Source organism: Thalassophryne amazonica, chromosome 9 (assembly GCF_902500255.1).
Source record: "Thalassophryne amazonica chromosome 9, fThaAma1.1, whole genome shotgun sequence".
NCBI lineage: Eukaryota > Metazoa > Chordata > Actinopteri > Batrachoidiformes > Batrachoididae > Thalassophryne > Thalassophryne amazonica.
The window spans coordinates 29510781-29582869 of record NC_047111.1 but is presented as its reverse complement, the minus strand read 5'-3'; the positions used below and the strand labels follow the sequence as shown (position 1 = coordinate 29582869).

The 72089-nt window shown below is 43.2% G+C and overlaps 1 protein-coding gene and 1 long non-coding RNA gene across 4 annotated transcripts in view; one reads left to right on the top strand and one right to left on the bottom strand.

The window, feature by feature from the left end:
- The first annotated feature begins 23322 nt into the window (after window positions 1–23322).
- Window positions 23323–49935, top strand: LOC117516501 (P17/29C-like protein DDB_G0287399). Of its 3 annotated transcripts, XM_034177406.1 has the most exons (10): window positions 23323–23441; window positions 34696–34800; window positions 35067–35189; window positions 38193–38334; window positions 38437–38483; window positions 42141–42834; window positions 42988–43115; window positions 43283–43491; window positions 49198–49270; window positions 49672–49935. In XM_034177406.1, exons 6-9 carry the CDS (start codon window positions 42293–42295, stop codon window positions 49228–49230), a joined length of 912 nt encoding a protein of 303 aa, XP_034033297.1. In that variant the 5' UTR covers window positions 23323–23441; window positions 34696–34800; window positions 35067–35189; window positions 38193–38334; window positions 38437–38483; window positions 42141–42292; the 3' UTR covers window positions 49231–49270; window positions 49672–49935. The 3 variants fall into 3 exon arrangements, with proteins under 3 accessions (XP_034033297.1, XP_034033298.1, XP_034033299.1); XM_034177407.1 differs by lacking the exon at window positions 38437–38483; XM_034177408.1 differs by lacking the exons at window positions 34696–34800; window positions 35067–35189; window positions 38193–38334; window positions 38437–38483 and having other exon boundaries at window positions 23343–23441.
- Window positions 49936–70316: 20381 nt separating this feature from the next.
- Window positions 70317–72089, bottom strand: part of LOC117516951 — a 5326-nt gene continuing 3553 nt past the window's right edge. Inside the window, exon 3 of the long non-coding RNA XR_004562594.1 lies at window positions 70317–71092. This is a non-coding gene — a long non-coding RNA (uncharacterized LOC117516951). The remainder of the gene's footprint in view (window positions 71093–72089) is intronic.

The window sequence follows — 72089 nt, the reverse complement described above, 5'->3', positions numbered from 1 at the left end:
AATTATTGTATGGCCTTGCCTTACAATATAAAGCGCCTTGGGGCAACTGTTTGTTGTGATTTGGCGCTATATAAATAAAATGGATTTGATTTGATTTGATTTTGGACTTCAGCTACTGTTTTGGACTTCAGTATCAGATGATACTGATTGATTACCTTTATAAAGTAAAGATGAACTGTTATTCAACAGATGCAACAAATGAAAAAGGGAACCAGAGGCTACAACGTGTTTGTTGAAACAATTTAAAATTTCCTTTTTATCCGCGATTTGGACATTATCAACAATAATTGCAGATGGTAACTCATTGTCACTACTCACTTCGGTGAAAGATTTTATTGTTTTCCAAAATTTAAAATGATTATTTAGGTTCTTTGAGGTTTCCGATAAAAAGGATGCAGATTTAGCATTTTGAATTTTCACAGTGAATGAATTTTATAAACGTCTAAACTTCAGCCAGTCAGAATCAAGCTTTGACTTTCTAGCTTGAGCCCAAGCTTGATTTCTCTCAAGTAATAGATCCGATAAGTCATTGCTAAACCACACATTATTTTGTCCTTTCCCTCTATGCTTTTTCAGGGGGCATGCTTATTTACTAGGCTGGCAAACCCATCATGGAAAAATGTCCATGCACTTTCAACATCAGTAATATGGAGCATCACTCCACAGTCAAACTCCTGTACATCACGCAGAAAAGATTCCACTGAAAAATGTTTCATTGCTCTCTTCAAAATTATGCGATGCTTTGATCTTGAAATTTTTGTGTTCCTCACTGTGGCTATAAGACAATGATCACTTATATCATTAGCAAACACAGAAACACAAGAATACTTATGGGGTGCATTCGTAAGAATAAGATCAATCAAGGTTGATTTGTTGATTTGTCTGGCTGCTTTACATTTGGTCTAGTTGGACTGCCCACAATTTGGAAAAGATTAAAAGAATCACAAAAAAAGATAAAATGATCCGCAACAGGTAAAAGCCAATTTCAATTATAGCCCCTAAAAGTACAGTTTCATTATAATTCAAGCTTGTCAAGGATTCCTTCAAGGAGGACAGAGTATTTTTATCAGCTGATGGTGGTCTATAACACCCTACAACTGTAATGTGAACACACCTGGAGATTTCAAGATTAAGAGCCAAAAGTTCAAACTGTTTACTTCTTGACTCAGAGAGAATAACATTCACAGAAAAGGACTTCTTTACATTTTTGGCCACCCCACCACGTTTTTTAGGTCGATCTCCTCTGAATAGGTTATAGCCATCTATCATCACATCCTTATCAAGAATTGATTTGTTAAGCCAAGTTTCAGTAAGGACAAAAACATCAGCATTAGTTGAAACTGCCCCGATACGAATCAGATCAATTTTCCCAATCCGACTGCGGACATTAAGGTGACAAAAATCCAGTCCCCACCTGCATTTAAAGTTTCAAAAATAGTGTTTTTTTGCTGGGCCTGGATTTGGATGTACATTTCCAGACATGAAAAGCAACAACAGCAATAACAATCTATGTTTGGTGAGTCTATGTTGAGGATGATTCTATAAACATATTAAGTTCATCAGAAATCCATTATGTGAGACAAAATGACTCTGCAACATCTCACATGATCTGTTTGGTCCAACCCTGCTCAGACGAGGCGGTGGCACAGATCCCGTTGGAACACAATGGTAGCCACCAGTAGAAATTGAATCCTTCAAAGCAAATCCACACAACACCAGCGGGACACGAACCAACTCAGGTGTGTGTGCGTAAAAGCACACTCTTACTCAGTCCATGCGCGCTAGCTCAGTAGCAGCCATGCTACACAGTAGCAGTCATGCAGGTAGACAGTACTATCCAACTTTCAAAAAGCTCACCGGGACTCGTCAAAGACCAGCCCCGTCTGTCATGCACTTCTTAAGACATTAACTTTATAAAATGACAATGTTCATACCATACTCATTCATTCAACATACCCCAGAGAAACAAGCTCTCAGAGCAACAAACGGACGTGCCGCCTCTCAGGATTCACGTGACTGAAAAATGCTGAATGATGAAACAAGAAGTGCTGCTAAAGATCTACTGCACTGGAAGTTCTCTAGATAAAAAGGCTGTTTCTAGAGAAGAAAGAAACAACATAAGAAAGGCCAAACTAAAGTATAAATAGAAAATAGAAGAAAAATATTGCAGTGGAGACCTCAGGGCTGCCTGACAAGGGATTAAGAATATGGCCTCCATTAATCAACAGGCTAATGAGACCAGAACAACCATAAGTGTAAATGGAGTTGAAAATTCTGACCTGCTGAACACTTTGAACTCTTTCTTCTCCAGATTTGAAAATTCAAATTTCTCTGAGAGAATATTCCTTTGTAAAAAGTCTCTTGATCCTCTTAAGATCTTATTGTTCTCTGTTCAATTTGTACGTACTTTATTTCATTGGTATCCCAGTGTAAATGATTATATGTAAACTATACACTTATTGCTACTTACATTAATTGATGAGATTATAGTGTCTTTGCAATCTGTACATTAATTGAGCTCCTCAGTATTGTCAAGTTTTAGCCTCACATGGACCACAAATGGAAATAATCCTTTATGTTTTATTGTGTCATCTGTGTATCATTGATATATTCACCTCTCTGTGTTTATATTGATTTTACAAAATTAACTCAAATCAATTTTGTAAATACTGATGATTTCTGTTTTACTTAGAACACTATTTTATCTGAGGGAAAAAAAGTGTGGCTTCAGATCTACCCAACAAGGCTGTCCATGTTGCCAGACTGGGAATTCCTCGACTCAGCATCCAATGCCCGCATTGCCAGCCACATGGTCAGCTAGTGGTCTCCGGTGACAGCTGTCACCTGCATCATCCTGTCAGCCGCTGTGTTTTAGAATGCTGCCTGTGAGGCCTCACGGTGATCCCAGATATCGTGGATGTCTTGATGATGCAGGGACTCAGATGCTTCTCTAGCAATGTGCACAGTTCTCAAACTACAAAACTTTTGATGTCAATTTAAATCATGTAATATCATACAAAACCAATGGGCTAGCTGGTGATTTTTCCACAGTTTCCACTCATATTTTCTTTGATTTGTGTGGACTGAAATAAATGATGCATATTTCATCGTATTGACTGTGTGATACCTCAGTGATATCAAAATAATTGATGACTGAAAATAAAATGTGAATTGTTCTTAACAATGAGTTTTATTGATCAGCAAAAGAGGGTGGTTCTTCTGGAACAGTGTCAGGATCTTCAAGATTGATGTCGGCCAGTATTTCTTTGAAATGCTGGGAAAGAAAACAGAAATTGCTGCAAAGAGGCCGGCAACCTTCTGATACCGCACACATCTCTGCATGTTGCTGATATACAACCCCAATTCCAATGAAGTTGGGATGTTGTGTAAAATGTAAATAAAAACAGAATACAATGATTTGCAAATCCTCTTCAACCTATATTCAATTGAATACACCACAAAGACAAGATATTTAATAAAAAAAGAGAAGAGTTCACCGCACTTCTGTATAGAACAAACAAATCTGGTGCAACCAGATAGGACTAATTTGTAAAGAGAAAAATAACTGGTGCAACACAGAAATAAGTGCCGGAAAGTTTAATAAGGTGCTGAAAACAAAAATATATACAGCAGGACTAATGTTTCAACATGAGAGTCACATCTTCCTCAGAGTCCCAAGATATTTAATGTTCAAACTGATAAACTTTGTTTTGTGCAAATATTTGCTCATTTTGAAATGGATGCCTGCAACACATTTCAAAAAAGCTGGGACAGTGGTATGTTTACCACTGTGTTACGAGGTCTGTCAATAAAGTATAGGTCCTTTTTATTTTTTTCAAAAACTATATGGATTTCATTCATATGTTTTTACGTCAGACATGCTTGAACCCTCGTGCGCATGCGTGAGTTTTTCCACGCCTGTCGGTGACGTCATTCGCCTGTGAGCACTCCTTGTGGGAGGAGTCGTCCAGCCCCTCGTCGGAATTCCTTTGTCTGAGAAGTTGCTGAGAGACTGGCGCTTTGTTTGATCAAAAGTTTTTCTAAACCTGTGAGACACATCGAAGTGGACACGGTTCGAAAAATTAAGCTGGTTTTCGGTGAAAATTTTAACAGCTGATGAGAGATTTTGAGGTGATACGGTCGCTTTAAGGACTTCCCACGGTGCGAGACGTCACGCAGCGCTCCCAGGCGCCGTTGTCAACCTGTTTCAAGCTGAAAACCTCCACCTTGGATGTTAAAACACAATCCCCGGATCGATTGGCCGTCCGGGGTAGTGGTTCAGTGGAGCGAGACCTGCCATCGGGTATGTTTAGGTTCCTCGGTTCCTCCCGGTTCCCAGGCTAAGGAGGAGGTCAGAGTCCCGCCCAATCTAGGGACGGTGGCGGTGGAGTACCATGACCTGGTGGATGTGTTCAGTAAGGATGTGGCGCTCACCCTTCCCCCCCACCGTCCGTATGATTGTGCCATTGATTTGGTTCCAGGCGTTGAGTTCCCGTCCAGCAGGCTGTACAACCTCTCACGACCTGAGCGCGAATCAATGGAGACCTACATCCAGGACTCTTTAGCCGCCGGGTTGATCCGGAATTCCACCTCCCCGATGGGTGCAGGTTTCTTTTTTGTGGGTAAAAAAGACGGCGGACTTCGTCCATGCATTGATTATAGGGGGCTGAACGAAATCACGGTTCATAATCGATACCCGTTGCCCTTGTTGGATTCAGTGTTCACGCCCCTGCATGGAGCCCAAATATTCACTAAGCTAGATCTTAGAAACGCGTATCACCTGGTTCGGATCCGGAAGGGAGACGAGTGGAAGACGGCATTTAACACCCCATTAGGTCACAAGATCTGTCATTCAATGGAGAAATCTTCATTTGACAATGACAAAATTACAGCTAACATTTAGCCCTCCGCAAATTGTCCCTCTCATCATGGACGCTGCCGAGATGTCACGGACAAGACCCTCTCCCAGCATGCATTGCACCAATTGTAATTTGTGGATTTACGTCAGTTTGCATCTGCATCTTTTTCTTGTCTTATACGGAAGGATCTACTTTTTAAAAACTTCATATTGTCTTGCGGCACGTTTGGTGAGTACACATTTCTTTCATTTGTGCTTGAAAATTATTTGGGGGGACTTTTTCATACGCCCGTTTGATTGAGTGGTGTCGCAATGAAAATCTACTGTCTTTCGCCTCCGGTACCATCGCGGGATATGGAGGCGAGACCCGCAAAGAATCCCAGTCATTAAAAATATATAAACCTCTCTCAGCGTCCATGGAGCTCTGGGGCTCTGATTGCCGAGACGTGGGGTGTTTTGGATTTTGCCGCAAGAAGTCTGTCCTTGCAGCAACAGGTGTACCGGCCGCTTCGCATTAAAACAGCGAGCGTAATCTCAGGACTTGTGCCAAGTGTGCTGCTGCTCCATTCAGTAGACAGAGAGGTGATGCCGGTGTTGTGCACTGAATCTGGCACAATACCGGCTGCAAAGCAGACATGGGCGGTGTGAGTCAGCGGTTAACGAGCTCGTTAACGAGCCCGCAGACTTAATAAGTGCTGCGGAGGCAGAGAGCGGGAGAGGAAGAACGGCACCCGCTGTCGATGTCGTTGCTGATCTGAGCACACAGATCTGTATCTCACATTCATTGCAGCTTACTTTTGGATGATGAAACCAGGACGTGTATAAGTAACATTACTAACAGATAAAATCAATTTCAAAGCGGGATCGGCCTGAAGGCGGGGCACGTCGTCTTGTCCCTGACGTCATGGAAATGATACGGCTGTACAAACTGTTTTCACAGAGGGCTAAATTTTAGCTGCAAATTTGTCATTTTTAAACGAAGATTTCTCCGCTGAATTACAAATTTGGGCTTACAGATTTACTTTACTGCATTCACAAGGGTCTTATAAATACATATCAGCTATTTCTTTCTGAAATCTGACCACATTTATTTCAATGCAGGTCTACTTTAAATACACCCAGGTGATGAGGTGCAGATTGAGAGCAGGTGTGCATGTAATACACCAGAATGAGGGTGTGGCCAGAGAGAGGGACACACCCACCACCAAGAGCCAGCAGAGACAGACAAGAGAAAAAGTGACAGACAGACCCAAAGAGAAAAACACATCAAATACAAGAAATAAAAGCAGACAAAACCCAATTCATGACAGTACCCCCCCCCCCCCCCCCCCCCCAAGGGCCGACCCAGACGGCCCAGGAGCAGCAGGATGAGCGAAATGAAAATCACGAATGAGATCGGGGTCCAAAATAAAACGGGAGGGAACCCACGACCGCTCCTCGGGACCGTAACCCTCCCAGTAAACCAAGTATTGGAACCCGTGGCCCCGGCGGAACGAAGCAAGCAGCCGATGAACAGAAAAAACAGGCCCCCCATCCACACACTGGGCAGAAGGTGGGGGAAGGGCCAGAGGGCACAAAGAACTAGACCGGAAAGGTTTGATATTGCTAACATGAAATGTGGAATGAATGCGCGTGGATGGGGGCAACCAAAGACGAACAAAAATGGGATTGATAACCTTGGATACGGGGAAGGGATCAACAAACCTGGGAGCTAACTTTCGTGGAACCCCACAGAGAGATAAGTGGCGCGTAGACAACCAAACTTTTTGGCCTGCAGAATAGGCAGGAGCGATTGATCGCTTGCGGTCTGCCGCGGCTTTATACAAAATGGAAGAGTGACTGAGGGCTTGACGAGCCCTCTCCCAGGTTCGCTGGCAGCTAACAATCAGACTGAGGGCCGAGGGAACCGGGGAACGCAGGCTAACGGGTGAAAACAGAGATGGTCGATGGCCAAAAACCACATGAAATGGTGAATACCCAGATGAAGCAGAAGGCAGACTATTATGTGCTAACTCAATCCAAGACAGCTGAGATGCCCAAGTGGAAGGATGTTGGCCCAGAGGAGACGGCAGAACTCCCTCCAGAAACCCAACATAAACTGAGGACCCCAGTCTGAAACAATGTCCTGTGGAAAACCATGAAGATGGAACACATGAGTAAGCATGATTTCAGCGAGTTCCTTAGCAGATGCCAACTTAGACAAAGGCACAAAATGACACATCTTTGACAAATGATCTACAACTGTTAGGATTGATGTGTGTCCATTAGATGGTGGAAGGTCAGTGATAAAGTCCATGGAAATATGAGTCCAAGGGTGTTTGGAAATTGACAGAGGCAACAACATACCAGCAGGAGGTTGTGTGGTAGACTTGTGCATGCACAAACTTGACAGGCATTTACAAACTCTGCAATATCAGTTTCCTTACGAGGCCACCAAAACCGTTGCTGCACAACAAACATGGTTTTCTTAATTCCTGAATGGCAGGAAAATCGACTGCTATGCCCCCATTCATTTACCTCCCCCCTGAGAGCTCCTGGGACAAACAATTTCCCCGAAGGACATTCGGTGGGAATAGATTCATTAGCAAGTGTGGACTTTACCCGAGTCTCAATCTCCCATGTGATGGCAGAGATAAATCAAGAAGGAGGTAGGATATTACCAGGCTCTACCGGGGTATTAAGACCATCATACTGTCTAGACCAGGGGTGGCCAAGTTCGGGCCTCGAGAGCCACATTCCTGACACTCTTAGTTGTCTCCCTGCTCCAACACACCTGAATCCAATGAAAGGCTCAGTTCGGTCCTCGAGATCCACATTCCTGACACTCTTAGTTGTCTCCCTGCTCCAACACACCTGAATCCAATGAAAGACTCGTTAGCAGACTTTTAATGAGCCTTTCATTGGATTCAGGTGTGTTGGAACAGGAAGACAACTAAGAGTGTCAGGAATGTGGCTCTGTTGTGTGGGCCGCTGAAGAGGAGGTACTGCTGGCCCACCACCACCAGAGGGCACCCTGCCTGGAGTGCGGGCTCCAGGCACAAGAGGGCGCTGCCGCCTCACAGGAGCAGCCGGGGTGACAGCTGTCACTTATCACCTACGACAGCTGTCACCAATCATCTGATCTTCAGTGGTATATCAGCAAGACGACATCTCCACCTCTTTGCCGAGATATCGCTCTACCGAGGAGGTAACGTTCTCAGCTGACTGTGAATATCTGTTGCTTGTGTGTGTTGGACAGCAGATATTCTGTTTCCTTTTTCCGACGAGAGGTGGAGGTGGTTTTCCACCATACGTGTTGCTGGGTGCAGACGCACCCACATCTAACTGTTTTTGTTCCTCGCCAGCAGTACCAGATCCGACAAGCGGAGGCAGTGGCCACCTGGGAGTTCGGGACTTGGCGGCTCCAGTATTCCCGGGGTTCGGTGGCTGAGGAAATCGTGTGGTTCCGGTTCTGCTTTGGAAAGACGTCTTTTATCTTCGAGCCTGCCCACACGACACATTTTTGTGAATTGACTCCATTGACTATTATTGTAATCTGCTGTGTTTGTTGTGCTTATTCACAACAGTAAAGTGTTGTTATTTGACTTCCTCCATTGTCCGTTCATTTGCGCCCCCTGTTGTGGGTCTGTGTTCCTACACTTTCACAACAGGATATCTCGGCCAACGTCATGGACCCCGAGGGGCGTCAACCGGCTGTTGAACGGCCAATGGAAGAGCAGGGCGCACAGGCATCTGCAGGAGGCATGATCGGTGAGTTGCAGCGAATCCTCACCGCTTTTACGGCTCGGTTGGATCTAATGACCGAGCAGAACGTCCTCCTTAACCGCAGGGTGGAGGCTCTCGCCGCGCAGGTGGAAGCGCGCCCTCAGGGCGCTGCTGCGGCTCCCCCTCCTGTCGATCCTGTGTGCAACAGTGACGTTCCACAGGTCGTTCAACGACCCCTCCCACCTTCCCCTGAAGCATACATAAGACCTCCGGAGCCGTACGGGGGTTGTGTGGAGACGTGCGCGGACTTTCTTATGCAATGTTCGCTCGTCTTCGCACAACGTCCCGTCATGTACGCGACTGATGCTAGTAAGATAGCTTATGTGATTAATCTGCTTCGCGGTAAGGCACGCGCTTGGGCTACAGTGCTCTGGGAGCAAAATTCACGGCTCCTTCTGATGTATGATGGGTTTGTGAGGGGATTCAGAACAGCGTTCGATCACCCAAATAGAGGAGAAATCGCTTCAGCCGTGCTGCTGTCAATGAGACAGGGACGCCGGAGCGCAGCTGCTTATGCAGTCGACTTCCGCATCGCGGCTGCGAGGTCTGGCTGGAATAGCACTGCCCTCTGTGCCGCCTTCGTAAACGGACTGTCGTTGGTCCTGAAGGAGCGCCTGGTGGCTAAGGACGAACCGCGGGATTTGGACGGGCTTATTGATCTCGTTATACGATTAGACAATCGGTTAGAGGAACGCCGTCGGGAGCGAGGCGAAGGACGTGACCGGATACGCGCCGCCCCTCTCCCTTCTGGGTTCGAAAAGGGGCCGCCCTCCCCACGCTCCACAGCCGCAGCGCTTTGTGGGGCAACAGCTCCCCCTGTTGACGTTGTTAGGGAAACGCACAGGGCCAAAATGGGGAGGCTGATCCGTGGAGAGTGTTTTCTCTGCAGCTCAACAGAGCACACACAGAGAGACTGCCCCAAACAGCCAAAACGTCAACACTCGCCCTTAGAGACTGGGCTAAGGGGGGGTCAAGACATTCAAGTGAGACACACACAAATTGCCACACGACTCCCAGTCACAATCCTGAGTGGGGATTTAACCCTTCAAGCCCGAGCACTGGTGGACACGGGGTCAGAAGGGAATCTGCTAAACAGCAGATGGGCAAAGGAGGTAGGGCTCCCTCTGGTGGCGCTTCCTTCGCCGTTGCAGGTGCGGGCACTAGATGGCACCCTCCTCCCTTTACTCACACACAAGACACAACCAGTAACTCTGGTGGTGTCTGGAAACCACCGGGAGGAGATTGAGTTTTTTGTAACTCCTTCTACCTCCCGCGTGATTTTGGGCATCCCATGGATGTTAAAGCACAATCCCCGGATCGATTGGCCGTCTGGGGTGGTGGTTCAGTGGAGCGAAACCTGCCATCGGGGGTGTTTAGGATCCTCGGTTCCTCCCGGTTCCCAGGCTAAGGAGGAGGTCAAAGTCCCTCCCAATCTGACGGCAGTGCCGGTTGAGTACCACGATCTTGCTGACGTCTTCAGCAAGGATCTGGCACTCACCCTTCCCCCGCACCGTCCGTACGATTGTGCCATTGATTTGGTTCCAGGCGCTGAGTTCCCGTCCAGCAGGCTGTACAACCTCTCACGACCTGAGCGCGAATCAATGGAGACCTACATCCGGGACTCATTAGCTGCCGGGCTGATCCGGAACTCCACCTCCCCGATGGGGGCAGGTTTCTTTTTTGTGGGCAAGAAAGATGGCGGACTTCGTCCATGTATTGATTACAGGGGGCTGAATGAGATTACGGTTCGCAACTGATACCCGTTGCCATTATTAGATTCCGTGTTCACCCCCCTGCATGGAGCCAAAATCTTTACTAAGCTGGATCGTACAAATGTGTATCACCTGGTTCGGATCCGGAAGGGAGACGAATGGAAGACGGCATTCAACACCCCATTAGGTCACTTTGAGTACCTGGTCATGCTGTTCGGCCTTACCAACTTCCCCGCGACGTTCCAAGCCTTGGTTAACGACGTCTTGTGAGACTTCCTGCACCGATTCGTCTTCGTATATCTGGACGATATTCTCATCTTTTCTCCGGATCCTGAGACCCATGTCCAGCATGTACATCAGGTCCTGCAGCGGTTGTTAGAGAACCGGCTGTTTGTTAAGGGCGAGAAGTGTGAGTTTCACCGCACTTCTTTGTCCTTCCTGGGGTTTATCATCTCCCCCAACTCCGTCACTCCTGATCCGGCCAAGGTTGCGGCGGTGAGAGACTGGCCCCAACCCACCAGCCGTAGGAAGCTGCAACAGTTCCTCGGCTTTGCGAATTTCTACAGGAGGTTCATTAAGGGCTACAGTCAGGTAGTTAGCCCCCTGACAGCCCTGACCTCTCCAAAAGTCCCCTTCACCTGGTCGGATCGGTGCGATGCCGCGTTCAAGGAGTTGAAACGGCGCTTCTCGTCTGCACCCGTTCTGGTGCAGCCCGATCCTAGTCGCCAGTTTGTGGTTGAAGTGGACGCCTCGGACTCAGGGATAGGAGCCGTGCTATCCCAGAGCGGAGAGACCAATAAGGTCCTTCACCCGTGTGCCTATTTCTCCCGCAGGTTGACCCCGGCCGAACGGAACTATGACGTCGGCAATCGAGAACTCCTTGCGGTGAAAGAGGCTCTTGAAGAGTGGAGACATCTGTTGGAGGGAACGTCCGTGCCATTCACGATTTTCACTGACCACCGGAACCTGGAGTATATCAGGACCGCCAAGCGGCTGAACCCCAGGCAAGCCCGCTGGTCACTGTTCTTCGGCCGTTTTGACTTCCGGATCACCTATCGCCCCGGGACCAAAAACCAGAGATCGGATGCCTTGTCCCGGGTGCATGAAGACGAAGTCAAAACGGAGTCGTCGGATCCACCGGAACCAATCATCCCGGAGTCCGCTATCATGGCCACCCTCACCTGGGACGTAGAGAAAACCGTCCGGGAGGCCCTGGCACGGAGTCCGGACCCCGGATCCGGGCCGAAGAACAAACTTCACGTCCCACCAGAGGCCAGAGCTGCAGTCCTGGACTTCTGTCACGGCTCCAAGTTCTCCTGTCATCCAGGGGTGCGAAGAACCGTGGCAGTTGTCCGGCAGCGCTTCTGGTGGGCGTCCCTGGAGGCCGACGTCCGGGATTATATCCAGGCCTGCACCACCTGCGCCAGGGGCAAGGCTGACCACCGCAGGGCATCGGGACTGCTCCAGCCGCTGCCTGTGCCTCATCGCCCCTGGTCCCACATCGGCCTGGATTTTGTCACGGGCCTCCCACCGTCCCAGGGCAACACTACCATCCTCACGATAGTGGACCGATTCTCCAAGGCGGCCCACTTCGTGGCCCTCCCGAAGCTCCCAACTGCCCAGGAGACAGCGGACCTCCTGGTCCACCACGTCGTCCGGCTGCATGGGATTCCAACAGACATCGTCTCCGATCGCGGTCCCCAGTTCTCCTCGCAAGTCTGGAGGAGCTTCTGCCGGGAACTGGGGGCCACGGTGAGTCTCTCGTCCGGGTATCATCCTCAGACCAACGGGCAATCAGGAAGTAGAACAGGCCCTACGCTGCGTGACGGCCGCGCACCCGGCGGCCTGGAGTACCCATTTGGCCTGGATCGAGTATGCCCATAACAGTCAGGTGTCTTCAGCCACCGGCCTCTCCCCTTTTGAGGTGTGTCTGGGGTACCAGCCCCCACTGTTTCCGGTGGTTGAGGGAGAGGTCGGTGTGCCCTCGGTCCAGGCCCACCTGCGGAAGTGCCGTCGGGTGTGGCGTGCCGCCCGTTCTGCTTTGCTAAAGGCCCGGACGAGGGCAAGAGTCCATGCAGACCGTCGGCGGACCCCGGCCCCTGCGTATCGGCCAGGGCAGGAGGTATGGTTGTCGACGAAGGACATCCCCCTCAAAGTGGACTTCCCCAAACTGCAGGATCGTTACATCGGTCCCTTCAAGATCCTTAAGGTCATCAATCCGGCTTCAGCTTCCGGCCTCACTGCGGATCCATCCTGTTTTCCATGTGTCCCGGATAAAGCCACGTCACACCTCGCCCCTCTGTGCTCCGGGTCCGGCACCGCCTCCTGCCCGGATCATTGATGGCGAGCCGGCTTGGACTGTGCGCCGGCTCTTGGATGTCCGTAGGATGGGCCGGGGCTTCCAGTATCTGGTGGACTGGGAGGGGTACGGACCCGAAGAACGCTTGAGGGGGGGGTCCTGTTGTGTGGGCCGCTGAAGAGGAGGTACTGCTGGCCCACCACCACCAGAGGGCACCCTGCCTGGAGTGCGGGCTCCAGGCACAAGAGGGCGCTGCCGCCTCACAGGAGCAGCCGGGGTGACAGCTGTCACTTATCACCTATGACAGCTGTCACCAATCATCTGATCTTCAGTGGTATATCAGCAAGACGACATCTCCACCTCTTTGCCGAGATATCGCTGTACCGAGGAGGTAACGTTCTCAGCTGACTGTGAATATCTGTTGCTTGTGTGTGTTGGACAGCAGATATTCTGTTTCCTTTTTCCGACGAGAGGTGGAGGTGGTTTTCCACCATACGTGTTGCTGGGTGCAGACGCACCCACATCTAACTGTTTTTGTTCCTCGCCAGCAGTACCAGATCCGACAAGCGGAGGCAGTGGCCACCTGGGAGTTCGGGACTTGGCGGCTCCAGTATTCCCGGGGTTCGGTGGCGGAGGAAATCGTGTGGTTCCGGTTCTGCTTTGGACAGACGTCTTTTATCTTCGAGCCTGCCCACACGACACATTTTTGTGAATTGATTCCATTGACTATTATTGTAATCTGCTGTGTTTGTTGTGCTTATTCACAACAGTAAAGTGTTGTTATTTGACTTCCTCCATTGTCTGTTCATTTGCGCCCCCTGTTGTGGGTCCGTGTTCCTACACTTTCACAACAGGCTCTCGAGGACCGAACTTGGCCACCCCTGGTCTAGACAATGTTTAAGGTTTACCGTTGTTAGAACCGGGCTGACAGGTGATGACAAAGTTGAAGCGACTGAAAAATATCGCCCAGCGGGCCTGGCAGGCATTGAGGCACTTAGCCATGCGTAAATAAGCCAAAGTTTTATGATCAGTGTCGACTAAAAATGGCATCTGTGCCCCCTCGAGCCAATGCCGCCACTCCTCTAAGGCCACCTTTACCGCCAGCACCGCAATTACAGCATCGCCTGATGCTGTAATTGTGTTCCGCTGCAGTTAACTTACGAGACAGAAAGGCACACGGGTGTAGCCTTCTGTCAGTAGGACAGATCTGTGACAGAATAGCTCCCACGCCAACATCGGAAGCATCGACCTCGACCACAAACTGCCGAGTTGGGTCAGGAAGGAGCAGCACCGGGGCTGCTGTAAAGCGTTGTTTCAGGACCCTGAATGCCTCATCACTTAAATAACTTCACTTAAATAACTGGTGGTGTAATCAGTGAAACAAGATGCAGGTGTCAGTGAAAGTTCTGGAAGGGGCGTGACCGGGAAAGACAAAGATTGTGCACAGTGCAAGAAAGTGAAGGCAGGAAAACACACAATGGAGTGATGAAAGAGACAAAGACACGTGAGCAGGTGCAAGAGTGGAAGTGGAAGAAAACAGAGCAAAAACAGTCATAGTGACAGACAAGGACACAAGAGCTGGTGCAGGGGCAAACAAAGAAGATGAGGCAAAAACAGAAACCATAGACAGATTAAAATACAACTATAACCAGGACAGAGCATGAACATGAGAACTGAAAACAAAATCAGACATAAAAGCATAACTGAAATCACAAATGATCAGAGCCAAAATAAACTACTGATAAACAGAGAATAAACAAACCCGATGACTACAGAATAATGTAATTAATGAAACAAGATAACTGATAAACAGAAAGTGCAATAAATAACAAATGGAACATACTCAGATAAGAAACACTGATGATAAATAATAACAAAACCCTGTGACTACAGCATAATATAACAAATGTGATGAACAGAATGAAACTAAGACTCAAAGCAACTAAGGGACCAAGAGTGAAAGCAAATAATAAACAATAAAGCAAAACTAAATATGTGGCAAAGAAAAGATACACAGAGAATAAATGAAACAAAAGCAAACATAACATGAACATGACAATGATAAGACATGGTTCAAATGCTCAGAATATGGAAAAAAGGTACAAAATCATACCAGCTGGCCCCAAAAGGCCCAGACCATGACAGGGCCACGTTGTGGCAGGTAGCGCATCTCCCAGCGTGGACGTTCGGATAAGTGCCGGTCGATCCGGATCGCCAGGGCAATCATCTTGTCCAAATCTTCGGGAAGTTCGGCAGTGATCAGCTTGTCCTGGACGTCGGCAGCCAGCCCTTGGAAGAAGACATCATGGAGGGCGGTTGGATTCCACTCACTCTTGGTGGCAAGAATGCGGAAGTCCATGGCGTAATCTGCCACCCGGCAAGTGCCCTGCTTCAACCTCAGAAGGGAGCGCACCGCCTCACGTCCCGGAGAGTTGTGCTGGAACACCTGCTGGAGAGCTGTAGTGAATGCTTGGAGGGAGGAGCAAGATGGCGACTGACAGCTCCAATTCCCCATGGCCCACGCTTCAGCCCGGCCAGATAAGTGCGAAATCATGCTATCCTCGTCCTATCGGACGGAAACATAGATGACATTAGTTCAAAGTGCAGTTCACACAGTGTGATAAATGGTTGAACATCTCCAGTCTCTCTGGAGAAAGGCTCCGGTTGAGACAGCTGAGTGTAAATGGCGGCGTCAAGTACGGGTGCCGGGAGGGCGGTCGGCGTTCTAGGTGGAGAGAGACTGGTGCTACCTCTAGCTTGGTCTGGGCTGGCCTGAGAGTCGAGCTTTGACAAGAGTTGTTCCATAAGAGTACTCACTGTGGACATTAAAGCATCCTGATGTTGTGCTAGCTCACAAAAGCTGGTGCTGAGAGCGGCAAGCCGATCCTGTTGCTTGGCAAGCTGCCCACTATGGTGGCGTACCGCAAGCTGGAAAGATGTCGAGTCTGCTGTGTCCATTGTTGGCCAGATTGATCTATCAGGTCTGGGTGATGGTTCAGGCTGAACACAAATGCAGGACTCAGACAACTGGCTCTGTATGTAAAAACAGTTTACTGAAACAGTAAATGGGATCCGGTACACAGAAAGGCAGCCGAACAGGAATAACAAAACTAGGAACATCAGGCAAAGGCGTGGTCGAGGAAACAAGCAGGTAGTCAAAAAACACATGAAGCAGGCAGAACAAGATAACAAGATACAGAGCTGGAGAGAAGGCACTAGGTGCATCAATCTGGCGAGGGAGTAAAGCAAAATGAGCTTAAGTACACCCAGGTGATGAGGTACAGATTGAGGGCAGGTGTGCAGGAAATACACCAGAATGAGGGTGTGGCCAGAGAGAGGGAAACACCCACCACCAAAAGCCAGCAGAGACAGACAAGACAAAAAGTGACAGACAGACCCAAAGAGGAAAAACTCCATCAAGAGAATAAACAAAACAGAAAATAACTGAAAAAACACATCAAAGCCAAGAAATAAAAGCAGACAAAACCCAGTTCTTGACAATACGTATAATTTGCTGTATATTACAAATGACCAGTAGCCCAACATTAGTCTGTAATCTTGAATATTGGGCAGCATTGAACCGATGTTAGATCAACATTGACCAACGTCCCAGTGTCGGCCTGTTCCTAATAATATTCGACCTCACTCACTAAATTTTTTAAAATAATGAAATATGAGCATTTCTTCTGACCCACATTTCAAGGTCAGTGGCACGAAATGGCAGGACACAAATGCAAGGCTCAGACACGGACGAGTCACTTTCAAAAGGTTTTGCTGCGGGTACTTGTTGGTGCACAAGAAGACAGTCCAAAAACAGCAGCAGTATCAAAATCATCAGGCCAGGGCATGGTCCAAAAAACATGCAGAAGGTCAAAAACGTAGCAAGATAAGCAAGACAAAACTGAGAAGATAGGGCTGGAAGTGAAGGCTGTGAGGCATGACAATCTGGTGGGAAACAGGTGGACACAATGAGGTTTAAATACAGGAACATGATGAGCAGACAATAAGGAACAGGTGTGAGGGAAAGGTCCTGGGCCTGGGAGTGAAAAGATAGATGGACACGCCCACCACCGAGCACCAAGTGACAGACAAGAGAAAGCAGTGCAGCAAAACCCAAGCAGAAAAAAAAAAACAGAACTAACAGAACAGCACGAAAGTCATGGAAGAGCTGAGGCTCAAGATGAAGCAAAATGGGAATGCTCCTCAGGACCATACCCTTCCCAATCCACGAGGTACTGCAGGCTGCTGCCCCTTTGACGAGAAGAGAGGAGGTGACGTACGGCGTAGACAGGGCCCCCATCCATGAATCGGGTGGGCGGAGGGGGGCTGGCGGGATATCAGAGTGGGCTGGACCAAGCAGGTTTGACATGGCAGACATGGAACATAGGATGGATCCACATTGCACTGGGGAGTTTGAGGCTCACAGCGACCGGGTTAAGAACCTTGATGATGGGAAAGACCTCTGTATAGATATTGTATGTTAAAGTGAAATTTAGTCCAAGAATGGGGGGATCTTATTTTGTTGCAGTTTTTTTAAATTATTCTTTCAGTGGCCCCACCAAAGGTCATTGAATATGCTCCTGACCCAACTCCAATTTTCCATGAAGAGACACACAAGCCCCTGGTCTTCCCAAACAGCCTTCCAGCAGAAGTACTAATCTGGACCTGCTCTGCTTCACTTTTGAGATCTGATGCTATCTGATATGTTCAGAGCAGTACGACTGCATCTAATTTTCTTGCTATAAAGTGCAGCAAATACAAAATTTAGGCAAAAGGTTTACAAAAGACAATATTCAAATGTGGCTTACGTGAGTGGTATCAGTTCAAGGGAATGCAGATCATCAGATACTGAAGACATGTTGGACTCTGCAACAGAAAGAGGGAAAAGAGTCAGTTCAGTTACTTCAGTGACATTTTGTTCTTGTTGTTTGCGTCTGTTCACCACCACACAGGAGTTAAAATGAAATCATCCAGATGTAGCACAGATTTTACCTTCATGTCCACTGGGAAAACAAAAATTAAACATTAACCATTTAGGAATTATGGCCATGTGAGTCCTCTCCTGGTGGCTCCAGGTGACCACAGCAGCAGATTCAAGTTCTCGGTGGAGAAATACGCTCAAAGCGCCTGGTGTTCCCAAGCGGTCTTCCAGCCACGTCCTAAATCAGAACCTGTGCTGATTCATTTATGAGGTCTTACATGACAGTAAAAGCTGGATGATAGTTCCTGGTTTGACAGAGAGACCCATTCGGTTCTGTGGGAATAATTTGGGATTAGGATGATTTGGCCAAAGGGAATTAACTATTTTAGGACAGGGATAATACTGGAACTGTGTAAGCCTGGGGGTCTCCACATGAACAAATTAGTACTTTGTGTTGAAAGTCAACATTCAAGTCCCGTATATCACTGTGTGCCGACTATCTTACTTTGACGGACGAACAGCTATTTACGTATATATATATATATATATATATATATATATAGAGAGAGAGAGAGAGAGAGAGAGAGAGAGAGAGAGAGAGAGAGAGAGAGAGAAAATCCTCATCAGCAAAAAAAAAATCAGTATAAACACTGACATATATAAACAATTATGTAAGTAATTATTCTGAATACTTGTAGATTGTACTTTGTGCCAAACATGAATAAAATAAACAGGTTGTTACCTGAAAGAAGAAAGTTACAGTCTGAGCCTGAATGCATCTTCTAAAACTGTCTGTATGGCAGCTTCAAGAGTTATGCTGTTAAAACCGAAAGCTTCAGAATTACTCACAGGGTGGGGGAGTGGATACCTGCCATCGTCATGGTGATACACTTTGTTTTTTCCTGCTGTATTCAGGAAAATACAGCTGCATAACTTTGGTCACATACTTTAAACATCCCACATACTGACTCCATTTGACTACTTCTTTCTATACATACTAGCTGGGTAGGGGTCGTGGCCAAGTGGTTAGTGCACATGGTTTCAGTGCAGAAGGTTCCTGGTTCAAACTCCACCCTGCTACATTTCTCCATGTAATGTGAAGTTGTGTCAGGAAGGGCATCTGGTGTAAAACTTTCAATATGCAAATCTACCACAGATGTGTTGTGGTGACCCGAGTGCAAACAAGGGAGCAGCTGAAGGGACTTACTTTTCTGTGCATATTAGCACATGGAATTTTATGTAATTATTCATTGATTTCATAATGATCTCAGTATCATCTGCTAAGTCAAAGTCCGTTCACCATTTCTCACCAATAAAAGGCACCTCAGATGCTGCTTCAGAAGAATCAAGAATCCATTAGGGCCCCTTCACACATAACACAAAAGACACAGAAACCAGAAGAAAGTCTGTGAACCAAACATGAAATGGGGAACCATGAACCATCGTGCGCATGCACGAACACAGCGCAAGCAGCTGGAATGTGTTGCACCACATCATTCCGCTAATGTGTAGAAAAATAAAATGAAAAACATCTGTATAATTAGTGAATATCACTGGGTTGATATAAATAATAAATAAAAGGGGACGCAAAACAGAACCCTGCGGTTAAATAAAAAATAAATGCCACTCACGGGATTCGAACCTGCAATTTACAAAAGCTCTAATTACCACACTCTTAGAAATGAAACATACACTCTTAGGCACAAAATGTTGAATTTAATTGATAAAGTTAAAGTAACTTTTTCCACATAACATTGTTAATTAAGTGCAAAACAACATTGTCATTGACATTAATTAAATCAAATGAAACATTATTACTTAAATCCCAATATTGTATTGCATTTAATTGAAAAGTTATGTGGAAAAAGTTACCTTAACTTTATCAATTAAATCCAACATTTTATTTCTTAGAGTGCAGAAAGAAACTTTATCACTGCACTACAATCAGTGTGTTATGACAGGAGCGTGAAATGTCTAAAATCAACAAGGAGATAAATGCTTTTTTTTTTTTTTTAAAAAGAGAAAAAAGCGGAGTATTAACTGACAACAGAGCATTTGTTACGGTGCATTTTTGGTGATATGTGACTCAAAGTGGCATGTCTGTGTCGCTGTTGGTTTGTCATATTGTCATAGTCCTGGTATACATGTGTTCTGCCGGACATTTAGATCATCTGCTGCATGATCTGATGTTTCACATGGAGCAGCCTGCCAATGTGCGCTGTGTGCGGCCGCTGCAGCCCAGCTGTGTGCGCTCAGACGTGGCTGCAAATACATATCAGCATTTGATGCAAGTGTGCTCTCCCCCCCCCACACGCCATGTGTGTGTGTGTGTGGGGGGGGGGGGGGGGGGTGACACACGCTTGTGGGGGCACTTAGACAAATTTCACTGCCAGCTCGAAAGTGATCATCTGCTCACTATTTTTGTGCTGACAGCGAGAACAGCACCACATTTTCTAAGTGGCCAGTGAGCGGTGTTAGATGTTCAAATGTGTCACCTGGAATTAGGCTAACACCTGCCGCGAGAGAGACTGAATGGGCTCTCACAGGGCATTCTCTGGTTTTTGGCCACTGGTGTGCGCAAATATTTGTAGCGACAGGTCTGCGAAGCACTGGAGGTGGCTCTGATTTTTCACGACTGGCATGCAATTCCTCCTTCATGTGCTTGTCAACTTAAATCTTGCTATGTGTGAAGGGGCCCTGATTGTTGTTGTAAACTCTGCATACAAGAAGATTAGGAGCACTGATGCTCAGTGGCAGCTGGCCCACAGGGGGCGCTCGGGCGCTGCCCTCCTTGATGTGGAGGGGAAAAGTCATAATATATATATTTAAAAAGTATTATCAATGTCAGTTTTACTTAATAGTATGTGCCTACATGTAATATGAATGATTAAAACAACACTTCCTCCAACTGACTCTCATTCAACAGTGCATTTCCACCGACAGAAGCAGAGAACGTATCATTCCTCGTCTTGGGCGGTCATTCAAAGCACCCTTGAAGTGCAGTGAAATAACCAATTGTATGTAGTTGCTAGGGAAAATTAATAAATATTTGGCAAATCAACATTGCCAAAATTAATGGCTTTGGGGCACCGGAATTTTAGCCCTTGCTACAAAAATGCGGGAACGTTAGATTGCTACAGTCAGTGATATACGTGACGCTGCAGCTGCTGCTGTCAGTCAGACAGGAAGAGATGATGGTGACGACGACGATCAGAACCCTAATCGTCACCACGTCAAGTCTGGGAGCATATACTATATACACTCAACAAAAATATAAACGCAACACTTTTGGTTTTGCTCCCATTTTGTATGAGATGAACTCAAAGATCTAAAACTTCTTCCACATACACAATATCACCATTTCCCTCAAATATTGTTCACAAACCAGTCTAAATCTGTGATAGTGAGCACTTCTCCTTTGCTGAGATAATCCATCCCACCTCACAGGTGTGCCATACCAAGATGCTGATTAGACACCATGATTAGTGCACAGGTGTGCCTTAGAGTGCCCACAATAAAAGGCCACTCTGAAAGGTGCAGTTTTGTTTCATTGGGGGGGATACCAGTCAGTATCTGGTGTGACCACCATTTGCCTCATGTAGTGCAACACATCTCCTTTGCATCATCCGTGACGCGAACACCTCTCCAACGTGCCAAACGCCAGAGAATGTGAGCATTTGCCCACTCAAGTCGGATACAACGACGAACTGGAGTCAGGTTGAGACCCCGATGAGGACGACGAGCATGCAGAAGAGCTTCCCTGAGACGGTTTCTGACAGTTTGTGCAGAAATTCTTTGGTTATGCAAACCGATTGTTTCAGCAGCTGTCCGAGTGGCTGGTCTCAGATGATCTTGGAGGTGAACATGCTGGATGTGGAGGTCCTGGGCTGGTGTGGTTACACGTGGTCTGCGGTTGTGAGGCTGGTTGGATGTACTGCCAAATTCTCTGAAACACCTTTGGAGACGGCTTTGGTAGAGACATGAACATTCAATACACGAGCAACAGCTCTGGTTGACATTCCTGCTGTCAGCATGCCAATTGCACGCTCCCTCAAATCTTGCGACATCTGTGGCATTGTGCTGTGTGATAAAACTGCACCTTTCAGAGTGGCCTTTTATTGTGGGCAGTCTAAGGCACAGCTGTGCACTAATCATGGTGTCTAATCAGCATCTTGGTATGGCACACCTGTGAGGTGGGATGGATTATCTCAGCAAAGGAGAAGTGCTCACTATCACAGATTTAGACTAGTTTGTGAACAATATTTGAGTGAAATGGTGATATTGTGTATGTGGAAAAAGTTTTAGATCTTTGAGTTCATCTCATACAAAATGGGAGCAAAACCAAAAGTGTTGCGTTTATATTTTTGTTGAGTATATTTATTTATTTTTATTTTGTCTCCGTGTGTTTCGCTGGAGTAAGTTGAAGAACTCTTCGGAGGTTTAAAACGGGACAAATTACTAATCAAATCAATGACACCAGAGTTTCGCGGGGATCCTTTTGGAGGCACATGGAGGTGCGCACATCAGCTCTTTCTCATGGTTTAATGACAATTGCACATCCCGGTTGGAGGAGAGACGTTTGTCTGACTCGTTATAAACCGTGTCAGGCTTCATTCACACTGTCAGCGTGCACACGTCACGGAGGCTGCTAATCTTCGCTCTTTACTGCGGGGGGAAAGGAGCGCATCCACCTCTGCCAGCTGCGGACTGACTCCTCTGGATCCACTTCAGCTCAGGTGAGCTGATGAGCTGCTCGGATTTATTCCCGAATGTTGCTCCTGGTGTGGAAACGAGGATGAAATTTTAAGATAAAATGAATGAGTGATGTTTTTTTGTTTGTTTTAGGGGGTCAAAGCTCTGATCTTTATTGGGACAGCAGCTAACACGGAACGTACTTGCAACGTTGCTGGGAGGTTACATTTTTGTTGCACAATTAGGAACGTTCTGTCCACCTCCTGGCAACTTCCATCAGGAACGTTTACTTGTTACAGTTTTTGGACGTTTCTTTGGAACGTTGTGTGCACGTTGAGGGGACGTTCTATTAACTACTAGTACTAACAGCCTATCAATACTACTATTGATAAGGCTGGTGAATTACCGGTATTGTTGTAAATTTAAATAAAGTGATTCCTGTATTTTCCTTTCTTAACACTTATATTTTCTAATTTTATTATTATTTTTATTATTTTATTTTTTATTTGTTTTTATATTTAATTTTCTGAAAGTTTTCAGGTATGCCGGTGGTAGTGAAACTGCTAATTAGCATTAGAAGTTAAGTTAGTATTTCTTGTGAATCGTCTGTATGCCCCAATTCCCTTTCTTCACTAAAGCCACATTACATTGCAGAAGACAGATGGATTTGCCATGCGAAGTAGTAGTTAATAGAACGTCCCCTCAACGTGCAGACAATGTTCCAAAGAAACGTCCAAAAACTGTAACAAGTAAACGTTCCTGATGGAAGTTGCCAGGAGGTGGACAGAACGTTCCTAATTGTGCAACAAAAATGTAACCTCCCAGCAACGTTGCAAGTACGTTCCGTGTTAAATGAAAAACTAATCCAGGATGAAAATTTTAATTTTTCATTTCTTATCCACCATAGAAGAAGAGTTCTGTCGGATCGCCGTCTGCCATTAAGCAACTGGCATTTAACGGCAGACGGCGATCGACCAGTGCACGCCGGGTCGATTTCCGTCATTGCACAGTTCTCCACTTGCGGCGCCAGCTGGCGTACACTGCTGTGAAGTATACACAGGTCACGTGCGTATAGGTTCTTTTCCGGTTCCCCCTCCCACTTGGCCAGTCGAGTCGGAAGATTTCAGCTCAGTCTAATTCTTTTCTAAGATTCCGTTTGGTTTTATCCACCAAGAAGACAAGAAGATAAAAACGGTAAGGAACGAAGGATCAAATTGCTCGCCTGTAATACTTTAGTCCTAGTTTGTGTTTTATTGCTGATTGGTCTCATTTTTCTTTGCCACCTTTCTATTTGCATTCACAGACAAAGCAAAGTAGTCAGACGCATGGTCATGGATGGTCTAAAGGTTTTCTGTTTGAATCTGAATTCAGTAAGAAATACGGCCAGTTTAAACTTGGTTATGCTAGACTGCTAAATTTGAGCTTCTGTGACAAACTCTCATGCTGGGGGGGCTGTCCAGCAGATGATATAGGAGTAGGGGTCAGGGGCGTAGGCAGAAATCACAAAACGGGTGGGCCCAGAAAAAATCAGACGGGCCCAACCTTTGGGGTTGTAGGTAAGGTATAGGTATTATAATACACTGTTTGAAAAAGTATGCCTCGTTTGGACATCGCAAGCAACGTTATCACTTAGCCTACAGCACTGGCAAAGTGAGCACACAGACGCGACACGTCAGACACAAGTACTCTTGAATGAATGAATGAATGAAAACTGTTTATTTCGAACATTTGATACAACAACAATTACAAGATAGATCAGTAAAGACAACAACAAAAAAGTTCCTACTGTGTACCCAACATGTCCGAAAAGGGGTAGGGTGAAGCATCAGCTTATTTATCCCTACCCCTTCTTCCCCACAACCAGTAATACCCTTTGCCACATATACACATAAATTCCTACACACCTAAACCGATATCAATATATATATATATATATACATATATATACACATACACATACATATACACATCAACATACATACACATATACATATATACACATATATATACACAAACATAAATATACACCTACACATACCTACTTACATACAAAATACTATATATTTACAAGCCGAAGCAAAAAACAAAAACACCCTAACCCTCATTACCCTTCCTCCTCCCTATACCCAGAAAAAACCATATTTTTGTACCACTGTTTAAACTGGTTCATGCTTGGACATTGCTTGAGCCCCACTCCCAATCTGTTCCACATCCTCACCCCACAGACAGAAATACAGAAACCTTTTAATGTTGTTCGTGCCCACTGATGCTTTAAATTAAATTTCCCCCTCAGACTGTAATCCCCTGATCTGTTAAAAAACATATTTTTAATATTTGCTGGAAGTAAATTGTTTATTGCTTTATACACAATTTGTACTGTTTGAAAATGAACCAAGTCTGTGAATTTTAAGAATTTGGATTGTAAAAATAGTGGATTTGTATGATCTCTATAGCCAGTATTATGAATAATTCTTATAGCTCTTTTCTGCATTACTGATAGTGATTGTGTTGTACCTTTATAAGTATTACCCCATACCTCTGCACAGTACTGTAAATATGGTAAAACCAGTGAGCAGTAAAGAATGCGGAGTGAGTTGTGGTCCAGAATATGTTTCGCTTTGTTTAGAACTGAAATGCTTCTTGACAGTTTACTTTGTATATGTTTTATATGAGTCTTCCAGTTTATCTTATCATCTATTATCACCCCCAGAAACTTATTTTCATGTACCCTTTCAATATCTACCCCCTCGACTTGTAACTGAACCTGTATGTCTGTATTACAATAGCCAAATAACATGTATTTTGTTTTACTTAAGTTTAATGATAATTTATTTCTGTCAAACCATATTTTCAATTTTCCCATTTCTATACTGATCCTCCTCAGTAACTCCTGCAAATCCCCCCCTGAACAAAAAATGCTTGTGTCATCTGCAAATAATACTAATTTTAATATTTTGGAAACATTGACAATATCATTTATATAAATTAGAAACAGTTTTGGACCCAATACTGACCCCTGTGGGACGCCACAAGCATTGTCCAAGCATGATGATGTATATTCCCCCAACTTCACAAACTGTTTTCTGTTACTTAAGTAGCTTCTCACCCAGTGCAACACCAACCCCCTAATCCCATACTGTTCAAGTTTATTGATTAATATGTCATGATTAATTGTATCAAAAGCCTTTTTAAGGTCTATAAATATTCCAACTGAATGTAATTTGTGGTCTATGGCGTTTGTAATCTCCTCAACTGATTCTATTAATGCAAGTGATGTTGAACTATGTGCTCTGAATCCATATTGACTATCAGTAAGTAATTTATGTTTATTTATGAATTTGTCTAATCTATTATTGAATAACTTTTCTAATAATTTGGAAAATTGTGGAAGCAAAGAAACAGGTCTATAATTTGTGAAGTGGTGTCTATCCCCAGTCTTATACAGCGGCACAACCTTAGCTATTTTCATTTGATTGGGAAATTTACCGGTTTGAAATGATAAGTTACAGATGTATGTTAATGGTTCTACAATCCATTCAATGACCTGTTTTACCACCACCATATCAATTTCATTTAAATCGGTAGATGTTTTATATTTACAATTATTCACAATGTCTATAATTTCATTTCCATCCACTGCTGTGAGGAACATTGAACAGGGATTTCTTTCTATGAGATTATTATCCCAATCCTCAGGTTGGGAATCGGGAATTTTTTCTGCCAAGCTTGGTCCAATATTTACAAAAAAATTATTAAAACCGTTGACTACCTCATCCTTATTTTCCTTCTTGACATTATTATCAATGAAATACTGAGGGTAACTCTGTTTTTTATTACCATTTTTGATAATGCTATTTAATATATCCCATATTCCTTTAATATTGTTTTTGTTATTATATAATATGTTACTATAATATTCCTTCCTACATACCCGTATAATATTAGTTAATCTATTTTTGTATTTCTTATATCTATTTTCTGCCCCTTTAGTCTTTAGTTTTATGAATTCTCTATACAGTGTGTTTTTCTTATTACATGCATTTCGTAACCCTTTCGTCATCCATGGTCGAGCTTGGATTTTTTGTTTTCTGTAGTCTTGTTTAATTGGACAATTTTTATCATATAATGATGTAAATATTTGTAAAAAAGTTTCATATGCACTATCAACATCACTTTCACTGTATACCTTTTCCCAGTTTTGCTCCTGTAAATCCTTCTTTAGTGTGTTCATGTTTTCCTCTGTCCGCACTCGCCTGTATTTTATTTTCTCCTCTGGCTGATTCCGCCGATGGTTTCTATTATAAACGATGAAAACTGGTAGATGATCACTAATGTCATTGATTAATAATCCACTCACAGTGTTATTCTCAATATCATTGCTGAATATATTATCAATTAAGGTAGCACTATGGGATGTAATTCTGCTTGGCCTGGTGATTTTTGGATATAAACTCATACTGTACATTATACTGATAAATTCATCTGTTATTTTATGCTTATTTGGATTGAGCAGATCAATATTTAAGTCACCACAAATGAACACAGTTTTTTGATTAGTTTTTGAGAACATTTTTCCCATACAGTCAGTGAATGTTTCAATACTAGATCCTGGTGCTCTATATATACAGCTGACTAATACATTTTTGCTTTTTTCTTCACATATTTCAATAGTTATACATTCTAATAAGTTATCAATCACAGTTGTCATATTGTCTACTATTTTATAATCCATGTTCTTATCCACATACACAGCCACTCCTCCTCCACTCTTATTTTTTCTGTTTACACAATTAAATTCATATCCATCCAGTTCAAAATCCATTCCTTTATCTTCATTGATCCATGTTTCTGATATAGCAATTATGTTAAATATTTTTTTAAACTGACTTAAATATTCTTTAATGTTGTTAAAGTTTGCATATAGACTTCTGCTGTTGAAATGGATTATTGATAATTTGTTATCCGTTTTAATGATCCGATTAAACTGTTCATCTGTATAATAGCAACAACTGTCATTGATATTTGAGAAGAAATTATTGTCCGGGTCTATATCGTGCTCCAAGTCCAGTACATTGTCTCTTCATGGATAATGCAAGCTGCAGTGCAGCGCCACACACATACACACATTCAGTGCAAGTCTGGTAGCCTACTTGGCTCGGCCTAAACCCAAAACGTCAATAGGTATTTAAATAAGGCATTGTTTCAAAAATGAATTCCAAGTTTAATGATGAACACATCTCAGCCAACTGCACAGACGCTGTGTGCACAGTTATACAGACGCAAAGTGTCAGACACAAGCACCCCATGGACAATGCAAGCAGCAACGCAATGCTTAGTCATGTAAAGTCCTTTAAAAAGAAATTCAAAATATATCCGCAACATGAAAACAGGTTGGCTCGGCGGCCAAATTAAAAACCATCAGAACGGACACCAACATGATTCGTGGCAGTTGCAATATAATAATAACAATTAGGCCTATTTAGAAGAAAAAGTAATTAATGGTCTCACACTTACATTTGATGAATCCTTTTAATGCTCCAGCAGGAGACGACGGGGTTTATGTTGAACTCTCTTATCACGTCATCACAGTCCAACGATTCACTCAGTTTTCTTTCAAGGGAAAGTGCATTCAGTCTGTGAGTCAACATGGATGTTCTGGATGGATGTTTTTATCCCATTAACAGTAGAAAACAGCTGTTCGACGGTGCATGTTGTTATTGGCATTGTGATGGAGGCCCGCAGAAGACAATTTATTTGAGGAAAAATGTGGTCCCTCGTTTATGGTGGGAGTTACGTTCAAAAATAACCCGCGATAAACAAAATCTGCGAAGTAGTCAGCGCTATTTTTTACAATTATTATAGATGTTTTAAGGCTGTAAAACTCCTCACTACACACTTTTCTCAAACAGGCATTAACATTTTCTCACTTTTCTCTCCTGTGTCAACACTCTCTTTTTTCTTCTGTGCGAGAAGATTATAAACAGACACACACAGAACACAATGCGCGTGCTCTCCCTTCGCTCACTGCCTCTGGAGGTACGGATGCGGGACCCGCAAAGAATCCAAGTCCTCTCTCAGTGGCCACGGAGCTCTGCGGCTGCGCTCAACATCCGGATCAAAACAGCGAGCGTATCTCTGGACCTGTTGCCAGATTTGGCGCAATTCCGCACAGCAGACAGGAGGAGGTGGCCTGCAGCTGCATTTACTGAGCCTGCAGAAAGCGCATCGGAGGCAGTGAGAGCAATTGCAGTGATGCCGACCGGTGCCGCGAATGGCCCGCCTGATAAGGACGCAGAACACAATGCACCGTTTAAAAAAAAATGCATGCAAAATTGCACAAACAAAGTCAGCGAAACTGCGAGGCCGCGAAACGTGAACTGCGTTATCGCGAGGGACCACTGTACTCTGAAAATGAATTAATAAAAATCACAGAAGATGAAATTTGAAAATTTTTGACAAAATTTATTAATTGTCGCTCAGTGCTAATGCAATACCATATCATAGGAATACAATGAGGCAACGACAGGTGACTGTCGAATGCCGACTCAGCCTTCTCATTGGATGGGGTGGGCCTGGCTGACAAGTGGGCGGGCCCAGGCCCATCCAGGCCCACCCTTGGCTACGCGTAAGGTAGGGGTATTTATTTATTGGCGGCCATGGCAGCCGCGTATCTGGCACCATGTTGATTTCATGATTTTCATCCAGTGTCATCAGAGTGAATTTCTTGGCATCGAACTTGAAGATTGATACCAAGTAAAAAGAAATTATGTCTACTTTGCCCTTTTGGTGATATTTTGTCTTGGGAACACAGTCACGATTAACTATAGACACTGGTACACATGAAAAAAAAACCTCCTTGTGGGCGCAGCCATTGTGTTCTGGTATTTTTAGGTCACAATTTGACCTGATGTGGATACACAATCCAGCTAAAAAAGAGAAAGTGGCTGTATTTTTTCCACTTTTTGCTTGTTTATTGACGATGTTCAGGGGCCGATGTTCAGACCTGATTGATCAGGGCGTTTGATGAGCGCACCGACATGCAGCAACGAGGCTTTTATTTTAAAGAGTCAAGCCCCTTTCACATTGGCGTATTCGTAGAGCTGCGTATTGCAGCATTGTGTTGCAGCTGCATGTGTTCGCTTTTTTAATGTGCACACAGTCATTACCTTGCTGCTATTTAAAACCAGTTTACTCCGGCCCGGTTATTTGCCGTCCAGAGCCGACCAGATCCGTCTAGTGCAGACCAGAGCAGTCCACACAATAATGATTATCAATATAGTAATAAGAAATGCAATTTTTTGCCATCAGTTACAGTAATCTTTATTTTCAACATCACTTTAATAGGCAGGAAATAAAATTATGTTAGCTGGGCCTTGAAGCTCACCTGGTTGAATAAAATATATGGGAGAGTGAAAAAATTAAGAAATTTTCAAAATTTTCCCTATAAATTGAATTCATGTTTGCCTAATTTTAGTATAATCCCTTACAGTGTCAGAGAACTCAGTGGATTATCCCCATCAAAGGAGGTGTGAAGTGTTCAGTCTAAAGCAGAGTTCAAGTAACACAAAGGTTTGAATGACTAATATTGATTTTCACCATCATAGTAATAAGAAATGCAGACCGGAAAAATTTTATTTTCAACAACAGTTACAGTAATATACACAAAAGATGTGTAGACCAGACAAAAAAGTGTTATCCCTTATAGTGTCAGAAAATAAATGACTTAAAAAAAATCCAAAATTGGTGGTAAATTATTCTCGGACAAACATATTGACATTTAGAGGTATATTGGGGTAAATTAGGAGCCCAAGAGCAGACCAGAACTGTCCAGTGCAGACCAACGTCAGTTACAGTAATATACACAAAAGATGTGTAGACCAGACAAAAAAGTGTTATCCCTTATAGTGTCAGAAAATAAATGACTTAAAAAAAATCCAAAATTGGTGGTAAATTATTCTCGGACAAACATATTGACATTTAGAGGTATATTGGGGTAAATTAGGAGCCCAAGAGCAGACCAGAACTGTCCAGTGCAGACCAACGTCAGTTACAGTAATATACACAAAAGATGTGTAGACCAGACAAAAAAGTGTTATCTCTTATAGCAGGGGTAGGCAACCTGTTCCAGAAAGAGCCATGAGGGTGCAGGTTTTCTTTGCAGCCACTGACTCCACCAGGTGATTTTACTGATTAATATCACTTTGAGCAGATGGAATCAGTTAATCAGTGAAATCACCTGGTGGAGTCAGTGGCTGCAAAGAAAACCTGCACCCTCATGGCTCTTTCTGGAACAGGTTGCCTACCCCTGTCTTATAGTGTCAGAGAATAAATGGTTTTTCACTCCAATATTATCCTTTGGTCTGCCCCATTTGTAGTGTGCTCCATACTCCTAATGTGATTATAATAAAATATGTCACACACTCCAGTTGGTCATAGTCAGACCTGATAGGTCAGGGCGTCTGATGAGCGCACCGACATGCAGCGACGAGGCTTTTATTTTAAAGTCACAGGTTTGATCAGACCGGATCGATCAGGGTGTTTGATGAGCGCACCGACATGCAGCGAGTGCGCTTTTATTTTAAAGTCACAGGTTTGATCAGACCTGATTGATCAGGGCGTTAGTCACAGGTTTGATCAGACTAGCGCTGAAACGATTAGTCGAGTAATTGGATTACAAAAAATATTCAAGGCAAATTCTGTGCCTAGAAACTTCGTTTAACGTTGTAGTACATATGCCAGGCCTGTGTGTGGCGCTGTAATGTCCTCAGAAAAACAAATAGAAGAGGACTAGAGCAACCGCTAATCAAATTACCACAAAAGCTACAGCTTTCCAACGCGACAAACAGAGTGAAATAAAGCCTTTTAGGAAAAAGACGGTCCACACTGATAATATGAAATAGCTTACGGTGCATTTAAAGCAAAGCAGTGTGTGTGGTTTTTTTTTTTTTTAAAACAACAGAGTTTGGTCCGCTGGCTGCTCTACGTGCGGCGGCCGGCTGCTGCCTCTCTCTGCCCGGTGTGAGCGGCTCAGCACTGCCCTCACATAGCTCCGTCCCAGCCACAGACAATGTCTGGAAGAAGTCCACTCTTTCTTCTGTGTGACTTGCAATGAGTGTTTTGCTTTTTAATTTTTGCTTCACAAACACGGGAACTCAAATAAAATAAGTTGATTCCTCTGGATGCAGCACTCAGTTTTTGGATGTGTACAGAAGTGCAGTGTTGCACAGACTTGCCTGCAGTAACGCTGTGCTGCGCAGACCTGCTTAAAACTGTATCCAGCACTCTACGCCAAAGACAATTAAACATGTTTAATTTCTTCCGTCCTGTGTGGGTAGCCCTCAACATACTGCTGTGCAGGGAGAAAAAACTCTACGTAGAGCTGTTCAGCTCGGCATAGATGATACGCCACAATGAGCAGCTCTACGAATACGCCAATGTGGAAGGGGCTTTAGGCTGAGGGAGAGGAGGATTATTGCAAATTTTCTTACATTAATATCATAAATGTATGGGGCTTTTAAAATTGCCAATGGGGAGGAGGGAGTCTGGAAAATGTTGGCCTCATAGAGGAGGGAGGGACCATCTGAAAAATGCATTGGGAATAGGCTGGAGTGTTGGGTGGGCGGGGATCTGGGCAGAGCTCACCTCCTACCCCTAAATAACTTGGCATTTTAGGGGATTATTTTCAGTTTATATATATTTTTTCTATACTTGGGATTTTTTTCTCTATGCTGCATTCAACAGTATACCTCTGCTGTAAAACAAGAAATTCTCCACTGATTCCGAGAATTTTTCTGTAAAAATACAGGGTCTGACATATCTCCACCCCACATGCATGATCCTGGGATAATAGTAGTACTGTATGCTTGGTTCCTACTAATTGTTGCAGATTGACAAAGTGTCAGAACATGGCAGAAAGGAAGAGACAGCGCTGTGAATACAAGAGGAGGTGGATTGCTGCTAAACGAGCACGCCAAGCAGCAGAGAATCTGCCTGATAGCCAGCATGACCAATTCAGCGGTGATGATGATGATAATGGGCCTTCCATTCCTTCACTTGAGTTGGTGGCACCAGCGCTAACCTCGCAAAATAGACATGTTAAAGATGATATTACCCAAAATCCAGCAAACAGCAATGACACTGACAGTTGTCATTCTAGTAGTAGATCCAGTGGTGAAGATAATGGTGATAATACCAGTTTGGGGCATCAGTTAGATGAATGGGATGTGATTGATCATCATGAAACTGTATCATCAGATTCAGGTGATAACATGCAACAGACCAGTAATTTGGCAGATAACTTGGCAGCATGGGCAACTGAGTGTCAAGTGACGCAGCATGCTACTGACAAGTTGCTCAAAATTTTGAAGCAATCAGGATTTCCAGAATTACCATCTACAGCACGTACACTGATGAGGACAGTGAGGAATGTACCAACAAAAGTAGTATCTGGCATGGAATATTTTTATTTTGGACTAGAGGAGGAACTAAAGAGGCAACTGCACATCTACCCTGCAGCAGTTCGAGAAGGCTTGGAATCACTGGACCTTTCATTAAATATTGATGGGCTTCTTCTCTTCAAAAGCTCACAACAGTCTCTCTGGCCAGTTCTCTGTTCGATTGTGAATTCAGAACCTGTGAGGGTATTTCCAATATTATTGACTCTGGAAACTCAAAACCAACAGACTTGGAATTTTGTCAGAACTTGTCCACAACTTAAATGACATCCTGGGTGGAGGACCTGAAGGATGGTGACACTACACTTGGAGTAATGCTGAAATGCATCATCTGTGATGCACCTGCAAAAGCCTTTGTTAAAAATGTCAAACAATACTCAGGATACTATGGTTGTGACAATGCACACAGCGTGGTCTTTTCATTGGCAGAATGGACCTATCCAAAAGTAATCAATGTAGAGTTACGTACCGATGAAAACTTCAGGGGCCAAACACAGGAGGGTCACCCACCATGGAGTCTCCCCCATTTTGCCTGTTGCCAGTAGATATGGTAGGAACATTTCCTATCGACTACATACACCAGGTATGCCTTGGAACTGTGAAAATACTTATATTAGTGTGGATGAGACTTGGCCATCAGAATGTGAATCTGTCAGCTAATCAGATAGGCCAAATCAGTGACAGGTTGGAGAGTCTGAGATGCAGTATCCCGAAAGACTATTTTTCACGGAAACCAAGGGGTTTGAAAGATATTGACAGATGGAAAGCCACTGAGTACAGACAGTTCCTGTTGTATACTGGAGGCATTGTTGTGAAAGGCATTTTGAGGCCAGACTTGTACCAACACTTATGTGCCTCAGTGTTGCTGTTGGAATCCTTGTCTGCCCAAAAACAGCCCAGAAGCACTGCAAATGTGCACAGAGCCTTTTGGAGCACTTTTTTTCTAAAGGAAGACAACTTTATGTAAAGGAATTCTTGGTGTATAATATCCACTCCCTCATTCACTTGTCAGCAGAAGTGGAGAAATTTGGTACCTTGGACAAATGCTCAGCATTTCCTTTTGAAAACTATATGCAAAAGTTAAAAGACTTGTGAGATCAGGATGGAACCCTTTGGCCCAGCTAGTCAGAAGAATTGGTGAGATCAACACAGTGAATGCTCCACATGTGAATGATCATACGTCACTGCCAACAATCTCAACAAGAAGACCCACAAATGCCTTCATTATTGGTGACAGCTGCTATGAAGTTGTAGACAGTCGCGATGAGAGAGATGAATGAATGAATGAATGGATTTATTCGGCACACACACAAATCCGAAAGAACAGAAACATACAAATAATATGAATGTTATATAAAACAGACGCAAAGCTTATCAACGCCCACCCCTGCTAGAATGAGTCCAACAATTATAACAGTCATAACAACATATACACAAATTCACAACACACCTCATATCAACACAGACATACACTTCAATATTCAATTACATTTCAATTTATGTATAAGTATGTTATGTATAAAGCACCAAATCACAGCAAACTTGGCCCAAGTCACTCCATATTAACCCTGCCGACCCCCAGAGCAGAAATGAAAATGGCGATTGGCTCTACCTCTGCCGCGAGTACAGAAACCCTGAACCCCTCTTCACACATCCTTGTGATTCTGCCATCCTTGGAGCCTACAAAGTGCAGGAGAGGAATGCATGGATGAAAGTAATCCCAGCTAGAGAACTAGTACAGAGGTCACTACTAATTCAGCCAGAATGGGACACTAGTCTGTTCTTTGTAGCACTACTGCATGACCAAGGGATGTAGCTCTGTAAGTAGTGCATGCAGAAACTGGATATAATGGGAGTGCATGGATAATGGAATCGAGTGCATGGAAATTTTCAATCAGGACTTAAAAGATTCCTTTTAAAATAAGTTTTTTTTTCTTAAAAAAAAAAAAAAAAAGAGGTGTAAAACTACATTGTACTTGTTTGCATCCAAACAGATGACAGACAAGAGCAGCCTGTACACAGTGGTTGAATTCACAGAAGAGGAAAACCGTACAAGTTGTCCCCAACATTCTGGTTTTAGAGCGAGAGCAGAAAATCAGGTTTGTATCCAGTAAATCATTCTGGTATTCTGTTTTGAAACATAAATGTGGATAAACTAGGCATCTTCCTCATAAAGCAGATGTTTACATTCTGCTTTTGCTTTGTTGTATTTTGTGTACCAAATAATATGAACATGTTACAAACATGACAGTTTACAAAGGTAAACAAAACAGTTTTGCAAGGTTGACCCATGGATCGTCAAATTGGTAGATTTTTGATACGTTGTTGGATCTGAGTAGCAATTCTCTGTTGGATTCTTTTGCAGTCTAAGTTTGGGTTCTCATACTGGCCATCTGGTCATGGTGTCACTAAGCGAGTAAGGAAGTTGGAGATGCCAGACACTGGAAGCACTGGAAGAAACATCCGTTTCAGGTGTTTTCAGAAGCAGGTATATTATTAGATGCCCTTTCCATGTACATGTACGTGATATCCTATGTACGAGGTCTATTAGAAAAGTATCCGACCTTATTATTTTTTTTTCAAAAACCATAGGATTTGAATCACACGTGATTGCGTCAGACAAGCTTGAACCCTCGTGCGCATGCGTGCGTTTTTCCACGCCTGTCGGTTGCGTCATTCGCCTGTGAGCAGGCTTTGAGTGAGGAGTGGTCCAGCCCCCTCGTCGTTGTTTCATTGCCAGGAAATGGCGGAATGATTTGGGCTTTTTTTCTATCAGAATTTTTTCAGAAACTGTTAGAGACTGGCAGCCATGTGGCACCGCTGTGACGTGCGGAATTCCTCCGCACGTCTGTCTCAATGTGCCAAAAAAGTGCTGATGTCCACGTCTTTTCACAATTCCTGTGCTAGTCAGACGACGTCCCGGATAAAACACAGCGTCCAGTTTGGAAATGAACGGCACATTCCACTGTTAGGAGAGTTTTTGTCATGGAAAGAGGAGCGGAGGCTTTGCGCATTGCGGCGCTGCCGCATGGCGCACAGCAACGCCGTGATGAAGCCTCACGGGACATGTTCTGGCATGTCCAGGCACATCCTCAATTTCTCGGATAATCACTCGATGGAAAAAAACACCGGACAGCTGTCTGAACGCCATCTCAAAGCCGTCCTGTGAGACCAAACGGAGGGTGGTTTTGTCTCGCTCCAGTAGCGAATCCATCGTGACGCGCGAAGCCTCCGCTCGGCTTTCCATGACAAAATCTCTTGTTAAAAGTGAAATCTGTTGGAAAATCGTGATGTCCAGCTCTTGTGATAACCAGAGAATGGCACACGATGGTCACGGATCCAGACAGCCATCCGTTTAGAAATGAAGTGGTCGTTCAGCCTGTTGATGGCGGCTTCGGAGCGCGGCGCGCCCCACAGCCGCTGGGGGCCGTCCTTAAAGCTGTAGTAACAGTCCTTATTCTCTGTGAAGCCCGTAAAATTTTCACCGAAGCCAGATAAATTTTTCTAATGGTTTCCAGCTGCCAGTCTCTAACAGTTTCTGAAAACATTTTGATGGGAAAAAAAAAAGCCCAAATCATTCCGCCATTTCCTGGCAATGGTTGGGGTTGTTTTGTTTGTATGTTTTTTTTTTTTCCTTTCCTTTTGTTTTCCCCCCCAGTTTCCGCCCTCAGGGTTTGACTGTGGTGTCCTCTGTGGGGGAAAGGGCTGTGGGTCCATCTAGCCATAGACGGCCGGGGCTGGGTCCGTTGGTCATGAGGGGGGGCGTCTCCTGGGGTTGATGGAACGGTCCCTCTGGGAGGCGCTGGGAGCCCCGTGGGTGACTTTGGAGTCCAGAGGGACCTCGGCTGTGGTTATTACTCCTGGAGCTGGCGGGATGCCCTCTGGGGGGTGTTGGTCCCTACATGTCGTCGGGGGGGGGGGGGGGGGGTGTAGCATTGTTATTTGCAAGCTTAAGTTTGGGTTGTTTTTTCTTTTCTCCTCTTCCCGGGGTTTGATGGGACGGTCCTCTGGGGAGGGGGGGGGGGGGGTTGGTTGTTTGTGTTTCTTTTTTATGACTGATCAGACTGTGAACACGGTTGGACAAAGGCTGACCGCACAGGTTTAAGAACTCCTGGCCATACCTGTGCTAATTGACAGACAGAAACAAAGGCAAAGATGCAGCCAGAGGAGAAGACATTGGCCGTTCTGTTGGATGAAGATTCTGTTGGAAGATGAATGCAGATACGGTTTCCAGCCATGGTCCCTGGAGGGGGGTGTTTCTCCTGGGCCAGGTCTGTGTGGTCGCCGGGAGGCTTCCCGTGAGGGTGGGGTGCTGTTGTGGCTGGCGTGCCTGGCTGGCTTTTGTTTGTCTTTTGTTTCTGTCTTTTGGTTTTCCTTCCAGGTGGTGCGCATTTGGGACTGAGTGGCTGTGTGTCTGAGATATCAGGACCTCACCCTGATCACCTGCGGCTCGTCAGGACTCACAGCTGTGGTGCATCTACACGGATTGGAACATGGTAGCATTTAAGTCTGGAGTACACAGTGTGTATTTGCCAGAGACTCGACCTTGTGACCAGACGGGTGAGATCGTCGTCTCAAGAGCCATCTCATCATCAGTGGATGCAGAGAACGTCCAGGTTTGATGCATGGTCTGTGAAAGAGGAGGGGGTGAGGTCTCACGCTCGTCAGCACACTTCCTGAGGTACGTTAGATTTTGTGACTAACATTTATACAGTCAGTAAATGTGGTGTCCCTCACACCTTATTGTATTGAGCTGTTATGTTAGTCGTTTTAATTAGCTTCCACTGCAGTGAGTTTGTGAACAGGATGTTCCATGCCTGCAGGGTGGGAAGCTGATTAGTAATTAAGCCAGGAAGTGTTTGCTGTTTGTACACCTTTGAGCGTTCTCTCTGTGTGTTGAGTGTGGACTCACAAGATGATTTCTTCATTCACAGACTCGGTTTGTCGCGGCCACCTGGGGGGTGTCGGCGGGGTCCTTGGGTCCGAACTGGTTCTGGCTCCGGACCGTTAGCGCTGCTGGGAGCGCACCGCAATCCACCACGCCAGACCGCGCACTTTTATATTTATCACATCACTGTTATGTTTATTAAACTCTGTTATCCTTTGTACCGTGCTCTGCTTATTTCATACTGGGTCCTTCAAACGCTGGTCGGTTCTCCGGGCTGCGTCCGACACATAACAATCCCGTGCGCACAATAGTGGAACTGCTGGCATGGCTCTATGCATCCGTACATGTCATGTACATGGAAAAGTCGCTCATTGGGTGACTTTTCCATGTGCGGGCAAATTAATCATACGCAGAAACGCAGCAGTTAAACAAATCTACACAGCTGCACCTGAATGACTTTACCATTGGCAGAAACACTCACGGAATCATGTACATGGAAAGACAACCTAAATTTGATCCTGAGTTCTTGAAGCATACCCACTCATTTGTAATGCTGCTGACATTATCGTCATCTTCATTGTACTTGCTCTTTATATATTGTAGACCAGTACAAGAAAGCCATCGCTTACTCGAAGGTAGCAGAAGACATCTAATGTGGAGACAGATGAGGATTCGGAACACAGAAAGAGGAAACCAAATCCAAAGTACAGCTCCGATGCTGAGGAACTTGCAGCTGAGGGTGATGGTTAGTTTATCTGTATTACACCACTAAAAAAAACTGCTTTTAGTAATATGTGGAAATGTGAGTAATGTAAAGTTCAAAAGGATTTGTTTTTGATTAATTCAGATGAAAATGAAGACACTGAGACACCACATGCTGAACAGTCTGAAGATGTAGGGCTGCCACCTCCTCCAGAGTATCATCCAATTTTCTTGGATCCTCCAAACTGTGACTGTCCAGTGTTGGGACCAGGAGGCAGAGCTGTGGTCTTATACACCTCTCTGCAGCTTCTCTCCCCCTGCCATCCCCTCATTACCCCATCCCCGTAGAGACGGTGCCTGCTCCCAGACCACCAATAACCAGCAAAAATCTATTTAAGCATAAAAATTCAAAAAGAAAAAATAATATAGCACCTTCAATTGCACCACAGACTAAAACAGTTAAATGTGGTCTATTAAACATTAGGTCTCTCTCTTCTAAGTCCCTGTTGGTAAATGATATAATAATTGATCAACGTATTGATTTATTCTGCCTAACAGAAACCTGGTTACAGCAGGATGAATATGTTAGTTTAAATGAGTCAACACCCCCGAGTCACACTAACTGTCAGAATGCTCGTAGCACGGGCCGTCGCGGAGGATTAGCAGCAATCTTCCATTCCAGCTTATTAATTAATCAAAAACCTAGACAGAGCTTTAATTTATTTGAAAGCTTGACTCTTAGTCTTGTCCATCCAAATTGGAAGTCCCAAAAACCAGTTTTATTTATTATCTATCGTCCACCTGGTCGTTACTGTGAGTTTCTCTGTGAATTTTCAGACCTTTTGTCTGACTTAGTGCTTAGCTCAGATAAGATAATTATAGTGGGCGATTTTAATATCCACACAGATGCTGAGAATGACAGCCTCAACACTGCATTTAATCTATTATTAGACTCTATCGGCTTTGCTCAAAAAGTAAATGAGTCCACCCACCACTTTAATCATATCTTAAATCTTGTTCTGACTTATGGTATGGAAATAGAAGATTTAACAGTATTCCCTGAAAACTCCCTTCTGTCTGATCATTTTTTAATAACATTTACATTTACCCTGATGGACTACCCTGCAGTGGGGAATAAGTTTCATTACACTAGAAGTCTTTCAGAAAGCGCTGTAACTAGGTTTAAGGATATGATTCCTTCGTTATGTTCTCTAATGTCATATACCAACACAGAGCAGAGTAGCTAACTAAACTCTGTAAGGGAGTTAGAGTATCTCGTCAATAGTTTTACATCCTCTTTGAAGACAACTTTGGATGCTGTAGCTCCTCTGAAAAAGAGAGCTTTAAATCAGAAGTGTCTGACTCCATGGTATAACTCACAAACTCGTAGCTTAAAGCAGATAACCCGTAAGTTGGAGAGGAAATGGCGTCTCACTAACTTAGAAGATCTTCACTTAGCCTGGAAAAAGAGTTTGTTGCTCTATAAAAAAAGCCCTCCGTAAAGCTAGGACATCTTTCTACTCATCACTAATTGAAGAAAATAAGAATAACCTCAGGTTTCTTTTCAGCACTGTAGCTAGGCTGACAAAGAGTCAGAGCTCTATTGAGCTGAGTATTCCATTAACTTTAACTAGTAATGACTTCATGACTTTCTTTGCTAACAAAATTTTGACTATTAGAGAAAAAATTACTCATAACCATCCCAAAGATGTATCGTTATCTTTGGCTGCTTTCAGTGATGCCGGTATTTGGTTAGACTCTTTCTCTCCGGTTGTTCTGTCTGAGTTATTTTCATTGGTTGCTTCGTCCAAACCATCGGCATGTTTATTGGACCCCATTCCTGCCAGGCTGCTCAAGGAAGTCCTACCATTATTTAATGCTTCAATCTTAAATATGATCAATCTATCTTTGTTAGTTGGTTATGTACCACAGGCCTTTAAGGTGGCAGTAATTAAACCATTACTTAAAAAGCCATCACTTGACCCAGCTATCTTAGCTAATTATAGGCCAATCTCCAACCTTCCTTTCTCTCAAAGATTCTTGAGAGGGTAGTTGTAAAACAGCTAACTGATCACCTGCAGAGGAATGGTCTATTTGAAGAGTTTCAGTCAGGTTTTAGAATTCATCATAGTACAGAAACAGCATTAGTGAAGGTTACAAATGATCTTCTTATGGCTTCGGACAGTGGACTTATCTCTGTGCTTGTTCTGTTGGACCTCAGTGCTGCTTTTGATACTGTTGACCATAAAATTTTATTACAGAGATTAGAGCATGTCATAGGTATTAAAGGCACTGCGCTGCGGTGGTTTGAATCATATTTGTCTAATAGATTACAGTTCATGTAAATGGGGAATCTTCTTCACAGACTAAAGTTAATTATGGAGTTCCACAAGGTTCTGTGCTAGGACCAATTTATTCACTTTATACATGCTTCCCTTAGGCAGTATTATTAGACGGTATTGCTTAAATTTTCATTGTTACGCAGATGATACCCAGCTTTATCTATCCATGAAGCCAGAGGATACACACCAATTAGCTAAACTGCAGGATTGTCTTACAGACATAAAGACATGGATGACCTCTAATTTCCTGCTTTTAAACTCAGATAAAACTGAAGTTATTGTACTTGGCCCCACAAATCTTAGAAGCATGGTGTCTAACCAGATCGTTACTCTGGATGGCATTTCCCTGATCTCTAGTAATACTGTGAGAAATCTTGGAGTCATTTTTGATCAGGATATGTCATTCAAAGCGCATATTAAACAATTATGTAGGACTGCCTTTTTGCATTTACGCAATATCTCTAAAATCAGAAAGGTCTTGTCTCAGAGTGATGCTGAAAAACTAATTCATGCATTTATTTCCTCTAGGCTGGACTATTGTAATTCATTATTATCAGGTTGTCCTAAAAGTTCCCTAAAAAGCCTTCAGTTGGTTCAGAATGCTGCAGCTAGAGTACTGACGGGGACTAGCAGGAGAGAGCATATCTCACCCGTGTTGGCCTCTCTTCATTGGCTTCCTGTTAATTCTAGAATAGAATTTAAAATTCTTCTTCTTACTTATAAGGTTTTGAATAATCAGGTCCCATCTTATCTTAGGGACCTCGTAGTACCATATTACCCCATTAGAGCGCTTCGCTCTCAGACTGCGGGCTTACTTGTAGTTCCTAGGGTTTGTAAGAGTAGAATGGGAGGCAGAGCCTTCAGCTTTCAGGCTCCTCTCCTGTGGAACCAGCTCCCAATTCAGATCAGGGAGACAGATACCCTCTCTACTTTTAAGATTAGGCTTAAAACTTTCCTTTTCGCTAAGGCTTATAGTTAGGGCTGGATCGGGTGACCCTGGACCATCCCTTGGTTATGCTGCTTTAGACGTAGATTGTGGGGGGGTTCCCATGATGCACTGTTTCTTTCTCTTTTTGCTCCGTATGCATCACTCTGCATTTAATCATTAGTGATCGATCTCTGCCCCCCTTCATGGCATGTCTTTTTCCTGTTTTTTTCCCTCAGCCCCAACCAGTCTCAGCAGAAGACTGCCCCTCCCTGAGCCTGGTTCTGCTGGAGGTTTCTTCCTGTTAAAAGGGAGTTTTTCCTTCCCACTGTTGCCAAGTGCTTGCTCATAGGGGGTCTTTTTGACCGTTGAGGTTTTTCATAATTATTGTATGGCCTTGCCTTACAATATGGAGCGCCTTGGGGCAACTGTTTGTTGTGATTTGGCGCTATATAAGAAAAAAGTTGATTGATTGATTGATCATCGAGGTGAAGAAATCAATTCAGTAACCTTTCAGTGCTGACATGTCCCACGTGCCATCAAGCCACAACTAATAGGCTTTCTAATAACTGTTTTCAACAGCCAATTCCAGTCCTTCCCCTGGCAGCTCCAGGCCACCTGCAGCTGTCAGCCCTGGGCCATCTGGAACTGCTAGCTCCAGGTTTTCCACTGTCAGCTCCAAGTCTTCCGCTGCCAGCTCCAGGTCTTCCACTGCCAGCTCCAGGCCCCCTGCAATGGGAAATGCCAGCTCCAAGTCTTCCACTGCCAGCTCCAGGCCTCCTGCGACAGGAAGTGCCAGCTCCAGGTCCTCCACTGGCAGCTCCAGGTCCTCCACTGCCATCTCCAGGTCTCCTTCGACGGGAACTGCCAGCTCCAGGCCCCCTGTGACGGGAACTGCCAGCTCCAAGTCGTCCACTGCCAGCTCCAGGCCCCCTGTGACTGGACGTGCCAGCTCCAGGTCCTCCACTGGCAGCTCCAGGTCCTCCAATGGCAGCTCCAGGCCCCCTGCGACTGTCAGCCCTGGGCCATCTGGAACTGCCAACTCCAGGTTTTCCACTGTCAGTTCCAGGTTTTCCACTGTCAGTTCCAGGTTTTCCACTGCCAGCTACAGGTCTTCCACTGCCAGCTACAGGTCTTCCACTGCCAGCTACAGGTCTTCCACTGCCAGCTCCAGGCCCCCTGTGACGGGAACTGCCAGCTCCAAGTCTTCCACTGCCAGCTCCAGGCCCCCTGTGACTGGAAGTGCCAGCTCCAGGTCCTCCACTGGCAGCTCCAGGTCCTCCACTGCCATCTCCAGGTGTCCTGCGATGGGAACTGCCAGCTCCAGGCCCCCTGTTATGGGAACTGCCAGCTCCAAGTCTTCCACTGCCAGCTCCAGGCCCCCTGTGACTGGAAGTGCCAGCTCCAGGTCCTCCACTGGCAGCTCCAGGTCCTCCAATGGCAGCTCCAGGCCCCCTGCGACTGTCAGCCCTGGGCCATCTGGAACTGCCAGCTCCAGGTCTTTCCCTGCCAGCTCCAGGCCAGCTCCAGCTGCCAGCCCGATGCCATCTTCACAGGGTAATGTATTTATACAAACAACCATGTCATCAAATTTTATTGCATGAAAGGCCTATTAACTGATAGAGTAGTTCTGTTGTGTTTACATACGTGTCCCTGCTTTCATCAGCATTGCATTGTACTGTAGCTGTTTCATGTACACTAAATGTGATGCAACTTTGTAACAGATGGTACGCAGGAAAGACTCGACAGACTGGAGTCAAAGGTGAACAGACTGGAGTCAAAGGTGGGCCACATACTTCAGCTGCTGTTGAAGAATCAGGCTGCTGAAGAAGCTGACTGCATTGGAGACCTAATGCCAGCCAGATTTAAAACAACGGAGGAGCTGGACGAATTCAACAAAAGGCTGGAGGACCAGGAGTTTAGGAGGACAGTGGTAAATTATTGTTCCTAACGCTTTGCAGAAGTGGTTATTTTCATAAAAGTTGCATATTGCCATTGCACACATACGAGGTCTGTGAGAAAAGTAACGGACCTTTTTATTTTTTTCAAAAACTATATGGATTTGATTCATATGTTTTTACGTCAGCCAAGCTTGAACCTTCGTGCGCATGCGTGAGTTTTTCCACGCCTGTCGGTTGCGTCATTCGCCTGTGGGCAGGCTTTGAGTGAGCACTGGTCCACCCCTCTCGTCGTTGTTTCATTGCGAGGAAATGGCAGAATGATTTGGGCTTTTTTGCCATCAGAATTTTTTCAGAAACTGTTAGAGACAGGCAGCTGGAAACCATTCGAAAAATGTATCTGGCTTTCGGTGAAAATTTTACGGGCTTCACAGAGAATAAGGAGTGTTACTACAGCTTTAAGGACGCCCCACAATGGCGCACGGCGTGCCGCGCTCCGAGCCGCCATCGAGAGGCAGAAACCACCACATCATTTCTAAACGGATGGCTGTGTGGAGCCAGGACCGTCGTGTGCAATTTCTCTGGTTATCACAAGAGCTGGACATCAGCAATTTTCCAGCAGATTTCACTTTTAACAAGAGATTTTGTCATGGAAAGCCGCGCGGAGGCTTCGCGCGTCACGACCGATTCGCTGATGAAGCGAGACAAAGGAACACCTCCGTTTCGGAGTGTTAAAAGACAAGTTGGGACAAGCCTATCTCGGCTTTCAGTGCTTACCAGTTGAGTGAGTATAAGAGAAATTGTGGACAGCTGGGCATGTCCCAACTTGTCATTTAACACTCCGAAATGGGGATGTGGCAGTTGTGGGCTGGCGTCAGCCTCAAGGGATGGAAAGGGAAGAAAGCCCTGCAGCCTCTCACTCTCTACAGAGTTTTGAAGAGTAAGTTAAGTTGTCTCACTTCATCATTTACCCCCAATCTCAATTCTCTTTTGTACCCCTTCCCCTTCCCCTTGGCCCTACCCCTACGCCTACCCCTTTAAAACAAGGGGTAAGGAGAAGGGGTATGCCTCTAGCCCTATGAATTGAGACACCCCTCCGCCTTAGGAAAAAAAAACTGCCCGTGTCAATCTGTCATCTTCACTGTTTAACATGGCAACCGAAATGCAACTTGTTGCAGTAGCCTGTTTGCTCTTTTTATTTTCTCGCCTTTCTGTGTAAATGCAAAGAAATAGAAGAAGTCACAGATTTCTTTGATGCATCACAACCATGTCATGTTAATGAATTTAATTAATTTTTAATTTATAATAATAATAATAATTAATAGTATTAACAATTAATTAGTAATTGATTAATGTTAATACTACTACTAACAATTAATCAATAATAGTAATTAATATTATTTGATTAATCATTAATTGATTGATTAGTAATTAATTAATTAATAATTAAAATAATTTATAATAATAATAATAATTTATTATATAGCACCAAATCACAACTAATCGCCTCAAGGCACTTCACAAACATCATTTAAAAGCAGAATAAAATGAAATAAGATTAAAACACAACAAAAAAGTGTAAAACATAAATAAGTAAAAGAAGTAAAATAATAAAAAGAATTAAAAAAGACACAATCATATAAAATACTATTGATAAAACAGGAAAACAGTTTATTTATTTAAAATAAACAGGAAATATATCAGTCTGTGTGCCATGAATGTATACATTATACAAGTTTCACTTTTTGAATGGCATTACTGAAATAAATCAACTTTTTCTTGATATTCTAATTATATGATCAGCACCTGTATGTGTGTTCTGGGCTGCATCTAGTTCTGTTAACCTTATATTTCTTTTTCAAATTCTCCCATTTTTTTTTTCATCCAGCCCGATTTCCTTCAGAAATTTCCTTGACAAATAATATCAGTCTATTAGTACATCAGGTTATGTGTTACACATATACATGTGTGTATATATATTTTCCAACTTATTTCCATTAATGAAACTTCTCATTTTCTGCTTGAAAGCTTATTAGGAGACGAGTGCGCTCAGGACTCCCTGTTTGTTTACAAAATACACACACGTTACAGACCTTGAAGGGGTTGATATTATCCAAAGATTTATCAACATACAAATTAACGTGCTTACACTTTATCGTGATTTTCTCCGTTGTGAGATATAAAAGTCTTATCGTAGCGTTGGTGTGTATATGCATTATAACGACTCAGCGCACGAACGACTTCATTTGTGCGGCTCTTTCGGCGCCATGTTTGTTTTTTTGGAGACAGCAGTAAGCTCCTCCTACCCCTCCAAACGGAGTATGCATCCAGATTCACTCCAAACAGAGGGGTTTGTAGCCCTCCGCCTACCCCTCTGCCTCGCTCCAAAAAGAGAATTGAGACACCCCTCTGTCTCTCGTGCCCGCGCAAAACGGAGGGGAAGGGGAAGGGCCAAATTAAATTAAAAATGAGGAAAATACAAGACCATTTTTTATTTTGTTTTTGTCAGAGGTGTCAAGTAACGAAGTACAAATACTTCGTTACTGTACTTAAGTACACTTTTTAGGTATCTATACTTTACTCCATTACTTATTTTTCTGCCTACTTCTGACTTCTACTTATTACATTTTCACACAAGTATCTGTACTTTCTATTCCTTACATTTTTAAAACAAACAGCCTCGTTACTCTTGGCTTCAGCGCCGGTGGATGTGCGCTGAGGTGTCAGCGCACATCCACCGGGGCAGCTCCACCTGAAGCCCGAGGTGCCAGCGCAGTTCCACTGGCGCGGCTTTACTGAGGTGCCAGCGCGGATTTATCTGACCATGGGTCCGAAGAAGGCACTGACGGCGGAGGAGGGAGATGATATCAAGAAGTCCCTGGACTTTTTGTCTGAGGAAATCTCTGTTGTTAAAATTCAGCAGAAATCCATTATGGAGCTGGTGGAAGAAGTGAAGGCTCTCCGGATCCAGAATGCCGAGAAAGACCGGCGTCTGGTGCACCTGGAGAACCGTGTTGCGGAGTTGGAACAGTACACAAGGATGAACGACGTTATTATTACAGGAATTCATATTAAACCTCGATCCTACGCACGGGCGGTGTCAGAAGACAGCGGAGGGGAGGCCAGTGAGCAGGAGGCCAGCTCAGTGGAACAACAGGTGGCTGACTTCCTGCAATCTAAAGGTATTCAAATGGACTGTAATAACATTGAAGCGTGCCACCCCCTGCCCAGGAGAGAGGATGGAGACAAACGAGCTGTTATAATGAGGTTTGTCAACAGAAAACATAAAATGGCATTGTTAAAACAGGGACGGAAACTTAAAAGGAGCAAACATATTCATCAATGAACATCTGAACCAAAAGAAACGCAGACATCGCCAGGAAACTCGTCTCTTAAAAAGCAGGGAAAAATTCAACAGACATGGACATCCAACTGCAAAATATCATCAAACTGAATGGAACACCAGAACAAGCGAAGGTTATGGTAATCAGGAACATCGAGGAACTGGACAAATACGACCAATAAGGTATGAGGACACAAACACATCACAACACCATGACACAGACCAGAGGAACCTATTCATCTACTACATCATGTTGTGAAAGTGTAGGAACACGGACCCACAACAGGGGGCGCAAATGAACGGACAATGGAGGAAGTCAAATAACAACACTTTACTGTTGTGAATAAGCACAACAAACACAGCAGATTACAATAATAGTCAATGAAGTCAATTCACAAAAATGTGTCGCGTGGGCAGGCTCGAAGATAAGACGTCTGTCCAAAGCAGAACCGGAACCACACAATTTCCTCCGCCACCGAACCCCGGGAATACTGGAGCCGCCAAGTCCCGAACTCCCAGGTGGCCACTGCCTCCGCTTGTCGGATCTGGTACTGCTGGCGAGGAACAAAAACATGTGGGTGCGTCTGCACCCAGCAACACGTATGGTGGAAAACCACCTCCACCTCTCGTCGGAAAAAAGGAAACAAAATATCTGCTGTCCAACACACAAAGCAACAGGTATTCCTGTCAGGAAGACAACAAAGTCGGCTGAGTACATTACCTCCTCGGTAGAGCGATATCTCGGCAAAGACGTGGAGATGTCGTCTTGCTGATATACCACTGAAGATCAGATGATTGGTGACAGCTGTCGTAGGTGATAAGTGACAGCTGTCACCCCGGCTGCTCCTGTGAGGCGGCAGCGCCCTCTTGTGCCTGGAGCCCGCACTCCAGGCAGGGTGCCCTCTGGTGGTGGTGGGCCAGCAGTACCTCCTCTTCAGCGGCCCACACAACACATCTACATCTGGAGACAAGAAGGATATAACTCACAGGATTGATGATCATGCAAAACTAGAACTGAGAACATTTAAATACACAGACCACAATGTACTGGACTTGGAGCACGATATAGACCCGGGCAATAATTTCTTCTCAAATATTAATGACAGTTGTTGCTATTATACAGATGAACAGTTTAATCGTATCATTAAAACGGATAACAAATTATCAATAATCCATTTTAACAGCAGAAGTCTGTATGCAAACTTTAACATTAAAGAATATTTAAGTCAATTTAAAATTTTTTTTTAACATAATTGCTATATCAGAAACATGGATCAATGAAGATAAAGGAATGGATTTTGAACCGATCGAAGCAGTGGTTCGCAGATTGAAGCAATGCTTCGACCTATTGTTTCGTTTATTCTTTCTTTCTTTCGCTTAATTTTCCCCCGCTAAAACCCTAAAGAACATACTTCTGTGAGTATTATTTACCTTTTCTATGTTAAACCGACCTGTTATGGTCTTCTGAAACAGTTGATAGATTGATAGATTTTATAACTTAAAAACGGGAGCGATGCTAATGCGTTAGCATGTCTATGGCATTTTCAATGTTAAAAGCATGAAGCAGTTCCAGCTGTCTTCACGTTCGGGTTCATTTGTTTTCAAATTGGAATATTTCTTAAATTTATTTTTGTTTATATATTAATAATCTAATGATTATTATATACAATTTCAGAGAAAGAGACAAAAAGAACCTGAATAGAAACACAACAGAAAATAAAATATAAAAGCAACTAACAATGAACATACATACATACAGAAATAAATAAATGTTTCCTGTGAACACCTAGTGACTCTTACACCTCCATTTCATCCCTGTTTTATTTAAGTTTAATGACAGTTTGTTTCGGTCAAACCATATTTCAATGTGTTAAGTTCTTCATTGATTTTCCTCCAGAACTATCATGCCAAACTAGAAAACTGCTGCATCCTATTAAGAGGCAGAATCCTACTGGAATGAATCTGAATAAGGAAAGTTTTTTTTTTTTTTTTCTTCACTAATGGATGCTGCACTCACTGCAGTTTATTGTCTGGAATAGTCCCAGATTGCATTTCAGGAGCTTCTAGAATTGAAACATTTTCGTGCAGGTGTGTTGGTGGGGGGTAATTTTGGGTTTGGGGGTCTTGGGCCACATGTAGAACGAATCAGTTTTTAATTAAGCTTTCAATTCATATAGTGGCATCTACCTTTTTTTTTTTTTTTTTTTTTTTTAAAGTTACTTTATACTTTTATACTTTAAGTAGGTTTGGAGCACATACTTTTCACTTTTACTTGGAGGAAAGAGGTCAAGTTGATACTTCAACTTTTACCAGAGTGTTTTTAAACTGCAGTATCTATACTTCTACTTAAGTAACAAATGTGTGTACTTTTGACACCACTGGTTTTTGTGGCTTTCAGAGAGAAGATGGAAATCTTACCAGACGCTATTGATGATGTGTTAACTGAAGCACTGCGCCATGCAGCAAAGAGGGTAAGTAGTTAAATTTTTATTGCATCAGCAACTCACAGGTGACTTGTACTAGCACCATGGCCACACCTATTTATTCCCTTCAATCAAATCCCGGTCCAGTGTTGAATGTTTCAAGAGTGAAGACCATGACCGGCTCACAGGCCTTTATTGCATGCACCCTAGCTCTTTGGAGCATTCTGTATTCTCTTTCCACAATCTTAAAACCTATCTGTTTGGGCTTGCCTTCCCTCCATAGTGTAACTGTCACTCGGCTGTGCGTTGACAATTGGAATTGAATTAAGGATTTTGCATTTTGATACATGGATTGGTTGAGTGCCCTTGAACTTCGCTGTGCTGAGGGGACTGGCACTATAGACGTTATTGTATTGTATTTTTTGTGAATGATTTTCTTTGCTTTTTAGGCAAAGAAGGAGATGAAAAAGTTGGTACTGCTGTCGATACTGACTCAGAAGCTGGGTGGATGAAGCTGGCGACCATGTGGGATGCCGACGCTATGGACAGCGGTGCCATAACTGATGATGCCATGGATTATTTTGATGATGACACGATTAGTCATGGGTCTGATGATAACTGATCCATTTTTGAGAACTTGAGACATGTTGGTTTCGCTTTCATTACTATTGTATAATACTTCGAAAATAATAAACTTGCAATGTACAGACTCATTATGCAGTGTTCACAATGTTTCTTTGTGTTGGGGGACATTGCAACAATATTGCACCAATGTTGTGTTGAGAAGTTGTTGCTTTTGGGGGGGGGGGGGGGGGGGGGGGGGGGGGCATCTTCAGTTTTATCCATGGCTTAATGCTATTGTAATTGTAATAATACTGGATGATGACCCCATTAGTCATGGGTCACACAGCGCGGATGAGAACTGATCAATTTTATACTGAGAACTTATCCATGGCTTAATAATACTGGTTGGTTGGCAACGTTCTTGGCAACATCCCAGGAACGTTCTGGAGAGTATGAATGAACGTTCCTACAACGTTGTGGTGCAACGTTACTGCCACTTTGATGTAACGTTCAGGCAACATTCCACTGTTAGCTGGGAACGTTGCAGCAATGTTGTGTCACAACCTCCTGAGAATGTTCCACGTTTGTTGGTTGGCAACGTTCTTGGCAACATCCCAGGAACGTTCTGGAGAGTCTACAAATGAACGTTCCTACAACGTTGTGATGCAACGTTACTGATACTTTGATGTAACGCTCAGGCAACGTTCAGGCAATGTTCCATTGTTAGCTGGGAGACCAGTTATAATGGTAATAGGGGAGGCCGGGGCTGTTTGTAACAGTGTTCAAAGCTGCAGCCATGCTGGTATTTTGATTTCACTTTACACGTTATGAGGATCAGTGCACAGAAGTGAAATATTCTTTGGAGTATTCCACACTCTAAAACAAATTATTTGCTCAGTTTAAAAACAAAACAAAACCCTAAAATAACAATTTGCATGTTTTTTTAAAGAAATTCTAACAGCCACTGAGTACTCACAAGACACTTATAGTAAGACAAACCCAAGTTTAGCAACGCATTTAATTAAGTGGTTTTGTATACTTAATTTGCTTTGTCCTCTACACTGTTAATTAATTTTAACCAATTTAATTTAAAGGTTTTGGTGTTATTAGTCAAGTTATTTAAGTTTTTCAAGCTTCTTTAGTTTGCCTCCATTCCACTCAGTAATGTTCATGCAAAATATTACCTTAATTTTCTCTCGCTCTCTCTCTCTCTCTGTCACACACTCTCTCTCTCACACACACACACACACAAACATTTTCTCTCTCTCTCTCTCTCTCTCTCTCTGAAGGTGGTGTGAACATTGTAGTATGTACATAATGTTCTTTTGTCAATTGAAGAATTTTTCCATATTTGAAAGAGTGTAATTTTGGTGATATTTTCTATTTTGTTAAGGTCGGTGTCATTGTGAACCCCAGGATCTGTTTGTCTGAAGATAATGGCAGTGCAGTACAGTTTGGTGTACTATGTGTGTAACTGGTGTCAAATGGTGAAATGTTCTTTGCTCAAGAACTTGAGTGTTGTATTTGATACTGTTCCTTTCCAAAGTAGAAATGGGGCCTAATATAGCTGTAAATATCTGTAAAACTGCTGATTTTGAGAAGGACATGAAATGATTATTGTGGAATTCTATTAATTTTCCGACTGTTCACTTGAATGCCTGTACTGGACAAGGCAAGGGAATCTATTGGCACAGCAGCCCCACCAAGACTGTTTTTCACCAGCCGCCACTGCTGATGCTAATTTCTGTGATCGCTTCCCACCTGGACCCTGCTGTGTGGATTTTGAATGTTGTCCCTGTGTTTGTAGGTTCCTTCTGGTTCTCCGGGTTATCCCCACTTCCAAAGAAATGTGAGTGAGGTGAATTGGAAATTTAAAACTGACTGTAGGTGTGACTGTGTTTGGGTGAGAGATAGGGGACACCTTTCTGTTGGAGCGCCCCATACGAGGTCTGTTAGAAAAGTATCCGACCTTTTTATTTTTTTCAAAAACCATATGGATTTGAATCACGTGTGATTGCATCAGCCAAGCTTGAACCTTCGTGCGCATGCGTGAGTTTTTTCACGCCTGTCGGTTGCGTCATTCGCCTGTGAGCAGGCTTTGTGTGAGCAGTGGTCCACCCCTCTCATCGGATTTTTATTGCAAATAAATGTCTGAACGATTTGGAGCTTTGTTGCATCAATTTTTTTCCAGAAACTGTGAGAGACCTCCAGGTGGACACCGTTCGGAAAATTAATATGGCTTTCAGGGACAATTTTATGGGGATTACACAGATTAAGGAGTGATCCAGACGGTTTAAAGACCACCCACAACTGCTGAGAGCGTGGCGCACTCCAGCCCCCATCGACAGGCTGACACCCCGCTGGAACAACCAGATCATTTCCAATGTGAAGGCTTTGTTGATCCGGGACCTGACTTTCACAAAAAGGCTGAAGATGTGGACATCAGCACTTTTTCGGTACATTCCACCGTTACAGGAGTTTTTTTCATGGAAAGAAAAGCGGAGGGACGCACCACGGAGCCGTTCATTACGCGGGACAAAACCACCTCGGTGTTGGTCTCACAGGACGGCTTAAAGGTGGATTTCAGATGGATTGCGGTTGCTTTTCAGTTGTGTGATTAGCCGATTGTGATTGTGCATGAGCTGGAAAGAGGAGCGGCTCCACCGCGCATCGCGGTGGAGCTGCATGGTGCAAAGCAACGCCGTGAAGAAGCCTTCCAGGACATGTTGGGGCAGGTCCAGCTCATGCAAAATCACAATCGGATAATCACACGACTGAAAAGCAACCGACAGCCGTCTGAAATCCACCTTTACGCCGTCCTGTGAGACCAACACCGAGGTGGTTTTGTCCTGCGTAATGAACGGTTCCGTGGCGCGTCCCTCTGCTCCTCTTTCCATGACAAAAACTCCTGTAACAGTGGAATGTGCCGTTCATTTCTAAACTGGACGCTGTCTTGATCCGGTATGTCGTCTGACTAGCACAGGAATTGTGAAAAGAGTGGACATCAGCATTTTTTCGGCACATTGAGACAGACGTGCGGAGGAATTCCGCGCATCGCGGTGGAGCTGCATGGCGCAAAGCAATGCCGTGATGAAGCCTTCCAGGACATGTTGGGGCAGGTCCAGCTCATGCACAATCACAATCGGATAATCACACGACTGAAAAGCAACCAGAATCCATCTGAAATCCACCTTTAACCGTCCTGTGAGACCAACACTGAGGTGGTTTTGTCCCGTGTAATGAACGGCTCCGTGGCACGTCCCTCCGCTTTTCATTCATGAAAAAACTCCTGTAACGGTGGAATGTACCGAAAAAGTACTGATGTCCACATCTTCAGCCTTTTTGTGAAAGTCAGACAAGGTCCTGGATCAACAAAGCCTTCACGTTGGAAATGATCTGGTTGTTCCAGCGGGGTTTGAGCCTGTCGATGGGGGCTGGGAGCGCGCCGCGCTCTCAGCAGTTGTGGGCGGTCTTTAAACCGTCTGGATCACTCCTTAATTTGTGTAATCCCCATAAAATCATCCCTGAAAGCCATATTAATTTTCCGAACGGTGTCCACCTGGAGGTCTCTCACAGTTTCTGAAAAAATTCTGATGGCAAAAAAGCCCAAATCATTCCGCCATTTCCTGACAATGAAAATCCGCCGAGGGGGTGGACCACTCCTCACTCAAAGCCTGCTCACAGGCGAATGACACAACTGACAGGTGTGGAAAAACTCACGCATGCACAGGAGGGTTCAAGCTTGTCTGACGCAATCACACGTGATTCAAATACATATGGTTTTAGAAAAAAATAAAAAGGTTGGATACTTTTCTAACAGACCTCGTATACCTAGATAGAAAGTTACTGCTGCAGTGCAGGTTTCCTCTTACTTCCTTTCACATGCCTGTCCTTTGACAGTGTAGCGAGCAGCTCGTCGGCGCTGCTGACAAGTTCACCACAGAGCCACAGTGCACGTCTTACAAGTCACACAGATCAACAGTGCATGCCAGTCTCCCTTTGGAGACTCTGTTAAAAATTAATTTAGAAAAATAGGCAGCCCTCACATCTTTTGCTCTATTGTTATATTAAATTAAAAGCTCCTTTAAATGAAGGAGGTGGACCTGGAGCTTTGTGGATTTCAAAAAACACTCCACTTTTCAGCAGGTTCTCTGAAAACTGCAAATACTGTCATTCACCCAAGGGGAGGAGTTATTCAGAGGGGCGTCTGCTTTTAAAAGGATCAACTCTGTCTAAAATAGACAGACGATGATTAAAAGAATTAGATAATATTTACATCATCTGAAATTAAAATCTCATCAAGGTTAAAAGAAGCAGAAAATGTATCAGCAGAAAGATGATTAAAAACACAAGAGCAAATCACGTGGAGCAGACAGACAACCCAGATTAAAAAATTAAAACGAAAACACACATGATCAGAAATAAAAAATGTCCTCAGAATAAATATTAGGCCAAGCATAAAGACAAGATCTAAAACATGTCCTTTGTTATGTGTAGGGCCAGACACATGCTGGATCAGATCCAGCGATTCCATCAGGCTGATGAATTTAGCAGCAGATTTATCGTGGAAATTAAAATCACCAACAATTAAGTCTCAACAGCTTCAGTGCCCCCCCCCCCACCTGGAGTGCAAAGGAACTGTTGATATGTATGTTGCACACTTAATTATGAATTATTGTCATGTTCAGTGAATGTGAAAAACCAAATGATCCGCACAGCCACAGCGCTCCCAGTCAGAAAAAAAATTGATTTAACAAAAAGATAAATGTAACGTTTTGGGCAAGTGCCCTTCGTCAGACCACTTGCCCGAAATGTTACATTTATCTTTTTGTTAAATCAATTTTTTTTCTGACTGGGAGCGCTGTGGCTGTGCGGATCATTTGGTTTTTCACTGTGATATGCTGTTGATCCTGCCCACCTCTTCAGGTGCTTTGGCTGTGCGTGTCTCATTGCGTATTATGTTCAGTGAATGTGAACAGCGTTTATCAAACCGAAAGCATCATGCGCTACTGTGTGCATGCCTCCGCAAATCTAAACAGGCTGGTTTATCCACAACAGACCTTAAAGTACATCTATTTGTTTATTCCTTCAAAAACTAACTCCTTCAATGAGTTAGTTGAACTCAAACCATTTGAGGAAAGCGATTGCCTTAAACCATTTGAGTTTGCCAACTTAAATGAAATAATTTTCAAACATTTAATTGTTAAAGTTTTAGTAACTTGACAATTTATAGTTAATTAAACTTATGTAAATCTAGTTTATGTTTTTCAATAAAAAAGTGACAAATTTCTGCCGAAAAAAAATTGCATTACATTTTTGGATTAGATTTTTTGATGCATTCTTTGGTTTACTTGTTGACTCTGTGTTGTGTTGTTATGATTCCACCCATTCGCTCCCCTTGGGACGTGAACTTACAATCTCCGACATGGAAGTCTGACTCTGTAACCAGAAGGCTAAAACCCAGGGCTCTGGGCTTGTGACTAAAGAATTCTTTTGAGCTGTTGGGAGTGAGGTTTACTAACTACATTTGCACAGCGACACCTGCTGGCCTCCGTTACATAAACTCAATTAAAATGAATAAATGGAATGCACTGGAAATACATCACCAACACTTAAATGCTCCAAAACATTAAATGCACTTAAAGGAACTGAGTTGTTGTGACAATTCATTTTTGAGTTAGTTTAATAAATGGAACTGAGTGACTATAACTTTTTTCAAAGTTTGAGATACATTAACTTAATTATTATATTAAAATGGAGTGTTCTGTTTAACAGTGTTCCCATGGGTGACGTAAATAATGTGAACTATTCTCTCCATCATAACTATATAACACAGGCAGCTGCGCCTCTCCGTGGTGTCATGCTCAGTAACGCGTCATTTCACGCGAAGGCTTGAAGCTGAACGGATCTCACCGCTGTAATAGATGATCACCTTCTAACTTGAACAGTTCCATGTCTTATCTTCTACAGAGATAAGACATGGAACTGTTGTGCCAAGCCATGACAGCATTAATAAACATGAATCTCACCTCCAACAACAGCCCAGAAGTATTTCACAGCATGGACGTGGAGGTGGACTGTAGCCTGTGGTTAAAATCCTCTCACCCGGCTCCTGTGTGCTGGAATGATACATGCAAAAATGAATCTCATGTGATAATCCAACGATTGCGGTGTCCAGAGTTGTGTTGTGCTGCTGAAGTGAGCCAAAACACACACACACACAAAAAATAAATTAAAGGTCGCTGGAAAGGTTGCATCTGATGCATGGGACAGCATGGCCCACATATAGCTTCTCATTCAGCCATTGTGAACACACACACACACACACTCAGCGATCATGTCATCAGCCCAGCACCTCTGCTGTACACACACACGCACGTCAGTCACTCTGTGAAGGGGAGGACGAGCGCAGATGTGATTGCATGACTGAGTGAGTGACCGCACCATGCTGGTTTTGACACATATGGCGTGAGTCCGGTCCATACATTGGTTGTACTCCGATGTTCAGTACCGGCAGAGATTGTGCAAAGGGAGTAACACAGCACTGCCTCCCAGTCCGGTCCTGTGTTTGTCATCCAGACATCGGACAGTCTTCAGCACCTTTTATGACCGTCTGACAGCAGTCTGTGTCATCTACCTGTTGTCTACGTATGCTGTGGATGCCATTGCGCAGGTGTGGACGAGGTAATCTGGACGTGTTCTCACACTGCTGACCACACTTCTTTTCCTCCTGACTGTGTCTGATTATGGCAATATTTGCCGTGTCGGGCTGGTTCCTGCACATTCTTGGTATGTGTGACGGGGGTTTTAAGATCAAATGATGAAAAAGTCTCTGTGCTCACCCATTGACATACGAAGCAGCTTTTAAAAATTGTAGCAAGTCCTCCACCATGTCCTGAAGAACACAGTGAGCTGAAGAATCTGTCATTTTTGGGACAGAGTTTGAAGTTTCAGTCAGATACAAAAAGTCCAGGTCCTTGGACAGAATACAATCATTCAAGACAAAAATCTTATTTGTAATGGAACGTGCATTTATCAGTGCCATCCCAAAAGTAGCTGGAGCTGGTTTGACCTCAGAGGAGAGCCAGGGCAAAGTGCACAGAACCTGATGATTCACTACTCCCGGAGGTTTTCCGCCAGTGAGGGGGCCATCACAGCCACGGGAGAGTCAGGAAATCAATCAATCAAAGTTTACTTATATAGCCATTTCCACAGCCCAAAGAGTGGCCAAAGTGCTTCACAGTCATTATAAAAACAAAGAATAACTCAAAACCATAAGACAATAAGCAACTTAACACATCAATAAAAATATACATCCAAAAATATTTACAGATAAGAACCAAATAAAAAGTCAGAGCGGTGCTGGTTGTCCAAAAGCCATTCTAAAAAGAAAGGTTTTTAATTTATTTAAAAAGACCCAAGTAAGTGATGGTGTGGATCTGGGGTGGGGGGGCTTGATCCAGTGTGGAAGACTGGCCGTACACCGTAGGTCAAAGAGCCTTTTTGTATCGTGTAAAGGGCCTTTCACACTGAATCCGTCAGGACAATGCGTCAACGGATCGGGATCCGTCGAATCCGTCGGATGACGTCAGGCGGCAAAAAAAAAAAAGAAAAAAGTGGGGGGCGGAGATTGCCACGTCACAGTCTGGCTGTTTCCACAATCTGAAAAAGTTCAGCGATCGCCATCTTGAATTTTGTTTGCCTGAACCACAAAAAAAGCTTTAAAAAACAGCAGAACGATTCTCCCATCATCCTGCTGGGAGAAGCTTTTTTTTCAGCTACTTTTCGGAGTGATGCCGACCGAGGAGGAGGATGGACGAGGAGGACCGACGATCGAACCGCTACAGCGGACCAAACCGCACGGAGAGGCCGGCTTTCAGGCATCATCACTGGGCAGACCGAGGCAGGAAGCCGGGGTGATGGAGCAAACCCACTCAGTCCGAAATCTTCCACTTTTTGGATATATGCGAAGTCCCAGTTTGCCCAACGGAGTTTAGTTCTGCAGCTTTATCGAGGTGAGAATAATGTAAAAATAAAACGTGACGATTACTTAACTGCTTTGAAGGTTTAATGATCGGCTAACGTTAGCTTAGCCTTTTAGCACAGTTGATCTGAGGGAACACTTTAATTTCTAAATGGTTCAGTCTTTTTATTTTTACCAAATAAAGCTACAGCTTTTTTTCAGACACCACAAAAGCTCAACTTTAAATAACGTATTTTTTGGGGCGTTTTTTCCATCCTTTTCCCCCCCCTTTTTTTAATATATAAACTGTTTAGTGTTTCTTTATATTTAAAGAAATATTTTTATTTGTCCCAATCAGGAACATTTGCTGTGCAGACAATCAAACTTCCATTGATGAGCTGAACACCACGAAGTCCAGTCGAAAGAAAACATATCTGCTTTTCAGCAACACCACCAGAGTTCAAACCTGCAGAAGAGACCATCTGGTCCAGAGAATCCAGCAGAACATCACCTGCTTCTAAATAAAGGCTCTTTGAACAGCAACTATTTTATTATTTTTTAAAAAGCTGTTTCATTTTATATTTTAACAATAAATGAACGGATCATTAAGAATGTCCACAAAATCAAAGTCAAAATACATTTGCACAGGTAGAAGCTCTCCACTTATTGTGCTCAAATTCATATTTTAGAAATGACTCTGTCCTGATAGCAACATTAAAGGCAATGACATATTTTGGCGAAATTACAAGTTGAAATGACATATATATATATATATATATATATATAAATCATGAGGTTTGTCACAGAAATCCTACTTTACAGTCACACTGCAGTCATTGTTATATTATTTCCTGTTGCATTTATAATAAACATTAGTATTTATTTACAGTGTCTGTTTTTCTGTTTAAAATGAGATATAAATAATCTACCAGAATTTAAAAAATGTACAAATTTCCATGTTATTTTGTGTAAAAATAAATGTCTGAGGTTCCTTATGTTAAACAAGAAATGAAATAATCTGAAATAACAGGTGGTTTTAATTTACAGATGAAAGGTTTCTAAAGAACCATTTATTGATTTATTTAGCTATTTTAATTACAAGTGTTCTAAACTGTTTTTTAACAGTAATCAGAAATAATGAGGTAACAACAAAAAACATTTCGAAGGATTTTTCTTCAGAAAGCTGCTCCATAAATGAGCAGTCCTGTGACACGTTTCTGTTTTGCACGGATCTGTGGTTTCCACCGATCCATTTTGTAGAGATCAGTGGTTTCTGCCATAGGTAGGACGCCCCTTCCAAGATGGCGGCCAATGCGGTTTCTGCCACCCATCTTCCGTGTTTTGGCCCGACGCGTCATTCCTATTGGACAACGCAAAGGTACGTCACAGCTCAGCAGGTCGGAAGTTGGATTGGCTTGAACTTTGACTCCGTCAGCCTGCTGACAAGCGGCAATGCGCGCTCCCGTTAGATGCGTCGGTTTAGCTTGGCTTTTGACGTGACGCATCTAAAACGCAACGCGTCTCATTGAAAATAATGCTTTGTAGACCGATTTTTGACGCATCTGACGGATTCAGTGTGACAGGCCCATTACTCGAATAATTTGATTATAAAAAATGCTTGAGGCAAATTCTGTACCCCAAAGCTTCATTTAATGTTGTAGTACATATGCCAGGCCCAGTGGTGGGCACAGATAACCAAAAAACTTTGATAACAGATAATCAGATAACTGAAAGTTATCTTTGATAAAGATAAAACGATAAACCACCCAAAAATGTATCAGAAGTTACAGATAACCGATAAATTTCAGAATTGTCTCTGGTACACTTGCAACTACTTACAAGCTGATTTTGAGTTTTAACACCACGATCGCTTCTGGTTGCATCAAAAGCGACAACAGACCCAAACAATAAGCCAGCACGTCTGTCTTTGAACATCTTGCCCCCTGCTGGAAGCTCCTGTTTACTACATGGCTTCCAGCATAGACTCATGCTGAGAGGAGCCACAGTACTCAACTCTCTACTCAATCACAACGCTACCATCAGGCCGAGGTCTTGGAAATTAAAGCAATGTTAACCCCTTAACGCCTGAATTTATATAGCTGTATATAAAAAAATGTTTTGTGTGTGTTTTTGCCTTTAAGGAGATGGTAAATAATGTTGAGATTATTAATTACACTTTTGCACAAAAAACAAATAGTAATTTTGGTATTTTGGTAATAATTTGTTATGTTATAATAATAATAATGGTATGTTGCAAATTTGCGACAACAGGCATACTGGTCAATTTGGTATGTTGCATATTTGAGTCAAATATTGTAGCATATATGCGACAATAGGCGTTAAGGGGTTAAGTTATGGTTTGGTGTATAAATAAAATGAATACTAATAGAATAACTCCATTAATGTCAATTCTGTCATTTGTACAAAGTTAAAATATAACATATATCTTTTAATGTTGAATAATGCACTAATTGTGGTTTTGTAACAAACACAGACAGATCGCAAAGAATTCTGGGTAAAATGTGCCTCCGCTAACACTGACTTGCTTGAGTCATTCATTATGTAAACCAACATGTTAATGTGACATGTGTCGTGTGTTGGTGTTTACAGATAAATGTGCTTTTGTAAAATATTCCATTTTTTATTTGTACACACAGGCATTTAAAAAAAAAAAAAGCTAAGTTGTAATTAAATAACCGGCTGATATAACTGGTGTCAAAAATAAATAGAACACTGCCATGATCTACTGGTGCCAGATGTTCAGTACTTAAGCTGGGTTTACACTGTTCAGGTTTTGGCCCCTTTTCAGCTGATTTTTCATTTGTGCGAGAATTTTTTGGATCGCATGAGTTTCAGGTTAATCGAGCGTCCTGCATCGTTTAGTATACATGGAGTAACGAGGTGCATTTAACATCTCATGACCACCTCCTGATTGCCGATCTTATCGTCAGATGAAAATCAAACCTGTTTGATATTCTGGTATCCCACTGCTGAAGAGCTACAAGTGCCAACCTCTTGCACTGTGCATGTGCAAACACTGCAGACCTGTCTTGTAATTTTTTTTTAAACTTTGATGTCTCCCATCGAGAGTTTTTGTAAAAAAATAAGAAATGTAAATTAAATTTGAAAAAAAAGCTTCTGTTTATGTTTTGCTTCTGGAAACACGAGTCCGACTTGTGGTTTTGAACATACAACGTGTGTGAAAACATAAATCGGACGCGCCAAACTTTTACACCGTGCGGTTCTGTGGTACAGTTTGAGCTGGTACAGTGATTGAAAATATCAGCCCAGCTTCAGTTTGAATACTTCCATGAAAACTACTGGCCAGTAGATGGCAGTGGAGACCGTAAAAACTTGCCAAAACAAAATTCCAGATAATCCATGTCTGCTACATTTAAGATGCGTGGAATTTAAAAAATGTAAACACAATAACAGCGTCTATAAACCCAGAGAATATATTCACTAGAGTTTTAGGCACTAGAGTTTAATGCTGTTGTTCCTGGAGCCTGTTCAAATGCATTTCTCCTGTCATGAACATGCTGAGATTACCCTATCACCCATAATGCACCTGGACACAGCATGTCCACACTAAAACCTTAAAAATTAGCGCATTACTTTAAAACTAAAACATATATCTGATACTTTCACTTTATAAAACTTCAGATGTGACGTTAATTTAAATAACTTGTCCAAAATTAGTTTGGTTAAGATTTGAACCATAAGTTAAAAACGTATGCCTCTGGATGACTTGGGTGATATTGCCCGCATATCAGTATGGAGTTAAAAGAAATGAGTTTTTGTTTGGTGACCAGTTCTTTGCCTACAGAGAATAGAGTGGTTTCTTCTGGAAGCAGCTTTCCTCTGTTTTGCAGAAGATAGAACTACATATCTGCTATGAAACATTTAATAGGTAAGTGCTCAACTGTTTTTAATTTTATAAATGTTTGTAGCTGTTCAACTTTATTTACCACGTTATCGGTCAACAACCTATCGGACAAAAATTTATCACAAGATAATTAGCCCAATAATGGTTTTTAAAGTTATCTAAACACTGTTTCGTCCACTGCCAGTACTTGCCTCTACGTGGGGAGCGGCTATTTGCGCGGCGGCCGGTGGCTGCCTCTCTCTGCCCGGTGTGAGCGGATCACCACTGCCCTCAGCTCCGTCCCAGGCCACACTGACAGTCTCTGGAAGAAGTCCACTCTTGCTTCTGTGTTTTGCTCAGACTCGCACTGAGTGTTTCTCTTTTTAAGTTTTGCTTTTTTGGGCAACACACAATGCTTCACAAACACAGTAACTCAAATAAAATAAAAATAACTTTTAAAAAACTGACTGCCAGACTTGTATGTTCAACCTCTAGCTGAAATGCATCTGCTGAATTTCAGAGAAAGAGGGATAAAAAATCACGCAGGGACCCAGTTCACCAACCTTAAAAAACAAACAAAAAACTTATATGGTTAAATTTTCCAAGTTGGAGAAGACAAAAAACAGAAAGCCACATCCCATCGTCATTTCAACAAAATGTCAAGACTTTGGCCCAACTTTGGCTGGACTCCCAACACCAGGAAAGATCCAAAACCTGTAAAGATGTGAAAAAATAAATAATTACCCAGGAAAACAGAAAGGGACACACTAAATTTGACAATCTCCATGATGACACAGTGACATTGTGCCATCGAGGTGCTCCCAAGCCAGTTGGGAAGTATAATCCCTCCAGAATGTCCTGGGTCTTCCACTGGGCCTCCTGCCACTTGGATCCAACTGGGAAGAAGCACATCCTTGGAAGATGCCCAAACCACCTCTTCGAGCTCATTTCAATGTGAAGAAGCAGCAGCTCTACTCCAAGTAAACTCCAGATAGTTGAACCTCTCACCCTGTCCTGGATTGTAAACCCAGATACCAAATGGAGGACTTATTTCTGCTGCTTGTTTCCGTGACTTTATTCTTTCAGTCATTACTCAAAGTTCATGGCCATAGGTGAAAATAGGAGCATCAGTTGACTGGAAAATTGAGAGTATGGTCTTGTGGCTCAGCTTTTTCTTCACCACCTGTCTGTCGATCACACGTGCCAGTTTACCCCCACTCATGAACAAAATGTACGAGCGCTGACTGACAAGTTTTGAGCCTGACCCAGAAAAAGTACTGCATGGTTTTTGTTTGTGGATTTTGAGAAAGCAACATTTCTCAACATTACACCCAGTAAGTCAAAACTTCACACATTTGAGAAATGTTGATTTCTCAGAATACAAAGAAGGAAAACCATGACCAAGATTTTCTGAGTCAGGCTCAAACTTGTCAATTGGCACTCGTAATGAGTCGTACATTCTCCTTGAGGAAATATAACTTGAAAGAGAAATTACACGCTAAGACAAAAAGGGAAAAAAAGGGCAAAATAGCGGTTGATTTAATATTCATGAGTTAATTTTAGTGTATGAAAACTAAATACCAGTGGAATGTTGTTTGTGGTACTTAGAACATTGTAAGGAGCACTGCACACTAAGGGGTGACATTGAAGAGCCAAAAACCAGTTTTAATCACATTTACTTATTTTCCCTCAATGAAAAATTGTGCTTTCACAACTGCAGATAAATTTGAAGACTCGACCCTTGCAAAGGAAATGTTGGAGACCATGTGACTCCTTCCCCATGAGCTGAAGGAAAAAAAAAATCAACCTAAGGTGAACATGTCCGTTGCCTGCATGGATCTACAGCCAAACCCAGTGTCCTAACCCAGGCATCTGAGGAACATCTTCACTTGGGCACCGATGGTCACCAATCAGCACCATCTCAGGAAACCAGTTCTGATGAACCCAGCCTCAAAGGGAGAGACCAGGAATCAAGAGAAGGTAAAGACACCAAATGACATATGACATATATTAGGGACTTTGTCCGTAGGCTATGTGGAAAGTGTGAAACACGTGAAAGTGTTCAATACACTTTGTGGACTGAGGCAAATGGAGATTTTTTTTTAAATCCTCTGAATCTTACTGACATGTCACAACCGCTGGACTGCTCACAGTCTGAATCAGTCGTGTCTCTCTGTCTGAAGTCAAAATCAAATCGTTCTGTAACATCACTTCACACTGAGCTCGAGCGATGTAACATCTCACCTCGTGGTCAGCCTGCTGTCTAGATCCAAAGCGCCTTTTTAAAAATCGAGCTTGTAGTGGACATTTCATGTTAAATAGATCAGACAATTTAGCTGTAAATCTCATTTTCATGTACTGATATATGAATATTTCTATTTCATACCTGAGCAGAACTTCTGAATGTTTGGGAGTCCTTGGTTCTTGATAAGAATAACGATATAATATTATTAGTTGAATTTGAATTTATTTATTTATCCGGCACACAGCTGAGCAACAACAAAGGCAATAACAAAACATAAAAGAAACAATGTACAAAGAACCCGTGTGGTGGAAAGGGTGAAGGCAGCACCCTCCCCTTATACCATTAAAAATAAAGAATGTACGAGGTCTGTTAGAAAACTATCCGACCTTTATATTTTTTTCAAAAACTATATGGATTTGAATCATGTGGGCTTGCATCAGACAAGCTTGTACCTTCGTGCGCATGCGTGAGTTTTTTCACGCCTGTCGGTTGCGTCATTCGCCTGTGGGCAGGCTTTGAGTGAGCACTGGTCCACCCCCCCCGTCGGATTTTTTATTGTCAGGAAAATGGCTCAGAGACTTGTGCTTTGCTTCATCAAGATTTTTTCAGAAACTGTGAGGGACATCCAGGTGGACACCATTCGAAAAATTCAGATGGCTTTCGGTGAAGATTCTATGGACATAACACAGATTAAGGAGTGGTTCAGCCGGTTTAATGACGGCGCACAATGGCGCACGGCGCGCCGCGCTCCGAGCGGCCATCGACAGGCTTGAATGACCAGATCATTTCCAAAGTGAAGGTTCTGTTGGTCCAGGACGTCATGTGACTAGCCGAGAAGTTTCAGAAGAGGTCGGGATCAGCACTTTATTGGCACATTCCACTGTTAAAGGAGATTTTGTAATGAAAGACGTGAGGAGGGATTCGGAGCCGCAATGGCGGCGAACAAAAGCACGTCCGTGTTGGAAGTCTCACAGGACAAGGTGGAACATGCCCAGCTGTTACACAATTTCTCTGATACTCACTCGACTGAAAAGCCACCGAAAGCCGTCTGAATCTTACGAATGGTTTACAACACGGAGGTGTTTTTTGTTGTGTGCCATGAGCGGCTCCGTCCCGACGCGCAAATCCCTCCGCACGTCTTTCATTACAAAATCTCCTTTAACAGTGGAAGTGCTGATCCCGACCTCTTCTGAAACTTCTCTGCTAGTCACACGATGTCCCGCATCAGCAGTTTATCGGCACATTCTATGTCAGGTAAAGGCACTGGGGAGACGGCTGTCATTACATCATCAATAAATGCGTAAGTTTACGTTGATATTTTGGATACTTTTCTTATCCCATCAATTGAAAGGATGTTTGGGGATGATGAAATCATTTTTCAAGATGATAATGCATCTTGCCATAGAGCAAAAACTGTGAAAACATTCCTTGGAAAAAGACACATACGGTCAATGTCATGGCCTGCAAATAGTCCGGATCTTAATCCAATTGAAAATCTTTGGTGGAAGTTGAAGAAAATGGTCCATGACAAGGCTCCAACCTGCAAAGCTGATCTGGCAACAGCAATCAGAGAAAGTTGGAGCCAGATTGATGAAGAGTACTGTTTGTCACTCATTAAGTCCATGCCTCAGAGACTGCAAGCTGTTATAAAAGCCAGAGGTGGTGCAACAAAAATACTAGTGATGTGTTGGAGCGTTCTTTTGTTTTTCATGATTCCATATTTCTTTCCTCAGAACTGAGTGATTCCATATTTTTTTCCCTCTGCTTGGTCTAAAAAAGTAACCGTTACTGACTGCCACAATTTTTTTTTCCTGATTTCTTATAAACACTCTCAAAGTTCAAACCTTAGTAGGAAAATAATACCGAACTGTTTTCAGGCCCAAACATTTGTTTGAGAAATAAAAATAGAACGTTTTCCTATAAATAATTATGATGGCATTTAGAACTAACAAATTCATTTTAACGATCAACGAACGAGGTCGGACACATAAGAAATTATTAATAGTGAATGACCAGTATTTCACAGATCGGGCCTCTGCGTCCTGACGCCACGCCTTTTTCCACTCACATCTTGCTGAAGCAGGTGTTTGTTTCCGTGTGACAAACACAGTTATGAGTAGTTGTTGGCGCTCTTTTTTCTTCTGGGCAACAAGATTCTTATAAACAGATACGCAAAAGAACACAGAACACTGTAAAAAAAAAAAAAAAGGCATGCAAAACTGGACTAAATACTCTGCGAGACTCCGAGGCCACGACAGGTGAACGGCATTATAGCGAGGGACCACTGTATTCTCTTTTCACATATCAATAATTCTTGACATGTGGATATTTGCTCGCTCAATTAATAAGACACGCCTAATCTGTCAGATTTCTTTATTTTTTAAATGTATTTCTGTATTTATTTTATTGTGACAATCAAATGGAGATGAGAAAACCTGGTTTCAGCACGGGCGAATTAAGGGAATGATGAAACTACAGTTGTTATTATCAATTTCATAGTCTAAAACGATCACACCACATGAAGTTAAGCTCAGCGCTTCTCTGGCTCCAGGCTCGAAGTCTGGAGAAAAAGGTGAGCAGCGCTTTCCTTCCTGTCAGCGCTGTGACCACGGATCGTGCTCCATAACAATCCTGCAAAGGCGGGATTTGTATTGATTATTATGTAGTATAATCAGGAAAGTGTTATTTATGTAACATATGCATTGATTTGTATAATGGCGCTGTTTATCATGTTGATCATCTTCATTTTTATGTGGATTCCAGGATTCCATTTTGGTGTATAATTTACGCCACCTCTCGACCTGGTGTATATTTTCAGCGCAGCGTACGCCAACGACCACATTGATAAATGCCAAGTAGCACAGCCGTTTTGCCTCGCAGATGAGAAGAAATCATGAAAATCTGTGGTTATACAACTAAATACTAGTTTAGTGATTCACAGGATTGCTAAAAAAGCAGTTTGAACATAACAGTTTTGAGTTTGTAGCGTCAACAGCAGATGCTACTATTATTGTGAAAACCCCCTTTTCTACTTTTTTTAATAATAGCCAGTGTGCATATCATGAATGCTTGGTCTTATTGGATTTGTGAGAAACTACTGAATCTACTGGTATCTTGTTTCCCATGTAACAATAAGAAATATACTCAAAACCTGGATTAATCTTTTTTGTCACATAGCACTACTATTATTTTGAACACTACTGTATGTATATATATATATATATATATATATATATATATATATATATATATATATATACGAGGTCTGTGCATAAAGTATCGTACCTTTTTATTTTTTTCAAAAACTATATGGATTTCATTCATATGTTTTTATGTCAGACATGCTTGAACCCTCGTGTGCATGCGTGAGTTTTTCCACGCTTGTCGGTGACGTCATTCGCCTGTGAGCACGCCTTGTGGAAGGAGTGGTCCCGCCCCCTCGTCGGATTTTCATTGTCTGGAAATGGCGGAATGAAAAGGTCTTTTTTTTCCATCAGAATTTTTTCAGAAGCTGTTAGAGAATGGCACCTGGAAACCATTCGAAAAATGTATCTGGCTTTCAGTGAAAATTTTACGGGCTTCACAGAGAATAAGGACTTTAACTACAGGTTTAAGGACCCCTTTAAAGGACGGTCGGTGCGCCGCGCTGCAAGCTGTGACGATGCGGCACAAACCACTGGATCATTTCTAAGCTGATGGCTCTGTGGATACGAGACCGTCGTGTGCTCTTTCTCTGGTTATCACAAGACCTGGACATCAGCCATTTTCCGGCAGATTTCACTTTTAACAAGAGATTTTGTCATGGAAAGCCGTGCGGAGGCTTCGCGCGTCACGACCAATTCGCTGATGAAGCGAGACAAAGGAACACCTCCGTTTCGGAGTGTTAGAGGACAAGTTGGGACATGTCCAGCTCTCCACAAGTTCTTTTATACTCACTCGACTGGTAAGCACTGAAAGCCGAGATAGACATGTCCCAACTTGTCCTCTAACACGCCGAAACGGAGGTGTTCCTTTGTCTCGCTTCATCAGCGAATCGGTCGTGACGCGCGAAGCCTCCGCGCGGCTTTCCATGACAAAATCTCGTTAAAAGTGAAATATGCCGGAAAATGGCTGATGTCCAGGTCTTGTGATAACCAGAGAAAGAGCACACGACGGTCTCGTATCCACAGAGCCATCAGCTTAGAAATGATCCAGTGGTTTGTGCCGCATCGTCGCAGCTCGCAGCACCGACCGTCCTTTAAAGGGGTCCTTAAACCTGTAGTTAAAGTCCTTATTCTCTGTGAAGCCCGTAAAATTTTCACTGAAAGCCAGATAAATTTTTCGAATGGTTTCCAGGTGCCAGTCTCTAACAGCTTCTGAAAAAATTCTGATGGAAAAAAAGTCCTTTTCATTCCGCCATTTCCAGACAATGAAAATCCGACGAGGGGGCGGGGCCACTCCTTCCACAAGGCGTGCTCACAGGCGAATGACGTCACCGACAGGCGTGGAAAAACTCACGCATGCGCATGAGGGTTCAAGCATGTCTGACGTAAAAACATATGAATGAAATCCATATAGTTTTTGAAAAAAATAAAAAGGTACGATACTTTATGGACAGACCTCGTATATATATATATATATATATATATATATATATATATATATATATGTATATATATATGTATATATATATATATGTGTGTATATATATATATGTGTGTGTATATATATATATATATGTGTGTATATATATATATGTGTGTATATATATGTGTGTGTATATATAGTGTGTGTATATATATATATGTGTGTGTATATATATATATATATGTGTATATATATATATATATGTGTGTATATATATATATATATATGTATATATATATGTATATATATATATTACACGGTTTTAATGCACGACCCGGAGTCTGAAACACATTATAACCGTGTAATGCACGGCTTCGAGTTGTTTAATCCGCTTATACCACGGTCCCACACAGTGAGCTAACACACAAATATTTATTTAACAGAACTTGATAAAAATGTGTGAGTACTTGGGACTATTTTATGTTTTGTTTCTGAGCACTTACCAAGTCTGTAGGCTCGCGCCGCAGCGGGCCGCTCACACCGCCCCTCCTCCCTCTCTCTGCTGTGTCGCGCTGTGATAAACTCTGTCAAACAGGTACAGAAACTACGCTCGATGTTAAATCTTTACGCCGTTGCTTTTGCTGTTCTTCTCGTTTGCTCTCCTCTTTCCATTCCTCAAACGTTTTATTTTGGCCAACAATATTAAAATTCACTTGGAAATCCATGTTTTATCGCGTTTCTGTCATTCACTTGTCAAAACACAGCTGATCTGCGCCAACTGTTTGGTGCATTGCTATGGTGACGACCAGAGCGGAGTGATTATTACAGTGATTTAACTCGCCGAACTACGTGTGCGTACACACGAAAATAATGCACGCCAGTTAGACATGGAATTCTCACTGACCATGGTATATATATATATATATATATATATATATATATATATATATATATATATATATATATATATATATATATATATATATATATATATATATACATACACACCTACACATATGGTCATAATAACTGTACAAGAAAAGACAGAAAAAAAGGTGCATAAACAATTTAAATTAATCACAAAATTTCAAAACACAATCAAACTGTTGTGTGGGCCGCCAGAAGAGGAGGTACTGCTGGCCCACCACCAGAGGGCGCCCTGTCTGAAGTGCGGGCTTCAGGCACGAGAGGGCGCTGCCACCTCACAAGAGCGGCCGGGTTGACAGCTGTCACTCATCGGCTATGACAGCTGTCACCAATCATCTGCGCCTCACCCCGAATAAAAGCAGGACGACACCTCCATCACTCAGCCGTTTACGAGTTATACAGTTTTTGCTTCTGTACTTTTGCAGTCGTTCCTGTGAGTGCTTGCAGCTGGAGGCTGGGTTTGTGGTACGTGGAGGGCTGAGGTCTTCGCTCCCCACGCCAAACTGTGTTAAGTACTCACAAATACTGCACGTGCCGAGTTTCTGGTGTTAAGGTGGAGGTGTTTTTCCCACCTGACTATTAGAAGACGAACTTGCTGTTTTTGCTCTTCGCCAGCAGTACCAGATCCATCACGCTGAGACAGTGGCCACCTGGGGGAACTCGGGACTTGGCGGCTCCAGTATTCTCCTGGTTCTGTGGCGGAGGAAATCGTGTGGTTCCGGTTCTTCTCCAGACGGATGTCTCCTATCGTCGAGCCTGCCCACACGACACCTTGATTCCTTCAACCTATAACGGGTGAATATATTCTTTTTGTAAAGCCTTTTAAAACCAGCCAGTGTACCAAGTATTTTAATATTATCAGGACAGTTATTCCAAATATTAACACCCCTGATGGAAACACAATGACTTTTAACAGTAGTACGGATCTTCAATTTCCCAAATAATAATGTTCCTCTCAAACTGTATGACTGACATTTAATGGCATTCAGACTTATTTTGTTTCTGAAAAGGCACCAGGTGCTACACTTAGGAAGTAAGTATAGCTTCAGTAATGAACTGTAATAACGATAGTACACAACAGTAATAATACATTTGGTGTGTATTTATGGTTCAGAAAAAGCTGCACATACATGTCATTATTTTAGTCATTTCATTATGTTCTTTGATCACTCTACCAATACATTTTGAATGAGCATAAATCATGCCACATTTTCAGAATATTCACATATTCTTCACACTTTTTTATCCAAATATTTCATTCCATCATTTCTGCAAAATCAAAGACACAATTTATGAACAATAACATGCTGAAACTATATTCCTGACAAGCAACTCGAAGCTGCAGACGAAGCAGCTGCAGCTGCAAACAAAGCCTTGATCTTCTTCACTACTTGAAGAGAGAAAGCTCTCCCTGTCTTACAGAAAGTGGCAAAATGTTCACAATTCTTGTTCAGCAGATCGTACACACTCCAACATGTTTGGTCTTCATACAGCTGGACAGCTGTTTTCACCACATCCTCTGGATTGTTTTTAAGAGCCTTGTTGTATTTTACTCTGTACACCATCTCACCTCCAACAAATTTAATCAGTGGCATTTTACGAATCATTCCTTGTCCTGAGATGAGCTTCTTGTTTTCTGCCCCATAATCAATGACGTCTCCATCTCCGATGAATATACCATGGTGGTAATATCTGCCATCACTACTTTCAACAGCAAGATGATCTCCCCTCTTCACTTTCCTGAAAGAAAACTTTCCATCAGTTTAAAGTGATTAAGACACACACACACACACACACACACACACACACACACACACACACACACACACACACACACACACACACACACACACACACACACACACACACACACACACACACACACACAGCCTTCACATTTACGTTTGTAGTCATACGTATAATTTGCTGTATATTACAAATGACCAGTAGCCCAACATTAGTCTGTAATTCTGAATATTGGGCAGCACTGAACCGATGTTAGATCAACACTGACCAACGTCCCAGTGTCGGCCTGTTCCTAATAATATTCGACCTCACTCACCAAATGTTTTTAAATAATGAAATATGAGCATTTCTTCTGACCCACATTTCAAGGTCAGTGGCACGAAATGGCAGGACACAAATGCAAAGCTCAGACACGGACGAGTCACTTTCAAAAGGTTTTGCTGCGGGTACTTGTTGGTGCACAAGAAGACAGTCCAAAAACAGCAGCAGTATCAAAATCATCAGGCCAGGGCATGGTCCAAAAAACCTGCAGAAGGTCAAAAACGTAGCAAGATAAGCAAGACAAAACTGAGAAGATAGGGCTGGAAGTGAAGGCTGAGAGGCACGACGATCTGGTGGGGAACAGGTGGACAAGATGAGGTTTAAATACAGGAAAGTGATAAGCAGACAATGAGGAACAGGTGTGAGGGAAAGGACCACCTGGGAGTGGAAAAGACAGAGGGACACGCCCACCACCGAGCACCAAGTGACAGACAAGAGAAAGCAGTGCAGCAAAATCCAAGCAGAGAAAAATAACAGAAAAATATAACACAAGACATCATAGTCCAAATCCTGACAGTACCCCCCCCCCCCCCCCCAAAAAAAAGGTCGACCCCTGATGGTCCTGGAGCATCAGGATGAGTAGCACGAAAGTCACAGATGATCTGAGGGACCAAGATGAAGCAAAATGGGACCCAGGAATGCTACTCAGCACCGTGTCCTTCCCAATCCA

Coding starts and splice junctions, on each gene's coding strand:
- LOC117516501 (XM_034177407.1), top strand. CDS start 42,293: ATGGGAAATGCCAGCTCCAAGTCTTCCACTGCCAGCTCCAGGCCTCCT. Junction 43,116..43,282: donor CCCGATGCCATCTTCACAGG/GTAATGTATTTA, acceptor ACTTTGTAACAG/ATGGTACGCAGGAAAGACTC. Junction 43,492..49,197: donor AGGAGTTTAGGAGGACAGTG/GTAAATTATTGT, acceptor TGTGGCTTTCAG/AGAGAAGATGGAAATCTTAC.